Source organism: Centroberyx gerrardi, chromosome 11 (genome assembly GCF_048128805.1).
Source record: "Centroberyx gerrardi isolate f3 chromosome 11, fCenGer3.hap1.cur.20231027, whole genome shotgun sequence".
Classification (NCBI taxonomy): domain Eukaryota; kingdom Metazoa; phylum Chordata; class Actinopteri; order Beryciformes; family Berycidae; genus Centroberyx; species Centroberyx gerrardi.
In genome coordinates, this window is record NC_136007.1 from 1,500,587 (window position 1) to 1,572,338 (window position 71,752).

At 43.2% G+C, this 71,752-nt stretch overlaps 9 protein-coding genes across 9 annotated transcripts; all 9 read left to right on the forward strand.

Moving 5' to 3' along the window:
* Positions 1 to 70: 70 nt before the first annotated feature.
* On the forward strand, positions 71 to 1,036 carry LOC139908112 (olfactory receptor 8G17-like). The gene has a single exon (XM_071894694.1). The coding sequence runs from the start codon at positions 92 to 94 to the stop codon at positions 1,034 to 1,036; it is 945 nt and encodes a 314-aa protein (XP_071750795.1). The 5' UTR covers positions 71 to 91.
* Positions 1,037 to 9,697: 8,661 nt separating this feature from the next.
* On the forward strand, positions 9,698 to 10,663 carry LOC139926398 (olfactory receptor 8G17-like). Its single transcript, XM_071918133.2, has one exon. It carries the CDS (start codon positions 9,719 to 9,721, stop codon positions 10,661 to 10,663), a length of 945 nt encoding a protein of 314 aa, XP_071774234.2. The 5' UTR covers positions 9,698 to 9,718.
* A 6,280-nt stretch (positions 10,664 to 16,943) lies between these two features.
* LOC144541744 (olfactory receptor 8G17-like) lies at positions 16,944 to 17,894 on the forward strand. Its single transcript, XM_078286596.1, has one exon. It carries the CDS (start codon positions 16,950 to 16,952, stop codon positions 17,892 to 17,894), a length of 945 nt encoding a protein of 314 aa, XP_078142722.1. The 5' UTR covers positions 16,944 to 16,949.
* Positions 17,895 to 23,475: 5,581 nt separating this feature from the next.
* LOC144541743 (olfactory receptor 56A4-like) lies at positions 23,476 to 24,441 on the forward strand. The gene has a single exon (XM_078286592.1). It carries the CDS (start codon positions 23,497 to 23,499, stop codon positions 24,439 to 24,441), a length of 945 nt encoding a protein of 314 aa, XP_078142718.1. The 5' UTR covers positions 23,476 to 23,496.
* Positions 24,442 to 39,342: 14,901 nt separating this feature from the next.
* On the forward strand, positions 39,343 to 40,308 carry LOC139908113 (olfactory receptor 8G17-like). The gene has a single exon (XM_071894695.2). It carries the CDS (start codon positions 39,364 to 39,366, stop codon positions 40,306 to 40,308), a length of 945 nt encoding a protein of 314 aa, XP_071750796.2. The 5' UTR covers positions 39,343 to 39,363.
* A 5,012-nt stretch (positions 40,309 to 45,320) lies between these two features.
* On the forward strand, positions 45,321 to 46,265 carry LOC139908111 (olfactory receptor 52L1-like). Its single transcript, XM_071894693.2, has one exon. The coding sequence runs from the start codon at positions 45,321 to 45,323 to the stop codon at positions 46,263 to 46,265; it is 945 nt and encodes a 314-aa protein (XP_071750794.1).
* Positions 46,266 to 48,143: 1,878 nt separating this feature from the next.
* Positions 48,144 to 49,094, forward strand: LOC139908110 (olfactory receptor 52D1-like). The gene has a single exon (XM_071894692.2). It carries the CDS (start codon positions 48,144 to 48,146, stop codon positions 49,092 to 49,094), a length of 951 nt encoding a protein of 316 aa, XP_071750793.2.
* A 15,373-nt stretch (positions 49,095 to 64,467) lies between these two features.
* On the forward strand, positions 64,468 to 65,427 carry LOC139908117 (olfactory receptor 52D1-like). The gene has a single exon (XM_071894700.2). The coding sequence runs from the start codon at positions 64,468 to 64,470 to the stop codon at positions 65,425 to 65,427; it is 960 nt and encodes a 319-aa protein (XP_071750801.2).
* A 5,215-nt stretch (positions 65,428 to 70,642) lies between these two features.
* Positions 70,643 to 71,602, forward strand: LOC139908116 (olfactory receptor 52D1-like). Its single transcript, XM_071894699.1, has one exon. It carries the CDS (start codon positions 70,643 to 70,645, stop codon positions 71,600 to 71,602), a length of 960 nt encoding a protein of 319 aa, XP_071750800.1.
* Positions 71,603 to 71,752: the final 150 nt, after the last annotated feature.

The window sequence follows — 71,752 nt, forward strand, 5'->3', positions numbered from 1 at the left end:
ATCAGTATATCTGATATCTAGATTGCCTAAACTTCATATGTGACATAACAATTTCCCCTCTTGTGTGTCCCCTGCATCTTATTTCAGGTTGATGGAAAACTACACCTACAACAGCTTCACACTCCAGCTGGAGGGCTTAAAGGTCACGGAGGATTCCATGTACCCTGTCTTTCTATTTTTCTTTTTTTCCTATCTATTTATTATGTTTGCCAATGTAGGCATTGTAGTCCTGGTGTGCATTGACAAGAGCCTTCACCAGCCTATGTATCTCCTTTTTTGCAATCTGCCAATCAATGACATTCTTGGAAACTCTATCATGGTGCCGCGGCTGCTTACAGACATATTGGTGCCTCCCTCTGAACACCTCATCAGCTATTATGAGTGTGTGGTCCAAGCCTTCACCACACACATGTTCGGTACCACCTCTCACACAGTACTCATGATCATGGCCTTTGACAGGTATGTGGCAATCTGCAATCCCTTGCGCTACTCTACCATCATGAGTAACAAAATGGTGCTAAAATTAACTGTTTCTGCCTGGGGGGTGGCCTTTGTTTTGGTGGCTATTCTCCTTGGCCTGACCATACGGCTGAAGAGATGCAGGACTCTGATCGCAAACCCTTACTGTGACAATGCCTCGTTGTTTAAACTCTCCTGTGAGAGTGTCTTTATCAATAACATCTATGGCCTCACTTTCACTGTGGTCCTGTTCACAGCTTCTATAGGCAGTATGGTTCTCACTTATGCTAAAATCACAACTGTCTGCCTGACAAGTAAGAACAAGTCTTTGAACAGTAAAGCTCTAAAGACATGTAGCACCCATCTGTTTGTATACCTGATTATGTTTTCATGTGGATTTCTCGTCATCATCCTGCATCGCTTCCCCCTGTACTCAGACTATAGGAAACTCTCTTCTATTCTGTTTCATATCATCCCTGGCAGCCTGAACCCCATTATTTATGGGGTGCAGTCAAAAGAGATCCGCAAATTCTTGTCAAATGTATTCCAGTCCAGAAAGGTTTTGCCATCATTTTAATTTGAAGACAAGTGGGTTTTTGTAATTACATTTCTAAATCATAACAGAGATCAATTTTCACATAAATATCCTTATAATAGTTTTAGGATTTCAAATATTTTTCTTAGTTTTTAGAAAAGGTGTGCAAAGGTTTGCAACTCCTTATGATTCATGTGGTGGAACTCTATTACATTCATCTGTATTGTATTTGCATGTTCATACAATCATGTGTCTATAGAGATGAACAGAAATTTGTATTCAGAGATGAAGGTACAAATGTACATAGTAAAACTGTATTCCTTTGAGATATAATAAAATTTTATAAACTTGTTTTTAACTGGTGACTTGTTATTGCTCTCATTTGGCTATAGCAGTAGACCTGTTGATACATTTTCTTAATTTTCATGAGTTGGCTTTAGTCAGCTGTCTTTTTGGTTTCAATTAGATGATGTTCCTAGTGGTTGCAGGAGTGGACTTTCAAGCCGACTCAGTTTGTTTTATTTCTTGTCTTTTTGTTTGAAGTGCCTCACAAATATAGTGAGGATGATTATTAGTGGTTCAAGCATGTAGTGCTATTGTTTTCCTACTGATTTATTATTATCATTTATTATCATTATTAGGCGTGGCCTATGATGTAATAACCATGTAATAGCTTATAAATCAAAGTGCATTTGGGCAATTAGTTCCAAACTTGGGCATATTGTCTGGAAAGGCATTTCAAACATGCATAACAAATTTGATGCAAATCGGCCAAAAGGGGGCGCTGTAGTGATATTTTCTCTCAGAACTTAAAGGCATGCTAAGTAGGATTTTGCTGCTTGTGACTTGTAAACACAACTTTCAAAGTTGACCCCTCCTCCCTGCGGTTGCCAGAACGGTAAAAACCAGTAAAAAAGTACAGTGAGGCAAAACGGCAAGCAGACAAGGCTCGTTCCAGTGAACCCCAGTGAATCTGGGGTTGGCTTTCACCTGTTGGAGTGTATTGAAGGAGAGGATGGGGATGAAGAGTGACGTGGACTGGAAAGTTGGAAGTTTTCTGTTGGAAAGGTAGGTGCCGGTTAGCTTAGCTATAGCTTTTCTACTACAACGAAGCAACGCTAACGATAGCTAGCTGCTAGCTCATGATACACACTAGCTCTGACCAGTTGCTCTGTTTTAGAGTTTTGGACCGCTACCATAGCCAGCGTGGCTTTTGGATATAAAACGATTCAGCAATGGTTTTGGTTGCAGGACACACCTGCTGCCAAAAGGTCAACACACACACTGTCACAGACTACCAATGGGCCATAAGTAATGATTGAGTAGGATCATTTTTGGTTGAGTTTATGCTATTTCAAGGGGGGAAATCCTGCTCAGTATACCTTTATGTCCGATTTACACCAAACTTGGTAAAATGACCCACTTGTCCTAGCTTTATTAATCTGCCTCGGGACCACCGAAATCCAGCATGACAATTTTCCACCATTTTGAATATTGCGAAACAAAGTTTTTTTCCATAAGGCTTTTTCACTTTTTGACCTATCACTACCAAACGTGGTATACAGCCAAAGGGCAGTGAGATACACTTTGTAACATCGGAAAATCGGATAAACAATTTGCCAGCAGCAAATGAACTTCACAAGGGCGTGACCGGACACGAAACCAACCGTAACTCGCTGAGCGTTTTTTGGATCAATACAAAACTTGTTACACATGTTCAGCAGAGATAATCAAGCATATCTGCAACAAAATTCCAAATCATCTCATATGGGGCGCCAAAAATGGCTGAATTTGTATCTCCTTAAAGCTGCACTAAGCAATTTTCCGACCACTAGAGGGTGACAGAAACCGCAACACATTTGTAAATAAACCACAGCAAAGCTGGTGGACTACGGATGCCCCCAAGGACAAACCGTGCATAAAGGCTAATAGCTAATGTGACCGGGCCCAGTAGAAATAGGGAATTGTCCTGTACCACCTATGGCCTAGGACGTACGGACTCAACCAAATACTTGGGCCTTACCACAATGTTAGATTTAAAAGGTTACAGACAGAGCGGGAGACGTGCATTTGGTAGGGGGCAGAGTGAGACAAGGGCACGTACTGCAGGGAGATACTACAACTCCAATAATGACACACCATGTGCACAATACACAATAGTATAAGGCAGATCCAATGAACGCTAGGTGAAGAGGTTTAACTGCAAACTTTAAAGCTCACCATATCGAAAGCTTACCACACCTCATGCAGTGAACACAAATTAGGACCCAGTCTACTCCCCGCAGCGCGGTCCCACTGCTCAAAAGAAAGAAAGATATACAAATGAAAGGTCTAGTACATTATGAAATAGTTGGTTCATGGACAAGCTAGAGGGATGCTGTGCCCCAAACATCCTCTTCATCAGCCTTTGAAACGTGCTGGGAACATTGCAAAGGCCGAAGGGCATTCTGTTGAATTCGAACAGTCCGAAACAGGGTGCAAAATGCAGTTTTCATCTTGTCAGGCTCTGCCACTGGGACCTGGTTATATCTACTGGCCAAATCCAGCGTTGAAAACCAGCGTACCCCAGAAAGAGCATCAAGAGACTCCTTGATTCGAGGCAAGGGGAAAGCATCCTTCCTAGTCTTGCTGTTCAGGAGGCGATAGTTCACACACAGCCTGATGGTTGAATCTTTTTTCCTGACAATCACAATGGGAGAGGCAAATGGACTACAACTTTCCCTGATAACTTTGTTCTCCAAGAGCTGCTGGATGTGCATCTTGACAGCATCATACTCAGAGGGGGGAATGCGCCTGTACCTCTGGCGAACTGGCGTGTTGTCAAGAAGAGGGATCTCATTGGAAATCAGATTCGTACACCCCAGGTCACCATCATAGGAAGAGAAGACAGACTCATAATTTCATAAAAGGGACCTCACCCTCTCCTGCTCCTGGGCTGTGACAGTAGACAGATCAAGGGCTTTAATGGCTGCTTGTACTGGGCTCTCTGCAACGCCCTGGGATGCTACAGTGGCTACTTTGTTCACAGATACTCTTTCCCCCACCGTTTCAGTGACACTATCCGGCAAGCTCACAATCTCTGCCTGACAGAGTGCCAATCTGGACTCTGGGATGTAAAATCACATCTGTGACCCCTATGTTAGTGACAGGGATGAAGGCCGTACCATTAACCACTCTGACCATGGCTGGGGAAGCAAGAAGGCCATTTGGTAACCCGGTATCCAAGGGTTCAAAGAGAGCAGACCCGGTATGGCCTGTAGATGCTTTTCGGCAGGTAGTGGGCACCAATTTGACAGTGCCTCCTGGAACACAGATCTTCCTCTTGCCTCTCATTTGACTCAGGCTGTAGTTGGACTCGATGACAGAACAGTAGGGCCTGTTGCCAGGGGTCCTGTTTGACAGGAGGGAGGTCAACAAGTGCAGGGCCATGTTCACAAAACAATTCCTTATAACACTCACGAATAACGTTCATGCCAAGGACTCCAGAGATGTCTGGGTTAGGGGTAACATTAGATGGATCTCTAATGACCAATACACCATGCTTGGGGATGCGTTTGCCTAGCACCTGGACATCAAGCTCTAAATAGCCAACATATGGGATGTCTAGCCCATTAGCTGCACGTAACCGTAGCCAGTGGCACTCCTTAAGCTTTTCTGGTCCCCACTGCTTGAAATGTTGGACAAAGAAGCTCTCTGTAATTGTAGTAACCATAGAGCTGGTGTCTAAAAGGCAGGAAATTTCTACACCCCCCATGTCAATGGTCACCTTAGGGCAGGCACCTAGTAGATTGTGTGTGGGTTCAGAGTTGCTGGAATCACCACTGGGCGTGGGTTCAGAGTTGCTGGAATCATTAGAGCCAGTAATGCCCCCATCTGAAATGTGGCTCAACATAACAGAGGGAGCTAGTTTCCCGACTGCTGTGACAGGGAATTTTGATTGACTACCACCGAGTCAGGATGCCTGGGTTCACGAGCGACCACTCTGTCATTATCACAGTCCTTCGCAAAATGGCCTGGTTTTTGACACCGCTGGCAAATGACTGGGCCTCTGTTTTGAAATGTTCTGGGCCTGGTTGACGGGCAACTTGACCTTAGTTCTTGAGTCAGCTGGTCAATTTAAGCTTGTTGTTGTTTCAAAAGCTCCTTAAGTTCAGCCAACTCTGATCCTACAGTGTAATTTTTAGCCGTAGACTGTCTAGCCTGCTGCATGCTGTAAGATGAAGGGACTGAATAGCTTCTACCCCTGCCTTGTCCCTCCCAAGACCTACCCTCACGCTCCCACTTGATAGCCTCATCTCTAAGGTCATGTAGGTCATAATTTGGGTGTTCTCGAGCAACTCTCCTCAGCTCCCTACTCAGATTTCCATCATAAACACACTCTACAAACATCTGGAATGCGTTTCTCTGGACAACTTTGAATCATCTTGTCCATCAGGGAGAATAGTGTGTGTGAGAACTCCCTCAAAGATTCACCTTCCTGTTGCTTTCTGGCATAAAAGGCCTCTTTTAGTGAAATAAATGATATGGGGCAGCTATACTGGGCAAGGAGTATATCAAAAATACTATCAGGGTTCTCCCTCACTTGGTGAGATCTATATTTAATCTCCTCACGTGCATCACCAATCAAATGGTCATAGATGAAATAAGCCTTATCAATAGAAGATAGCCTACGTGTGCGCATGATAGATTTTACTTCCTCAATCCAGCTCCTGACAGACATCTCAACAGTGCCACTGAAAAGGGGACATGATCTTTCCCTGGGGATATAGACCATCCTTTCCCTGACAGGGGCCTCCTCCGGGCTGGAGATGCATTGCCTATGGGGGCTTCAGGGACCTGCCAGCTGCTTGGACTCATTTTGTAGCTCCATTCTAAAACACTAGACAGAAAAGATCTGGATAAGAACAGTCAACAGAAGCGGATAGGTCCTGGTAGCAACAAATCATAAATATGGATAAAATATTTGACTAGCCTGATGCAGGTTGTAACAGCAGAGAGCAATAATTTAGAAAAGCCACCACTAGGGGGCAGAGTGAGACAAGGGCACGTACTGCAGGGAGATACTACAACCCCAATAACAACACACCACGTGCACAATACACACTAGTATAAGGCAGATCCAATGAACGCTAGGTGAAGAGGGTTAACTGCAAACTTTAAAGCTCACCATACCGAAAGCTTACCACACCGCATGCAGTGAACACAAATTAGGACCCAGTCTACTCCCCGCAGCGCGGTCCCTCTGCTCAAAAGAACGAAAGATATACAAATGAAAGGTCTAGTACATTATGAAATAGTTGGTTCATGGACAAGCTTATTTTTACATACAAACAGTCTTCAACAGTATAAAACTCCAGCACTAAAGCAGGAATGGTCTCATACACAGTATAACAACATATAATTTCCAATGCTATTCAGATAAAACAGTTCAAATAAAACACTTGATCAAATAAGTTACTGGACCAAGTCACATTAGGCAAAACAACACTAGGCAAAACAGCAGCCTGGCCCTGGATCCTGCATGGAGCGTAGGCTATGCTTGGTGTGACACAGGAAAGGGTGACTGGCCTATCGCTGCCTGGAACGTCTGTCGAAGGCCTACAGCACGGGACCAGTCTGAATCCTCACCATATAGGAACACACCTCATAACCACTGGGCTACAGCACAGGCCACACAGGACTCACCGAGGGACAAAGCCACCCTAAAATCTGCATCAGCTGTATTGCAGAAGAAGGAGAAGTACCCTACACACCAAACTTTTGTCAGGCTCAAAACAAAAGAAGGCTGACTGACACACCTGTCCTTATGAGGAGAATGGACTGCTAATCAGTTCCAATGGCCCGCCTACTAAAGGCGGTGCCCTCTACCTGACCATTGATGCAATCAACACAAAACTTGGTGAACTTGTTCACAAGAAACAACAAACATATCTACAACGGCATTTTGAAATCAATCAATAGGGAGCGCCACAAAGGCTGTATCTGCTAATGCCATTGTTGAAATTTAATGGAATTTGCTCTAGGACCATGTACTAGTCAAAACATGAAGGTTGGTTGTGATTGGTGAAGGTGGGCGTGGCCTATGTAATAACCATGTAATAGCTTGTAAATGTAAGTGCATTTGTGCAATCAGTACCAACCTAGGCAGTATTGGCCTCCAGGACAAAACCGTCACATCAACCTACTGGAGCAGGTTCTGCAATGCTTTGCACCCCTTTACAGGGCAAAAAATTTACTGTTGAGGACCGACAATCGGACCACGGTGGCTTATATGAACAGACAGGGCGGCATTCAATCTGCGTGTCTGTTTAGAGCTGCAGAGAGCTTGTGGTTGTGGGCTACAGAGAACCTCCATTCTCTCACGGCATTGCACATCCTCGGCCCGGAGAATGCAGGGGCCAACATCATGTCGAGGGGCGGGCCCCTGGCGAAGGAATGGAGGTTACACCCCAACGTAGTGGACCAGATTTGGTCCCTCTTCGGGAGGGTGGAAGTGGATCTTTTTGCCTCAAGGCAAAACTCCCAATGCCCGCTATGGTTCTCTCTGCTTCACAGAGACAATCTACCCCTGGGGGTGGATGCATTTGCACACCCACCATGGCCAAGAAGGCTGCTTTATGCCTTCCTTCTTCTGTCTCATTCCTCCCTTACTGGTGACGATACGACAGAGAAGCTGTCTGTCATACTGGTATCCCCGGACCGCATGACGGCACTGTGGTACGCAGAGATGACACAGCTACTGGCGGCTCCGCCCAGGACAGTTCCCCAGTTTTGGGGTGCTCTGTCGCAGGCAAAGGGAGCGATAGGTGCGAGGGTTTGGTTCCTGAGAGGGACAGATTTATGCATGCTGGCTTGTCTGCACAGGGAGTGCAGACCATCCAGGGCGCGCGAGTGCAATCCACCATCGCTAACTACAAAGCAAAACGGCTGGGTTTTCAAAAGTGGTGTGTGTGGGAAGAGAGACGTTGATCCACTGAACTGTTCAACTGGATCTATTCTCTCTTTTCCCTGTCGAAACAGAGACTCGCCCACTGGCTCTGTGATGGCGTTTCACAAGCTTCTGTGTTGGCGGGCAGAGATCCTCCCACTGCCACTCTGCACTCTACACGCAGTGTAGCAGCGTCCACAGCCCTTTTTTGTGGCATAGTGGGTTGGAGGAGATCTGTACAGCGGTTGATGGCCTGTCCATTCATCAGGTTTTATCTGTTGGATGTGTCTGGGTCTTTCTCGGGCTTGATGCTTAGCACTGGAACACGAGACCCTGGGTGAGAGACCTGTTGTGCTGGAGTCTCAACGTGTCTCAAAGCCTGTGTGAAATAGAACGCATTGTTCTATGATCACAGGTGAAGCCCTCTAACGAGTCACCCTGCCGCTCCACGAGTCGCTGAAGATTTTGTGGATGATGAGCCATTTATAGAAAAAGGCTTCATAGAGTTGAACAGGCTCATCCTTATTGGCTGCGTGCGTGCATGCAAATTTCAGTGCACTGAGGCGACCAGATGAGTGGTCAAGCCAATAGAGCCCCACTAGAGGGCTCAGCCTGTGATCACAGAACTAGAGTTACAATGCGTAACTAACTAATCGCAGTTTGTGCTCGGCATTAGGTAAGTATGTAAAGTTATTGAGTTACCATTGGGTTGTGATCTGGTCGCACAACCAGGCACCAAGCAAGGAATAGGCATGAACGGTATCTTAACAATTTCAGGAAGCTGCCTACTTTGTGTCTCTCGGTTTCACCCCATGTTGTATACGCATAATCCAGGCTGTTTATGTCTGTTAACCCTCTCGGTGTCACCCTCCTTTAAAACCTTTTTGCAGATGGAATCAGCAATATTTTTGAACTATTGTGTGAATATTTTCAATCAACTTTTGTTTTTTCTAAAACTCGATGTATAGAGATGTGGAATTACACCAACTTCAACTTATTGTGTATTAAAGGAAGTCTATGCACAACCATGGCATATGACATCTACCCTATTCACTTTAAAGTGGGTTGGTTTCTTGACACCAGGCAAAAAAGACACTGTATGTTTCATTTGCTCCAACCTGGAGAGCCTATTGACAGTTTCCATGGATTTGATGACTTAATGTTGCATCACACATTGTCTGAGGTAAAGACAATTATTTCCCCAGACAATACAATCATTGTTATAAAAACTGTGACAGATGTTGAGGTTTTACTTCTTGCTGAAGTTCGACTGGTAAATACTAGATGACTGCAGGAACAACTAGAGAAAGACAGCAGGTATTATAACCATTTCATATTTATATAACATTTTTTTTATATTTCTAAATTAAGTGTTAACATAAAGTAACAGTACAATCCAACGCAAAACGAAACACAGAGATTCATTCTACAGTCAGTCATCCTATTAATACTACTGTTGGAACGATAACTAAGTAAATTTTTAAAAATTTCACTTGTTTCGTTATTTTGAAAGTAGAAGGGAAAAATGCAACACCCAAATCAGAGCTTTGATTTTCTTAGTAACACCAGACCTGAAACAATCAGCTCTATCAGTTTTTTTTTATCTTTGCAAATTGTTTCCTGAACTATCTTGTCCACTAAATGTTGATACAGGATATATATATATATATATATATTGTTACAGGAGCTACATTGTCATACAGCATATCAGTATATCTGATATCTAGATTGCCTAAACTTCATATGTGACATAGAATTTCCCCTCTTGTGTGTCCCCTGCATCTTATTTCAGGTTGATGGAAAACTACACCTACAACAGCTTCACACTCCAGCTGGAGGGCATAAAGGTCACGGAGGTTTCCATGTACCCTGTCTTTCTATTTTTCTTTTTTTCCTATCTATTTATTATGTTTGCCAATGTAGGCATTGTAGTCCTGGTGTGCATTGACAAGAGCCTTCACCAGCCTATGTATCTCCTTTTTTGCAATCTGCCACTCAATGACATTCTTGGAAACTCTATCATGGTGCCACGGCTGCTTACAGACATATTGGTGCCTCCCTCTGAACGCCTCATCAGCTATTATGAGTGTGTGGTTCAAGCCTTCACCTCTCACATGTTCGGTACCACCTCTCACACAGTACTCATGATCATGGCCTTTGACAGGTATGTGGCAATCTGCAATCCCTTGCGCTACACTACAATCATGAGTGACAAAATGGTGCTAAAATTAACTGTTTCTGCCTGGGGGGTAGCCTTTGTTTTGGTGGCTATTCTCCTCGGCCTGACCATACGGCTGAAGAGATGCAGGACTCTGATCGCAAACCCTTACTGTGACAATGCCTCGTTGTTTAAACTCTCCTGTGAGAGTGTCTTTATCAATAACATCTATGGCCTCACTTTCACTGTGGTCCTGTTCACAGCTTCTATAGGCAGTATGGTTCTCACTTATGCTAAAATCACAACTGTCTGCCTGACAAGTAAGAACAAGTCTTTGAACAGTAAAGCTCTAAAGACATGTAGCACCCATCTGTTTGTATACCTGATTATGTTTTCATGTGGATTTCTCGTCATCATCCTGCATCGCTTCCCCCTGTACTCAGACTATAGGAAACTCTCTTCTATTCTGTTTCATATCATCCCTGGCAGCCTGAACCCCATTATTTATGGGGTGCAGTCAAAAGAGATCCGCAAATTCTTGTCAAATGTATTCCAGTCCAGAAAGGTTTTGCCATCATTTTAATTTGAAGACAAGTGGGTTTTTGTAATTACATTTCTAAATCATAACAGAGATCAATTTTCACATAAATATCCTTATTATAGTTTTATGATTTCAAATATTTTTCTTAGTTTTTAGAAAAGGTGTGCAAAGGTTTGCAACTCCTTATGATTCATGTGGTGGAACTCTATTACATTCATCTGTATTGTATTTGCATGTTCATACAATCATGTGTCTATAGAGATTAAAATAAATTTGTATTCAGAGATGAAGGTACAAATGTACATAGTAAAACTGTATTCTTTTGAGATATAACAAAGTTTTATAAACTTGTTTTTAACTGGTGACTTGTTATTGTTCTCATTTGGCTATAGCAGTAGACCTGTTGATACATTTTCTTAATTTTCATGAGTTGGCTTTAGTCAGCTGTCTTTTTGGTTTCAATTAGATGATGTTCCTAGTGGTTGCAGGAGTGGACTTTCAAGCCGACTCACAGTTTGTTTTATTTCTTGTCTTTTTGTTTGAAGTGCCTCACAAATATAGTGAGAAAAGGTAGGTGCCGGTTAGCTTAGCTATCAGCTTTTCTACTACAACGAAGCAACGCTAACGATAGCTAGCTGCCAGCTCATTTGTTTATTTGTTTATTTGTTAGGATTCCCATTAGCTTTGCCCTAAAGCACAGCTAGTCTTCCTGGGGTCCACATTTAAAAACATACATTAAACACTACAGTCAACACAAATGGCAAACATAAACATAAACATAAGACATATATTTAAAAAAAAAACAAAAAAACCCATTAATATGTATGAGTAAAAGTTACACTGATGACTCTCTCAACAGTTACCGGCAAAAACTACAAATCTGCATATGTATAGCATCCTACAAATATGATGTTCCTAGGTGTTTCCTTATTTGCTTTTTAAACATTGATTTCTGTGTTAATTTAGTCAGTAACAGTGGTAAAGTATTCGATGTTTTCATTGCTCTATATACTACTGTGCGTTTAAGGAAATTAGTGTTTGCCTTGGGAAGTGAAAACCGGCCTTCTGTTGCCTGTCTGGTGGCATATGTATATGACTCTAAATTGTGTTTTAATTGACTGTACTGATATGATGGAGTTTTTGATTGCAAAACTTTCCATGTTGAGAGTAGAAGCGCAGCGATCAGCCTGTCTTCAACTCTTAGCCAGTTGAGACGGAAGTGCATTCTATTGATGTTGGTGCCGTACGGACACTGGAGAGCAAGGCGTGCCGCCTTGTTCTGTACTAGCCGGAGTTTGCTTAAATCTTTTTTTGTGGCATTCACCCATATTATCTGGCAGTAATCAAGCTGCAAAAGAATAAGAGTACTTAAATACTCATGATACACACTAGCTCTGACCAGTTGCTCTGTTTTAGAGTTTTGGACCGCTACCATAGCCAGCGTGGCTTTTGGATATAAAACGATTCAGCAATGGTTTTGGTTGCAGGACACACCTGCTGCCAAAAGGTCAACACACACACTGTCACAGACTACCAATGGGCCATAAGTAATGATTGAGTAGGATCATTTTTGGTTGAGTTTATGCTATTTCAAGGGGGGAAATCCTGCTCAGTATACCTTTATGTCCGATTTACACCAAACTTGGTAAAATGACCCACTTGTCCTAGCTTTATTAATCTGCCTCGGGACCACCGAAATCCAGCATGACAATTTTCCACCATTTTGAATATTGCGAAACAAAGTTTTTTTCCGTAAGGCTTTTTCACTTTTTGACCTATCACTACCAAACGTGGTATACAGCCAAAGGGCAGTGAGATACACTTTGTAACATCGGAAAATCGGATAAACAATTTGCCAGCAGCAAATGAACTTCACAAGGGCGTGACTGGACACGAAACCAACCGTAACTCGCTGAGCGTTTTTTGGATCAATACAAAACTTGTTACACATGTTCAGCAGAGATAATCAAGCATATCTGCAACAAAATTCCAAATCATCTCATATTGGGCGCCAAAAATGGCTGAATTTGAATCTCCTTAAAGCTGCACTAAGCAATTTTCCGACCACTAGAGGGTGACAGAAACCGCAACACATTTGTAAATAAACCACAGCAAAGCTGGTGGACTACGGATGCCCCCAAGATCAAACCGTGCATAAAGGCTAATAGCTAATATGACCGGGCCCAGTAGAAATAGGGAATTGTCCTGTACCACCTATGGCCTAGGACGTACGGACTCAACCAAATACTTGGGCCTTACCACAATGTTAGATTTAAAAGGTTACAGACAGAGCGGGAGACGTGCATTCGGTAGGGGGCAGAGTGAGGCAAGGGCACGTACTGCAGGGAGATACTACAACTCCAATAACGACACACCATGTGCACAATACACAATAGTATAAGGCAGATCCAATGAACGCTAGGTGAAGAGGGTTAACTGCAAACTTTACCGAAACCATACCGAAAGCTCACCATACGGAAAGCTTACCACACCGCATGCAGTGAACACAAATTAGGACCCAGTCTACTCCCCGCAGCGCGGTCCCTCTGCTCAAAAGAAAGAAAGATATACAAATGAAAGGTCTAGTACATTATGACATAGTTGGTTCATGGACAAGCTTATTTTTACATACAAACAGTCTTCAACAGTATAAAACTCCAGCACTAAAGCAGGAATGGTCTCATACACAGTATAACAACATATAATTTCCAATGCTATTCAGATAAAACAGTTCAAATAAAACACTTGATCAAATAAGTTACTGGACCAAGTCACATTAGGCAAAACAACACTAGGCAAAACAGCAGCCTGGCCCTGGATCCTGCATGGAGCGTAGGCTATGCTTGGTGTGACACAGGAAAGGGTGACTGGCCTATCGCTGCCTGGAACGTCTGTCGAAGGCCTACAGCACGGGACCAGTCTGAATCCTCACCATATAGGAACACACCTCATAACCACTGGGCTACAGCACAGGCCACACAGGACTCACCGAGGGACAAAGCCACCCTAAAATCTGCATCAGCTGTATTGCAGAAGAAGGAGAAGTACCCTACACACCAAACTTTTGTCAGGCTCAAAACAAAAGAAGGCTGACTGACACACCTGTCCTTATGAGGAGAATGGACTGCTAATCAGTTCCAATGGCCCGCCTACTAAAGGCGGTGCCCTCTACCTAGCAGCCATCACACTAAGCTAAAGGTACCTGCTGAGAAGTGTCGCCGGTTATCAGTCTTTTTCAGTTTTTCACCTATCAACACCAAACTTGGTACATATTTACAGGGCCTTGTGATACACTTTGTAACCATTTTCCAGAAAAATCTGACAACCAATATGGCGGCCATGAGTGAATGAACTTCGCAATGGCCGTGGCCTAACACAAAACTGGCCATAACTCAAAGACCATTGATGCAATCAACACAAAACTTGGTGAACTTGTTCACAAGAAACAACAAACATATCTACAACGGAAATTTTGAAATCAATCAATAGGGAGCGCCACAAAGGCTGTATCTGCTAATGCCATTGTTGAAATTTAATGGAATTTGCTCTAGGACCATGTACTAGTCAAAACATGAAGGTGGGTTGTGATTGGTGAAGGTGGGCATGGCCTATGTAATAACCATGTAATAGATTGTAAATGTAAGTGCATTTGTGCAATCAGTACCAACCTAGGCAGTATTGGCCTCCAGGACAAAACCGTCACATCAACCTACTGGAGCAGGTTCTGCAATGCTTTGCACCCCTTTACAGGGCAAAAAATTTACTGTTGAGGACCGACAATCGGACCACAGTGGCTTATATGAACAGACAGAGCGGCATTCAATCTGCGTGTCTGTTTAGAGCTGCAGAGAGCTTGTGGTTGTAGGCTACAGAGAACCTCCATTCTCTCACGGCATTGCACATCCTCGGCCCAGAGAATGCAGGGGCCAACATCATGTCGAGGGGCGGGCCCCTGGCGAAGGAATGGAGGTTACACCCTGACGTAGTGGACCAGATTTGGTCCCTCTTCGGGAGGGTGGAAGTGGATCTTTTTGCCTCAAGGCAAAACTCCCAATGCCCGCTATGGTTCTCTCTGCTTCACAGAGACAATCTACCCCTGGGGGTGGATGCATTTGCACACCCACCATGGCCAAGAAGGCTGCTTTATGCCTTCCTTCTTCTCTGTCTCATTCCTCCCTTACTGGTGACGATACGACAGAGAGGCTGTCTGTCATACTGGTATCCCCGGACCGCATGACGACGCTGTGGTACGCAGAGATGACACAGCTACTGGCGGCTCCGCCCAGGACAGTTCCCCAGTTTTGGGGTGCTCTGTCGCAGGCAAAGGGAGCGATAGGCGCGAGGGTTTGGTTCCTGAGAGGGACAGATTTATGCATGCTGGCTTGTCTGCACAGGGAGTGCAGACCATCCAGGGCGCGTGAGCGCAATCCACCATCGCTAACTACAAAGCAAAACGGCTGGGTTTTCAAAAGTGGTGTGTGTGGGAAGAGAGACGTTGATCCACTGAACTGGATCTATTCTCTCTTTTCTCCAGCACCTGGAGAGGGGACTGGCGCTTTCTACTATCAAAGTGTATGTATCAGCAATCTTCTCTTGTCATGAGGGGTTGTTTGTGTGCTATGTGGATGGAGTGGCTGGCGAGCCCCTGTCGAAACAGAGACTCGCACACTGGCTCTGTGATGGCGTTTCACAAGCTTCTGTGTTGGCAGGCGGAGATCCTCCCACTGCCACTCTGCACTCTACACGCAGTGTAGCAGCGTCCACAGCCCTTTTTAGTGGCATAGTGGGTTGGAGGAGATCTGTACAGCGGTTGACGGCCTGTCCATACATCAGGTTTTATCTGTTGGATGTGTCTGGGTCTTTCTCGGGCTTGATGCTTAGCACTGGAACACGAGACCCTGGGTGAGAGACCTGTTGTGCTGGAGTCTCAACGTGTCTCAAAGCCTGTGTGAAACAGAACGCATTGTTCTATGATCACAGGTGAAGCCCTCTAACGAGTCACCCTGCCGCTCCACGAGTCGCTGAAGATTTTGTGGATGATGAGCCATTTATAGAAAAAGGCTTCATAGAGTTGAACAGGCTCATCCTTATTGGCTGCGTGCGTGCATGCAAATTTCAGTGCACTGACGCGACCAGATGAGTGGTCAAGCCAATAGAGCCCCACTAGAGGGCTCAGCCTGTGATCACAGAACTAGAGTTACAATGCGTAACCAACTAATTGATTGCCGCGCAGTTTGTGCTCAGCATTAGGTAAGTATGTAAAGTTATTGAGTTACCATTGGGTTGTGATCTGGTCGCACAACCAGGCACCAAGCAAGGAATAGGCATGAACCGTATCTTAACAATTTCAGGAAGCTGCCTACTTTGTGTCTCTCGGTTTCACCCCATGTTGTATACGCACAATCCAGGCTGTTTATGTCTGTTAACCCTCTTGGTGTCACCCTCCTTTAAAACCTTTTGCAGATGGAATCAGCAATATTTTTGAACTATTGTGTGAATATTTTCAATCAACTTTTGTTTTTTCTAAACATCAATGTATAGAGATGTGGAATTACACCAACTTCAACTTATTGTGTATTAAAGGAAGTCTATGCACAACCATGGCATATGACATCTACCCTATTCACTTTAAAGTGGGTTGGTTTCTTGACACCAGGCAAAAAAGACACTGTATGTTTCATTTGCTCCAACCTGGAGAGCCTATTGACAGTTTCCATGGATTTGATGACTTAATGTTGCATCACACATTGTCTGAGGTAAAGACAATTATTTCCCCAGACAATAAAATCATTTTTATAAAAACTGTGACAGACGTTGAGATTTTACTTCTTGCTGAAGTTCGGCTGGTGAATATTAGATGACTGCAGGAACAACTAGAGAAAGAAAGCAGGTATTATAACCATTTCATACACAGAGATTCATTCTATAGTCAATCATCCTATTAATACTGCTCTTGGAACAATAGTTAAGTAAACTTTAAGAAATTACACTTGTTTCATTATTTTGAAAGTAGAAGGGAAAAAATGCAACACCCAAATCAGAGCTTTGATTTTTTTAGTAACACCAGACCTGAAACAATCAGCTCTATCAGTTTTTATTGATCTTTGCAAATTGTTTCCTGAACTACCTTGTCCACTAAATGCTGATACAGGATATATATATATATATATATATATATATATATATATTGTTACAGGAGCTACATTGTCATACAGCATATCAGTATACCTGATATCATATCTGTATATCTTATATATATATATATAGATTTCCTAAACTTAATATGTGACATAACAATTTCCCCTCTTGTATTTCTTATTTCAGGTTGATGGAAAACTACACCTACAACAGCTTCACACTCCAGCTGGAGGGCTTAAAGGTCACGGAGGATTCCATGTACCCTGTCTTTCTATTTTTCTTTTTTTCCTATCTATTTATTATGTTTGCCAATGTAGGCATTGTAGTCCTGGTGTGCATTGACAAGAGCCTTCACCAGCCTATGTATCTCCTTTTTTGCAATCTGCCACTCAATGACATTCTTGGAAACTCTATCATGGTGCCCCGGCTGCTTACAGACATATTGGTGCCTCCCTCTGAACGCTTCATCAGCTATTATGAGTGTGTGGTTCAAGCCTTCACCACACACATGTTCGGTACCACCTCTCACACAGTACTCATGATCATGGCCTTTGACAGGTATGTGGCCATCTGCAATCCCTTGCGCTACACTACAATCATGAGTGACAAAATGGTGCTAAAATTAACTGTTTCTGCCTGGGGGGTGGCCTTTGTTTTGGTGGCTATTCTCCTCGGCCTGACCATACGGCTGAAGAGATGCAGGACTCTGATCACAAACCCTTACTGTGACAATGCCTCGTTGTTTAAACTCTCCTGTGAGAGTGTCTTTATCAATAACATCTATGGCCTCACTTTCACTGTGGTCCTGTTCACAGCTTCTATAGGCAGTATGGTTCTCACTTATGCTAAAATCACAACTGTCTGCCTGACAAGTAAGAACAAGTCTTTGAACAGTAAAGCTCTAAAGACATGTAGCACCCATCTGTTTGTATACCTGATTATGTCTTCATGTGGATTGCTCATCATCACCCTGCATCGCTTCCCCCTGTACTCAGACTATAGGAAAATCTCTACCATTCTGTTTCATATCATCCCTGGCAGCCTGAACCCCATTATTTATGGGGTGCAGTCAAAAGAGATCCGCAAATTCTTGTCAAATGTATTCCAGTCCAGAAAGGTTTTGCCATCATTTTAATTTGAAGACACGTGGGTTTTTTTAATTACATTACTAAATCATCAGAGATCAGAGGGGAGAGAGATCAATTTTCACTTAAACATCCTTATAATAGTTTTATGATTTCAAATATTTTTCTTAGTTTTTAGAAAAGGTGTGCAAAGGTTTGCAACTCCTTATGATTCATGTGGTAGAACTCTATTACATTCATCTGTATTGTATTTGCATGTTCATACAATCATGTGTCTATGGAGATTAAAAGAAATTTGTATTCAGAGATGAAGGTACAAATGTACATAGTAAAACTGCATTCTTTTGAGATATAACAAAGTTTTATAAACTTGTTTTTAACTGGTGACTTGTTATTGCTCTCATTTGGCTATAGCAGTAGGCCTGTTGATACATTTTCTTAATTTTCATGAGTTGGCTTTTAGTCAGCTGTCTTTTTGGTTTCAATTAGATGATGTTCCTAGTGGTTGCAGGAGTGGACGTTCAAGCCGACTCACAGTTTGTTTTATTTATTGTCTTTTTGTTTGAAGTGCCTCACAAATATAGTGAGGATGATTATTAGTGGTTCAAGCACGTAAATCATCCATAAGATTTTGTGGATGATTTATTATTATCATTTATTATCATTATTAGGCATGGCCTATGATGTAATAACCATGTAATAGCTTATAAATAAAAGTGCATTTGGGCAATTAGTTCCAAACTTGGGCATATTGTCTGGAAAGGCATTTCAAACATGCATAACAAATGTGATGCAAATCGGCCAAAAGGGGGCGCTGTAGTGATATTTTCTCTCAGAACTTAAAGGCATGCTAAGTAGGATTTTGCTGCTTGTGACTTGTAAACACAACTTTCAAAGTTGACCCCTCCTCCCTGCGGTTGCCAGAACGGTAAAAACCAGTAAAAAAGTACAGTGAGGCAAAACGGCAAGCAGACAAGGCTCGTTCCAGTGAACCCCAGTGAATCTGTGGTTGGCTTTCACCCGTTGGAGAGTATTGAAGGAGAGGACGGGGATGAAGAGTGACGTGGACTGGAAAGTTGGAAGTTTTCTGTTGGAAAGGTAGGTGCCGGTTAGCTTAGCTATAGCTTTTCTACTACAACGAAGCAACGCTAACGATAGCTAGCTGCTAGCTCATGATACACACTAGCTCTGACCAGTTGCTCTGTTTTAGAGTTTTGGACCGCTACCATAGCCAGCGTGGCTTTTGGATATAAAACGATTCAGCAATGGTTTTGGTTGCAGGACACACCTGCTGCCAAAAGGTCAACACACACACTGTCACAGACTACCAATGGGCCATAAGTAATGATTGAGTAGGATCATTTTTGGTTGAGTTTATGCTATTTCAAGGGGGGAAATCCTGCTCAGTATACCTTTATGTCCGATTTACACCAAACTTGGTAAAATGACCCACTTGTCCTAGCTTTATTAATCTGCCTCGGGACCACCGAAATCCAGCATGACAATTTTCCACCATTTTGAATATTGCGAAACAAAGTTTTTTTCCGTAAGGCTTTTTCACTTTTTGACCTATCACTACCAAACGTGGTATACAGCCAAAGGGCAGTGAGATACACTTTGTAACATCGGAAAATCGGATAAACAATTTGCCAGCAGCAAATGAACTTCACAAGGGCGTGACTGGACACGAAACCAACCGTAACTCGCTGAGCGTTTTTTGGATCAATACAAAACTTGTTACACATGTTCAGCAGAGATAATCAAGCATATCTGCAACAAAATTCCAAATCATCTCATATGGGGCGCCAAAAATGGCTGAATTTGTATCTCCTTGAAGCTGCACTAAGCAATTTTCCGACCACTAGAGGGTGACAGAAACCGCAACACATTTGTAAATAAACCACAGCAAAGCTGGTGGACTACGGATGCCCCCAAGATCAAACCGTGCATAAAGGCTAATAGCTAAGCTAAAGGTACCTGCTGAGAAGTGTCACCGGTTACCAGTCTCGCTTTGCCATATTTTTCTCCACCTGAAGGTTACGTATGTCCAACAATGACAAGTGAAGAGGTAGGTAGCAAGTTTACTAGTTTAACAAGTTTACTCGCTTGCTTTATCAATTCCGCCATTATAAGAATTTTTTTCAGGGATGGGAGGGGGTGAGCGCCGCTTTTAAACAACGAGGGAGGAGACGAGCTAGTTTTAAAAAAATGAAAAGCTACTGAATGGACCGGGAGGAGCTTTGAGTCGGTCCGAGTTTTGACAACAAGCTTTAGAAAAGAGGTGAAAACAGCAACACAGCTGGCCCACGTTTGTGGCTATTTGTTTATATCATTACTTCTCAAGGAAATCTCCACATAGCACACGTTAGTTTCGGGATTGGTTATAGGGTCTGAAATCGCTAATTGCAGGTTTAACTGGTAAATGGATGCATGCTCTAGATGCAAGTGTTAGTCAAAATGTCAAGTTTGGCTGTGGTCGTTGCATGTGGATGTACAAAATATACAAAATATAGCTGAAATTGGTGTAAAATGCCATGAGTGCTTGAAGCAGGCAATTGACGCCTGTGGCTATATTTATTATTAGTGGTTCAAGCATGTAGTGCTGAACCACGTAGTGCTGAACCGCTACTGATTTATTTTTGTTATTATTATTTTCCTTCTTCCGTGTTGCAATTTACCGTGAGATGCTATATGGTACAAACTTGAAATTTGGTACAGTGATTGGAAATGGTCTTCAAGTGCTGCTCTAACAATAAATGTCAACATCACTCTGAAGGGGTGCAATAATTCAAGGTCTAAAATTTAAGCATTTGAAAGGCACACTGTGAGTCCGATTGACGTGAAACTGGGCACACATATTATCCTGAGAGCGCTCTAAAAATTTACCAATTGGACCACCAAAGTCCACCTATATCGATTTTTTGTTAATTTGCAGAATTTGAAAAACTGTTTTTTCCGTAAGGCTTTTTCAGTTTTTCACCTATCAACACCAAACTTGGTACATATTTACAGGGCCTTGAGATACACTTTGTAACCATTTTCCAGAAAAATCTGACAACCAATATGGCGGCCATGAGTGAATGAACTTCGCAATGGCCGTGGCCTAACACAAAACTGGCCATAACTCAAAGACCATTGATGCAATCAACACAAAACTTGGTGAACTTGTTCACAAGAAACAACAAACATATCTACAATGGCATTTTGAAATCAATCAATAGGGAGCGCCACAAAGGCTGTATCTGCTAATGCCATTGTTGAAATTTAATGGACCAGATTTGGTCCCTCTTCGGGAGGGCGGAAGTGGATCTTTTTGCCTCAAGGCAAAACTCCCACTGTCCGCTATGGTTCTCTCTGCTTCACAGAGACAATCTACCCCTGGGGGTGGATGCATTTGCACACCCACCATGGCCAAGAAGGCTGCTTTATGCCTTCCTTCTTCTGTCTCATTCCTCCCTTACTGGTGACGATACGACAGAGAGGCTGTCTGTCATACTGGTATCCCCGGACCGCATGACGGCGCTGTGGTACGCAGAGATGACACAGCTACTGGCGGCTCCGCCCAGGACAGTTCCCCAGTTTTGGGGTGCTCTGTCGCAGGCAAAGGGAGCGATAGGTGCGAGGGTTTGGTTCCTGAGAGGGACAGATTTATGCATGCTGGCTTGTCTGCACAGGGAGTGCAGACCATCCAGGGCGCGCGAGTGCAATCCACCATCGCTAACTACAAAGCAAAACGGCTGGGTTTTCAAAAGTGGTGTGTGTGGGAAGAGAGACGTTGATCCACTGAACTGGATCTATTCTCTCTTTTCTCCAGCACCTGGAGAGGGGACTGGCGCTTTCTACTATCAAAGTGTATGTATCAGCAATCTTCTCTTGTCATGAGGGGTTGTTTGTGTGCTATGTGGATGGAGTGGCTGGCGAGCCCCTGTCGAAACAGAGACTCGCACACTGGCTCTGTGATGGCGTTTCACAAGCTTCTGTGTTGGCAGGCAGAGATCCTCCCACTGCCACTCTGCACTCTACACGCAGTGTAGCAGCGTCCACAGCCCTTTTTAGTGGCATAGTGGGTTGGAGGAGATCTGTACAGCGGTTGACGGCCTGTCCATTCATCAGGTTTTATCTGTTGGATGTGTCTGGGTCTTTCTCGGGCTTGATGCTTAGCACTGGAACACGAGACCCTGGGTGAGAGACCTGTTGTGCTGGAGTCTCAACGTGTCTCAAAGCCTGTGTGAAACAGAACGCATTGTTCTATGATCACAGGTGAAGCCCTCTAACGAGTCACCCTGCCGCTCCACGAGTCGCTGAAGATTTTGTGGATGATGAGCCATTTATAGAAAAAGGCTTCATAGAGTTGAACAGGCTCATCCTTATTGGCTGCGTGCGTGCATGCAAATTTCAGTGCACTGAGGCGACCAGATGAGTGGTCAAGCCAATAGAGCCCCACTAGAGGGCTCAGCCTGTGATCACAGAACTAGAGCTACAATGCGTAACTAACTAATCGACTGCCGCGCAGTTTGTGCTCGGCATTAGGTAAGTATGTAAAGTTATTGAGTTACCATTGGGTTGTGATCTGGTCGCACAACCAGGCACCAAGCAAGGAATAGGCATGAACGGTATCTTAACAATTTCAGGAAGCTGCCTACTTTGTGTCTCTCGGTTTCACCCCATGTTGTATACGCACAATCCAGGCTGTTTATGTCTGTTAACCCTCTTGGTGTCACCCTCCTTTAAAACCTTTTGCAGATGGAATCAGCAATATTTTTGAACTATTGTGTGAATATTTTTAATCAACTTTTGTTTTTTATAAAAATCGATGTATAGAGATGTGGAATTACACCAACTTCAACTTATTGTGTATTAAAGGAAGTCTATGCACAACCATGGCATATGACATCTACCCTATTCACTTTAAAGTGGGTTGGTTTCTTGACACCAGGCAAAAAAGACACTGTATGTTTCATTTGCTCCAACCTGGAGAGCCTATTGACAGTTTCCATGGATTTGATGACTTGATGTTGCATCACACATTGTCTGAGGTTAAGACAATTATTTCCCCAGACAATAAAATCATTTTTATAAAAACTGTGACAGACGTTGAGGTTTTACTTCTTGCTGAAGTTCGACTGGTAAATACTAGATGACTGCAGGAACAACTAGAGAAAGACAGCAGGTATTATAACCATTTCATATTTATATAACATTTTTTTTATATTTCTAAATTAAGTGTTAACATAAAGTAACAGTACAATCCAACGCAAAACGAAACACAGAGATTCATTCTACAGTCAGTCATCCTATTAATACTGCTCTTGGAATGATAACTAAGTAAATTTTTAAAAATTTCACTTGTTTCGTTATTTTGAAAGTAGAAGGGAAAAATGCAACACCCAAATCAGAGCTTTGATTTTCTTAGTAACACCAGACCTGAAACAATCAGCTCTATCAGTTTTTATTGATCTTTGCAAATTGTTTCCTGAACTACCTTGTCCACTAAATGTTGATACAGGATATATATATATATATATACATATTGTTGCAGGAGCTACATTGTCATACAGCATATCAGTATATCTGATATCTAGATTGCCTAAACTTCATATGTGACATAACAATTTCCCCTCTTGTGTGTCCCCTGCATCTTATTTCAGGTTGATGGAAAACTACACCTACAACAGCTTCACACTCCAGCTGGAGGGCATAAAGGTCACGGAGGTTTCCATGTACCCTGTCTTTCTATTATTCTTTTTTTCCTATCTATTTATTATGTTTGCCAATGTAGGCATTGTAGTCCTGGTGTGCATTGACAAGAGCCTTCACCAGCCTATGTATCTCCTTTTTTGCAATCTGCCACTCAATGATATCGTTGGAAACTCTATCATGGTGCCCCGGCTGCTTACAGACATATTGGTGCCTCCCTCTGAACGCTTCATCAGCTATTATGAGTGTGTGGTTCAAGCCTTCACCTCTCACATGTTCGGTACCACCTCTCACACAGTACTCATGATCATGGCCTTTGACAGGTATGTGGCAATCTGCAATCCCTTGCGCTACACTACAATCATGAGTGACAAAATGGTGCTAAAATTAACTGTTTCTGCCTGGGGGGTGGCCTTTGTTTTGGTGGCTATTCTCCTTGGCCTGACCATACGGCTGAAGAGATGCAGGACTCTGATCGCAAACCCTTACTGTGACAATGCCTCGTTGTTTAAACTCTCCTGTGAGAGTGTCTTTATCAATAACGTCTATGGCTTCACTTTCACTGTGGTCCTGTTCACAGCTTCTATAGGCAGTATGGTTCTCACTTATGCTAAAATCACAACTGTCTGCCTGACAAGTAAGAACAAGTCTTTGAACAGTAAAGCTCTAAAGACATGTAGCACCCATCTGTTTGTATACCTGATTATGTCTTCATGTGGAATGCTCATCATCATCCTGCATCGCTTCCCCCTGTACTCAGACTATAGGAAACTCTCTTCCATTCTGTTTCATATCATCCCTGGCAGCCTGAACCCCATTATTTATGGGGTGCAGTCAAAAGAGATCCGCAAATTCTTGTCAAATGTATTCCAGTCCAGAAAGGTTTTGCCATCATTTTAATTTGAAGACAAGTGGGTTTTTGTAATTACATTACTAAATCATCAGAGATCAATTTTCACATAAATATCCTTTTTATAGTTTTATGATTTCAAATATTTTTCTTAGTTTTTAGAAAAGGTGTGCAAAGGTTTGCAACTCCTTATGATTCATGTGGTAGAACTCTATTACATTCATCTGTATTGTATTTGCATGTTCATACAATCATGTGTCTATAGAGATTAAAAGAAATTTGTATTCAGAGATGAAGGTACAAATGTACATAGTAAAACTGTATTCTTTTGAGATATAACAAAGTTTTATAAACTTGTTTTTAACTGGTGACTTGTTATTGCTCTCATTTGGCTATAGCAGTAGGCCTGTTGATACATTTTCTTAATTTTCATGAGTTGGCTTTAGTCAGCTGTCTTTTTGGTTTCAATTAGATGATGTTCCTAGTGGTTGCAGGAGTGGACGTTCAAGCCGACTCACAGTTTGTTTTATTTCTTGTCTTTTTGTTTGAAGTGCCTCACAAATATAGTGAGGATGATTATTAGTGGTTCAAGCACGTAAATCATCCATAAGATTTTGTGGATGATTTATTATTATCATTTATTATCATTATTAGGCGTGGCCTATGATGTAATAACCATGTAATAGCTTATAAATAAAAGTGCATTTGGGCAATTAGTTCCAAACTTGGGCATATTGTCTGGAAAGGCATTTCAAACATGCATAACAAATGTGATGCAAATCGGCCAAAAGGGGGCGCTGTAGTGATATTTTCTCTCAGAACTTAAAGGCATGCTAAGTAGGATTTTGCTGCTTGTGACTTGTAAACACAACTTTCAAAGTTGACCCCTCCTCCCTGCGGTTGCCAGAACGGTAAAAACCAGTAAAAAAGTACAGTGAGGCAAAACGCCAAGCAGACAAGGCTCGTTCCAGTGAACCCCAGTGAATCTGTGGTTGGCTTTCACCTGTTGGAGTGTATTGAAGGAGAGGATGGGGATGAAGAGTGACGTGGACTGGAAAGTTTTCTGTTGGAAAGGTAGGTGCCGGTTAGCTTAGCTATCAGCTTTTCTACTACAACGAAGCAACACTAACGATAGCTAGCTGCTAGCTCATGATACACACTAGCTCTGACCAGTTGCTCTGTTTTAGAGTTTTGGACCGCTACCATAGCCAGCGTGGCTTTTAGATATAAAACGATTCAGCAATGGTTTTGGTTGCAGGACACACCTGCTGCCAAAAGGTCAACACACACACTGTCACAGACTACCAATGGGCCATAAGTAATGATTGAGTAGGATCATTTTTGGTTGAGTTTATGCTATTTCAAGGGGGGAAATCCTGCTCAGTATACCTTTATGTCTGATTTACACCAAACTTGGTAAAATGACCCACTTGTCCTAGCTTTATTAATCTGCCTCGGGACCACCGAAATCCAGCATGACAATTTTCCACCATTTTGAATATTGCGAAACAAAGTTTTTTTCCGTAAGGCTTTTTCACTTTTTGACCTATCACTGCCAAACGTGGTATACAGCCAAAGGGCAGTGAGATACACTTTGTAACATCGGAAAATCGGATAAACAATTTGCCAGCAGCAAATGAACTTCAGAAGGGCGTGACCGGACACGAAACCAACCGTAACTCGCTGAGCGTTTTTTGGATCAATACAAAACTTGTTACACATGTTCAGCAGAGATAATCAAGCATATCTGCAACAAAATTCCAAATCATCTCATATGGGGCGCAAAAATGGCTGAATTTGTATCTCCTTAAAGCTGCACTAAGCAATTTGGTGACAGAAACCGCAACACATTTGTAAATAAACCACAGCAAAGCTGGTGGACTACGGATGCCCCCAAGATCAAACCGTGCATAAAGGCTAATAGCTAATGTGACCGGGCCCAGTAGAAATAGGGAATTGTCCGGTACCACCTATGGCCTAGGACGTACGGACTCAACCAAATACTTGGGCCTTACCACAATGTTAGATTTAAAAGGTTACAGACAGAGCGGGAGACGTGCATTCGGTACACACAAAATGTGTATTTAATTTGCTGTGGGGAAAGAGGAAAACTGCTGCAAAGAAACTAAAAGGAAAACAGGTTAGTCCGACAATAATCTCTTTATTACAAATCATAAATATGCATAAAATATTTGACTAGCCTGATGCAGGTTGTAACAGCAGAGAGCAATAATTTAGAAAAGCCACCACTAGGGGGCAGAGTGAGACAAGGGCACGTACTGCAGGGAGATACTACAACCCCAATAACAACACACCACGTGCACAATACACACTAGTATAAGGCAGATCCAATGAACGCTAGGTGAAGAGGGTTAACTGCAAACTTTAAAGCTCACCATACCGAAAGCTTACCACACCGCATGCAGTGAACACAAATTAGGACCCAGTCTACTCCCCGCAGCGCGGTCCCTCTGCTCAAAAGAACGAAAGATATACAAATGAAAGGTCTAGTACATTATGAAATAGTTGGTTCATGGACAAGCTTATTTTTACATACAAACAGTCTTCAACAGTATGAAACTCCAGCACTAACGCAGGAATGGTCTCATACACAGTATAAGAACATATAATTTCCAATGCTATTCAGATAAAACAGTTCAAATAAAACACTTGATCAAATAAGTTACTGGACCAAGTCACATTAGGCAAAACAACACTAGGCAAACAACACTAGGCAAAACAACACTAGACAAAACAACACTAGGCAAAACATCACCAGGCAAACAACACTAGGCAAAACAGCAGCCTGGCACTGGATCCTGCATGGAGCGTAGGCTATGCTTGGTGTGACACAGGAAAGGGTGACTGGCCTATCGCTGCCTGGAACGTCTGTCGAAGGCCTACAGCACGGGACCAGTCTGAATCCTCACCATATAGGAACACACCTCATAACCACTGGGCTACAGCACAGGCCACACAGGACTCACCGAGGGACAAAGCCACCCTAAAATCTGCATCAGCTGTATTGCAGAAGAAGGAGAAGTACCCTACACACCAAACTTTTGTCAGGCTCAAAACAAAAGAAGGCTGACTGACACACCTGTCCTTATGAGGAGAATGGACTGCTAATCAGTTCCAATGGCCCGCCTACTAAAGGCGGTGCCCTCTACCTAGCAGCCATCACAATCTACCTCCTGGTTTTTGCATCGGCGTCCCGTCGATGGACACATCAGAGCCAGGGTCTATGAATAGTTGTTGTTACTGAACTATTACTACAGGCTAATCTTGTGACTGTTGTCTGTGGTAACCGATGGGCATTTGAATGTTGGCCAGCAGTAGAACGTGCTATTCTTCGAGGGATTGCAGAACAATGGGCTTGGGGAGGGGGGGAATCAGAATCCATTCTGGGGGGGGGGGGTCATTCCAGTACAGGCAGGTTTTGAGGGTGTGACCTACTAGACAAACTAGGTTGCTCTGCCAGCTGAACAGGTTGTAGTGTCTTAGGTGGAGAGTGATGAGTGTTACCTCCCTCTGATGACTCAGTTCGTTTCCACACGTACAGATCTCCCACATCATGCCTTTCTGGTATAGTCTCTGGGGGGTCGCCGGTCCCCTGGACATCACTGTGAAGAAGTTTGTCACAAAGATTACTAGGGATGGGCTTTAGCAATTGTCTGTTAACATGTTTTGTGTGTTGTGGATGGTCAAGAGGTGCCACTGTATACACTGAGCCAGTGCCCTTAGGGACTTTAAGGATTTGGTACGGCGTTGGATTCCACAGATATTGGATTTTGTTCCGGCCCTTTATACTATGGTACCGGAGGTACACAAGCTGGTTCACTTTCAATGTGTCTGAGGCACGTGGTTGCTGCCGGTCTGCCCGTTTATCTGCTGCTGCTTGTATCCGCTCCCTTGCTCCCTCATAGGCAACTTGCAGGCGTTTGGTCTTGTATCCAGCTGTGAACAGGACCCTCCACTGGCTCCTGCACTCTTCCCAACAGGAAGTCAATCGGCAGCTGGGGCTCTTGGCCAAACATGAGGAAGTAAGGCAGCCCGCCTGTAGCTTGATGGACAGTGGTGTTATAGGCAAAGGTGAGCTGCTGCAGATAGTTAGGCCAGTTTCTCTTTTTCTCTGGAGGCAAGGTTCTCAATAGGTCATGCAATGTCCGGTTAAAGCGCTCGCATTGCCCATTACCTTGTGGATGATATGGGGTAGTGCGGGTCTTTTGCACGCCATACAGCTGGCACAGTTGTTGGATCAAGGCTCCCTCAAAGCTTCTCCCTTGATTTGAATGGATCCTGGCTGGAACTCCAAACCGATAAAACTACTCTTGGACCAATACGCGGGCCACAGTAGTTGCCTTCTGATCTTTGGTAGCAATGGCCTGGGTATATTTGGAGAACACATCCGTTAGAATCAATACAAGTTCACGGCCATCAACAGACGGTTCAAGGCATGTAAAGTCTATAGCCAGGATTTGATTGGGCCTGGAAGCCAGCAGGTGGCCCATGGTTGTCTTCGGTTTGGGGTACACTGCTTTGGCCAGTGAGCAGCGTTCGCACTGTTGACACCAGTTCTGAATCTCTTTGTACATGCGAGGCCAATAACATCGTTGTCGTACCAATTCAAGGGTCCTCTCCATTCCCTGATGGCCATGGTCATTATGGAATTGCTTCAAGACCTCACCTTTCAGGCTTTCTGGTAACACCAGTTGGTGTATTGCTTTCCCACCATCTGACCGGGTCAGCTAGCGGTAGAGGATCCCCTCATCCTTCACCAGTTTCTTCCACTGGCATAGCATTTCCAAAACGGGTGCCGTCAGGCCTGTCCTTTCAGCGCGGTTAGGCTCCTTCTTCCTCTGCCAAAATCTAAAGAATACACTGAGAGTGGGGTCAGCTCTCTGTAACCCAGCAAGGTCAGCCGGAGAATGTGAAGGCAATACAGAGATAACATATTGTGTTACCTGTTGAGGCAGCAAGACATCAGCCTGTGGCAGTGTGTCAGGGAGGGCCGTGCCTGGTAGTAACAATTCAATCGGAGCCGTGGAGACTGGGGGTTGATGTTGCCGGGAGAGTGCATCAGCATTGCCATTGGTACGCCCTGGACGATACTTGATTGAGAAGTCAAATGTAGATAGTTCAACTCCCCAGTGCTGTTCCACCGCACCAAGTTTTGCTGTGAACAGATGGCTAAGAGGGTTATTGTCTGTGAAGACCACACATTTGTGGCCCAAAAGGTATTCTCTGAATTTTTCAGTCATGGCCCATTTCAAGGCCAAAAACTCAAGCTTCATGGAGCTGTAGTTTGACATGTTACGTTCTGTTGGTTTTAGGCCTCTACTAGCATAGGCAATAGCCCGTACTTTACCATCCTGTTGTTGGGAAAGCACGGCGCCCAGCCCCCAGTGGCTTGCATCGACCTCAAGGATGAACAGAAGTGGAAAAATCAGCATATGCTAGCATAGGTGCTGACACCAACCTAGCTTTTAGACCTTGAAAGCTGCTCTCACACTGTTCAGTCCATACGTCTTTCAGGAGTTTCTTAGATGGCTTTCGGGTCTTTGTGCCAAGCAATTCAGCCACTAGACGATGGAGAGGTGCAGCCAACTTTGCAAACCCCTGAACAAAGCGGCAGTAGTAGCTGGCGAAGCCAAGAAAGGATCTGAGTTCTGTCACATTGTTTGGGGGAGGCCAACTTTCAACTGCAGAGATTTTTTCAGGGTCAGTAGTTACACCATCTTTGGATATAACGTGGCCAAGGTACTTCACCTCTGTCTTCAGAAAGCAGCATTTCTCAAGCTTTGCCTTCAAATTTTCTCTCTGCAAGGTCCCCAGTACAGCTCCCAGACGTTGGAGATGGTCATCCACTGTGGAAGAGAAAACAACAACATCATCTAGATATAACAGTAAAGACTGGTGATGCTGTGCCCCAAACATCCTCTTCATCAGCCTTTGAAATGTGCTGGGAGCATTGCAAAGGCCGAAGGGCATTCTGTTGAATTCGAACAGTCCAAACGGGGTGCAAAATGCAGTTTTCATCTTGTCAGGCTCTGCCACTGGGACCTGGTTATATCTACTGGCCAAATCCAGCGTTGAAAACCAGCGTGCCCCGGAAAGAGCATCAAGAGACTCCTCGATTCGAGGCAAGGGGAAAGCATCCTTCCTAGTCTTGCTGTTCAGGAGGCGATAGTCCACACACAGCCTGATGGTGGAATCTTTTTTCCTGACAATCACAATGGGAGAGGCAAATGGACTACAACTTCCCCTGATGACTTTGTTCTCCAAGAGCTGCTGGATGTGCATCTTGACAGCATCATACTCAGAGGGGGGAATGCGCCTGTACCTCTGGCGAACTGGCGTGTTGTCAAGAAGAGGGATCTCATGGGAAATCAGATTCGTACACCCCAGGTCACCATCATAGGAAGAGAAGACAGACTCATAATTTCATAAAAGGGACCTCACCCTCTCCTGCTCCTGGGCTGTGACAGTAGACAGATCAAGGGCTTTAATGGCTGCTTGTACTGGGCTCTCTGCAACGCCCTGGGATGCTACAGTGGCTACTTTGTTCACAGATACTCTTTCCCCCACCGTTTCAGTGACACTATCCGGCAAGCTCACAATCTCTGCCTGACATAGAGTGCCAATCTAGACTCTGGGATGTAAAATCACATCTGTGACCCCTATGTTAGTGACAGGGATGAAGGCCGTACCATTAACCATTCTGACCATGGCTGGGGAAGCAAGAAGGCCATTTGGTAACCCGGTATCCAAGGGTTCAAAGAGAGCAGACCCGGTGTGGCCTGTAGATGCTTTTCGGCAGGTAGTGGGCACCACTTTGACAGTGCCTCCTGGAACACAGATCTTCCTCTTGCCTCTCACTCTCACAGGGCCATCTACATTTGACTCAGGCTGTAGTTGGACTCGATGACAGAACAGTAGGGCCTGTTGCCAGGGGTCCTGTTTGACAGGAGGGAGGTCAACAAGTGCAGGGCCATGTTCACAAAACAATTCCTTATAACACTCACGAATAACATTTATGCCAAGGACTCCAGAGATGTCTGGGTTGGGGGTAACATTTGGTGGATCTCTAATGACCAATACACCATGCTTGGGGATGCGTTTGCCTAGCACCTGGACATCAAGCTCCAAATAGCCAACATATGGGATGTCTAGCCAATTAGCTGCACGTAACCGTAGCCAGCGGCACTCCTTAAGCTTTTCTGGACCCCACTGCTTGAAATGTTGGACAAAGAAGCTCTCTGTAATTGTAGTAACCATAGAGCCGGTGTCTAAAAGGCAGGAAATTTCTACACCCCCCATGTCAATGGTCACCTTAGGGCAGACACCTAGTAGATTGTGTGTGGGTTCAGAGTTGCTGGAATCACCATTGGGCGTGGGTTCAGAGTTGCTGGAATCATTAGAGCCAGTAATGCCCCCATCTGAAATGTGGCTCAACATAACAGAGGGAGCTAGTTTCCCGACTGCTGTGACAGGGAATTTTGATTGACTACCACCGAGTCAGGATGCCTGGGTTCACGAGCGACCACTCTGTCATTATCACAGTCCTTCGCAAAATGGCCTGGTTTTTGACACCGCTGGCAAATGACTGGGCCTCTGTTTTGAAATGTTCTGGGCCTGGTTGACGGGCGACTTGACCTTAGTTCTTGAGTCAGCTGGTCAATTTGAGCTTGTTGTTGTTTCAAAAGCTCCTTAAGTTCAGCCAACTCTGATCCTACAGTGTCATTTTTAGCCGTAGACTGTCTAGCCTGCTGCATGCTGTAAGATGAAGGGACTGAATAGCTTCTACCCCTGCCTTGTCCCTCCCAAGACCTACCCTCACGCTCCCACTTGATAGCCTCATCTCTAAGGTCATGTAGGTCATAATTTGGGTGTTCTCGAGCAACTCTCCTCAGCTCCCTACTCAGATTTCCATCATAAACACACTCTACAAACATCGGGAATGCGTTTCTCTGGACAACTTTGAATCATCTTGTCCATCAGGGAGAACAGTGCGTGTGAGAACTCCCTCAAAGATTCACCTTCCTGTTGCTTTCTGGCATAAAAGGCCTCTTTTAGTGAAATAAATGATATGGGGCAGCTATACTGGGCAAGGAGTATATCAAAAATACTATCAGGGTTCTCCCTCACTTGGTGAGATCTATATTTAATCTCCTCAAGTGCATCACCAATCAAATGGTCATAGATGAAATAAGCCTTATCAATAGAAGATAGCCTACGTGTGCGCATGATAGATTTTACTTCCTCAATCCAGCTCCTGACAGACATCTCAACAGTGCCACTGAAAAGGGGACATGATCTTTCCCTGGGGATATAGACCATCCTTTCCCTGACAGGGGCCTCCTCCGGGCTGGAGATGCATCGCCTATGGGGGCTTGAGGGACCTGCCAGCTGCTCGGACTCATTTTGTAGCTCCATTCTAAAACACTAGACAGAAAAGATCTGGATAAGAACAGTCAACAGAAGCGGATAGGTCCTGGTAGCAACCTTCCAGGTGAAGCCGAAGTATCTCGCCTGCTGGGGCCAAGCTGCTGTTTTGACTTAATACAGAATTCACTTTTCAAATACACAAACACTTAAAACTATGCACCAATGAACCAACTGCTTCCCTAGGATGCACGTCTGTGAGCTACTATCCTGCCGACAACGCCAAATTTGTGACCGGGCCCAATAGAAATAGGGAATTGTCCTGTACCACCTATGGCCTAGGACGTACGGACTCAACCAAATACTTGGGCCTTACCACAATGTTAGATTTAAAAGGTTACATACAGAGCGGGAGACGTGCATTCGGTACACACAAAATGTGTATTTAATTTGCTGTGGGGAAAGAGGAAAACTGCTGCAAAGAAACTAAAAGGAAAACAGGTTAGTCCGACAATAATCTCTTTATTACAAATCATAAATATGGATAAAATATTTGACTAGCCTGATGCAGGTTGTAACAGCAGAGAGCAATAATTTAGAAAAGCCACCGTTTCAGTGACACTATCCGGCAAGCTCACAATCTCTGCCTGACATAGAGTGCCAATCTAGACTCTGGGATGTAAAATCACATCTGTGACCCCTATGTTAGTGACAGGGATGAAGGCCGTACCATTAACCATTCTGACCATGGCTGGGGAAGCAAGAAGGCCATTTGGTAACCCGGTATCCAAGGGTTCAAAGAGAGCAGACCCGGTGTGGCCTGTAGATGCTTTTCGGCAGGTAGTGGGCACCACTTTGACAGTGCCTCCTGGAACACAGATCTTCCTCTTGCCTCTCACTCTCACAGGGCCATCTACATTTGACTCAGGCTGTAGTTGGACTCGATGACAGAACAGTAGGGCCTGTTGCCAGGGGTCCTGTTTGACAGGAGGGAGGTCAACAAGTGCAGGGCCATGTTCACAAAACAATTCCTTATAACACTCACGAATAACATTTATGCCAAGGACTCCAGAGATGTCTGGGTTGGGGGTAACATTTGGTGGATCTCTAATGACCAATACACCATGCTTGGGGATGCGTTTGCCTAGCACCTGGACATCAAGCTCCAAATAGCCAACATATGGGATGTCTAGCCAATTAGCTGCACGTAACCGTAGCCAGCGGCACTCCTTAAGCTTTTCTGGACCCCACTGCTTGAAATGTTGGACAAAGAAGCTCTCTGTAATTGTAGTAACCATAGAGCCGGTGTCTAAAAGGCAGGAAATTTCTACACCCCCCATGTCAATGGTCACCTTAGGGCAGACACCTAGTAGATTGTGTGTGGGTTCAGAGTTGCTGGAATCACCATTGGGCGTGGGTTCAGAGTTGCTGGAATCATTAGAGCCAGTAATGCCCCCATCTGAAATGTGGCTCAACATAACAGAGGGAGCTAGTTTCCCGACTGCTGTGACAGGGAATTTTGATTGACTACCACCGAGTCAGGATGCCTGGGTTCACGAGCGACCACTCTGTCATTATCACAGTCCTTCGCAAAATGGCCTGGTTTTTGACACCGCTGGCAAATGACTGGGCCTCTGTTTTGAAATGTTCTGGGCCTGGTTGACGGGCGACTTGACCTTAGTTCTTGAGTCAGCTGGTCAATTTGAGCTTGTTGTTGTTTCAAAAGCTCCTTAAGTTCAGCCAACTCTGATCCTACAGTGTCATTTTTAGCCGTAGACTGTCTAGCCTGCTGCATGCTGTAAGATGAAGGGACTGAATAGCTTCTACCCCTGCCTTGTCCCTCCCAAGACCTACCCTCACGCTCCCACTTGATAGCCTCATCTCTAAGGTCATGTAGGTCATAATTTGGGTGTTCTCGAGCAACTCTCCTCAGCTCCCTACTCAGATTTCCATCATAAACACACTCTACAAACATCGGGAATGCGTTTCTCTGGACAACTTTGAATCATCTTGTCCATCAGGGAGAACAGTGCGTGTGAGAACTCCCTCAAAGATTCACCTTCCTGTTGCTTTCTGGCATAAAAGGCCTCTTTTAGTGAAATAAATGATATGGGGCAGCTATACTGGGCAAGGAGTATATCAAAAATACTATCAGGGTTCTCCCTCACTTGGTGAGATCTATATTTAATCTCCTCAAGTGCATCACCAATCAAATGGTCATAGATGAAATAAGCCTTATCAATAGAAGATAGCCTACGTGTGCGCATGATAGATTTTACTTCCTCAATCCAGCTCCTGACAGACATCTCAACAGTGCCACTGAAAAGGGGACATGATCTTTCCCTGGGGATATAGACCATCCTTTCCCTGACAGGGGCCTCCTCCGGGCTGGAGATGCATCGCCTATGGGGGCTTGAGGGACCTGCCAGCTGCTCGGACTCATTTTGTAGCTCCATTCTAAAACACTAGACAGAAAAGATCTGGATAAGAACAGTCAACAGAAGCGGATAGGTCCTGGTAGCAACCTTCCAGGTGAAGCCGAAGTATCTCGCCTGCTGGGGCCAAGCTGCTGTTTTGACTTAATACAGAATTCACTTTTCAAATACACAAACACTTAAAACTATGCACCAATGAACCAACTGCTTCCCTAGGATGCACGTCTGTGAGCTACTATCCTGCCGACAACGCCAAATTTGTGACCGGGCCCAATAGAAATAGGGAATTGTCCTGTACCACCTATGGCCTAGGACGTACGGACTCAACCAAATACTTGGGCCTTACCACAATGTTAGATTTAAAAGGTTACATACAGAGCGGGAGACGTGCATTCGGTACACACAAAATGTGTATTTAATTTGCTGTGGGGAAAGAGGAAAACTGCTGCAAAGAAACTAAAAGGAAAACAGGTTAGTCCGACAATAATCTCTTTATTACAAATCATAAATATGGATAAAATATTTGACTAGCCTGATGCAGGTTGTAACAGCAGAGAGCAATAATTTAGAAAAGCCACCACTAGGGGGCAGAGTGAGACAAGGGCACGTACTGCAGGGAGATACTACAACCCCAATAACGACACACCACGTGCACAATACACACTAGTATAAGGCAGATCCAATGAACGCTAGGTGAAGAGGGTTAACTGCAAACTTTAAAGCTCACCATACCGAAAGCTTACCACACCGCATGCAGTGAACACAAATTAGGACCCAGTCTACTCCCCGCAGCGCGGTCCCTCTGCTCAAAAGAATGAAAGATATACAAATGAAAGGTCTAGTACATTATGAAATAGTTGCTTCATGGACAAGCTTATTTTTACATACAAACAGTCTTCAACAGTATAAAACTCCAGCACTAAAGCAGGAATGGTCTCATACACAGTATAAGAACATATAATTTCCAATGCTATTCAGATAAATCAAACATCAAATAAGTTACTGGACCAAGTCACATTAGGCAAAACAACACTAGGCAAACAACACCAGGCAAACAACACTCGGCAAAACAACACTAGGCAAAACAACACTAGGCAAAACAGCAGCCTGGCCCTGGATCCTGCATGGAGCGTAGGCTATGCTTGGTGTGACACAGGAAAGGGTGACTGGCCTATCGCTGCCTGGAACGTCTGTCGAAGGCCTACAGCACGGGACCAGTCTGAATCCTCACCATATAGGAACACACCTCATAACCACTGGGCTACAGCACAGGCCACACAGGACTCACCGAGGGACAAAGCCACCCTAAAATCTGCATCAGCTGTATTGCAGAAGAAGGAGAAGTACCCTACACACCAAACTTTTGTCAGGCTCAAAACAAAAGAAGGCTGACTGACACACCTGTCCTTATGAGGAGAATGGACTGCTAATCAGTTCCAATGGCCCGCCTACTAAAGGCGGTGCCCTCTACCTGACCATTGATGCAATCAACACAAAACTTGGTGAACTTGTTCACAAGAAACAACAAACATATCTACAACGGCATTTTGAAATCAATCAATAGGGAGCGCCACAAAGGCTGTATCTGCTAATGCCATTGTTGAAATTTAATGGAATTTGCTCTAGGACCATGTACTAGTCAAAACATGAAGGTTGGTTGTGATTGGTGAAGGTGGGCGTGGCCTATGTAATAACCATGTAATAGCTTGTAAATGTAAGTGCATTTGTGCAATCAGTACCAAACTAGGCAGTATTGGCCTCCAGGACAAAACCGTCACATCAACCTACTGGAGCAGGTTCTGCAATGCTTTGCACCCCTTTACAGGGCAAAAATGTGCTGTTGAGGACCGACAATCGGACCACAGTGGCTTATATCAACAGACAGGGTGGCATTCAATCTGCGTGTCTGTTAAGAGCTGCAGAGAGCTTGTGGTTGTGGGCTACAGAGAACCTTCGTTCTCTCACGGCATTGCACATCCTCGGCCCAGAGAATGCAGGGGCCAACATCATGTCGAGGGGCGGGCCCCTGGCGAAGGAATGGAGGTTACACCCCGACGTAGTGGACCAGATTTGGTCCCTCTTCGGGATGTTGGAAGTGGATCTTTTTGCCTCAAGGCAAAACTCCCACTGTCCGCTATGGTTCTCTCTGCTTCACAGAGACAATCTACCCCTGGGGGTGGATGCATTTGCACACCCACCATGGCCAAGAAGGCTGCTTTATGCCTTCCTTCTTCTGTCTCATTCCTCCCTTACTGGTGACGATACGACAGAGAGGCTGTCTGTCATACTGGTATCCCCGGACCGCATGACGGCGCTGTGGTACGCAGAGATGACACAGCTACTGGCGGCTCCGCCCAGGACAGTTCCCCAGTTTTGGGGTGCTCTGTCGCAGGCAAAGGGAGCGATAGGCGCGAGGGTTTGGTTCCTGAGAGGGACAGATTTATGCATGCTGGCTTGTCTGCACAGGGAGTGCAGACCATCCAGGGCGCGCGAGTGCAATCCACCATCGCTAACTACAAAGCAAAACGGCTGGGTTTTCAAAAGTGGTGTGTGTGGGAAGAGAGACGTTGATCCACTGAACTGTTCAACTGGATCTATTCTCTCTTTTCCCTGTCGAAACAGAGACTCGCCCACTGGCTCTGTGATGGCGTTTCACAAGCTGTGTTGGCGGGCAGAGATCCTCCCACTGCCACTCTGCACTCTACACGCAGTGTAGCAGCGTCCACAGCCCTTTTTTGTGGCATAGTGGGTTGGAGGAGATCTGTACAGCGGTTGACGGCCTGTCCATTCATCAGGTTTTATCTGTTGGATGTGTCTGGGTCTTTCTCGGGCTTGATGCTTAGCACTGGAACACGAGACCCTGGGTGAGAGACCTGTTGTGCTGGAGTCTCAACGTGTCTCAAAGCCTGTGTGAAACAGAACGCATTGTTCTATGATCACAGGTGAAGCCCTCTAACGAGTCACCCTGCCGCTCCACGAGTCGCTGAAGATTTTGTGGATGATGAGCCATTTATAGAAAAAGGCTTCATAGAGTTGAACAGGCTCATCCTTATTGGCTGCGTGCGTGCATGCAAATTTCAGTGCACTGACGCGACCAGATGAGTGGTCAAGGCAATAGAGCCCCACTAGAGGGCTCAGCCTGTGATCACAGAACTAGAGTTACAATGCGTAACTAACTAATCGACTGCCGCGCAGTTTGTGCTCGGCATTAGGTAAGTATGTAAAGTTATTGAGTTACCATTGGGTTGTGATCTGGTCGCACAACCAGGCACCAAGCAAGGAATAGGCATGAACCGTATCTTAACAATTTCAGGAAGCTGCCTACTTTGTGTCTCTCGGTTTCACCCCATGTTGTATACGCACAATCCAGGCTGTTTATGTCTGTTAACCCTCTTGGTGTCACCCTCCTTTAAAACCTTTTTGCAGATGGAATCAGCAACCATGCACCATGGCATATGACATCTACCCTATTCACTTTAAAGTGGGTTGGCTTCTTGACACCAGGCAAAAAAGACACTGTATGTTTCATTTGCTCCAACCTGGAGAGCCTATTGACAGTTTCCATGGATTTGATGACTTAATGTTGCATCACACATTGTCTGAGGTAAAGACAATTATTTCCCCAGACAATAAAATCATTGTTATAAAAACTGTGACAGACGTTGAGGTTTTACTTCTTGCTGAAGTTCGGCTGGTGAATATTAGATGACTGCAGGAACAACTAGAGAAAGAAAGCAGGTATCATAACCATTTCATACACAGAGATTCATTCTATAGTCAATCATCCTATTAATACTGCTCTTGGAACAATAGCTAAGTAAACTTTAATAAATTACACTTGTTTCATTATTTTGAAAGTAGAAGGGAAAAAATGCAACACCCAAATCAGAGCTTTGATTTTTTTAGTAACACCAGACCTGAAACAATCAGCTCTATCAGTTTTTATTGATCTTTGCAAATTGTTTCCTGAACTACCTTGTCCACTAAATGCTGAATGACCCTGTCTTTTGTTTAGACTTACAGAAGCTACATTGTCATACAGCATATCAGTATACCTGATATCATATCAGTATATCTTATATATATATATATATATATAGATTTCCTAAACTTAATATGTGACATAACACATGTGTTTCTTTTTTCAGGTTGATGGAAAACTACACCTACAACAGCTTCACACTCCAGCTGGAGGGCATAAAGGTCACGGAAGATTCCATGTACCCTGTCTTTCTATTTTTCTTTTTTTCCTATCTATTTATTATGTTTGCCAATGTAGGCATTGTAGTCCTGGTGTGCATTGACAAGAGCCTTCACCAGCCTATGTATCTCCTTTTTTGCAATCTGCCACTCAATGACATTCTTGGAAACTCTATCATGGTGCCCCGGCTGCTTACAGACATATTGGTGCCTCCCTCTGAACGCCTCATCAGCTATTATGAGTGTGTGGTTCAAGCCTTCACCACACACATGTTCGGTACCACCTCTCACACAGTACTCATGATCATGGCCTTTGACAGGTATGTGGCCATCTGCAATCCCCTGCGCTACACTACAATCATGAGTAACAAAATGGTGCTAAAATTAACTGTTTCTGCCTGGGGGGTGGCCTTTGTTTTGGTGGCTATTCTCCTCGGCCTGACCATACGGCTGAAGAGATGCAGGACTCTGATCACAAACCCTTTCTGTGACAATGCCTCGTTGTTTAAACTCTCCTGTGAGAGTGTCTTTATCAATAACGTCTATGGCCTCACTTTCACTGTGGTCCTGTTCACAGCTTCTATAGGCAGTATGGTTCTCACTTATGCTAAAATCACAACTGTCTGCCTGACAAGTAAGAACAAGTCTTTGAACAGTAAAGCTCTAAAGACATGTAGCACCCATCTGTTTGTATACCTGATTATGTTTTCATGTGGAATGCTCATCATCATCCTGCATCGCTTCCCCCTGTACTCAGACTATAGGAAACTCTCTGCCATTCTGTTTCATATCATCCCTGGCAGCCTGAACCCCATTATTTATGGGGTGCAGTCAAAAGAGATCCGTAAATTCTTGTCAAATGTATTCCAGTCCAGAAAGGTTTTGCCATCGTTTTAATTTGAAGACAAGTGGGGTTTTTGTAATTACATTACTAAATCATATCAATTTTCACATAAATATCCTTTTTATAGTTTTATGATTTCAAATATTTTTCTTAGTTTTTAGAAAAGGTGTGCAAAGGTTTGCAACTCCTTATGATTCATCTGGTTCAACTCTATTACATTCATCTGTATTGTATTTGCATGTTCATACAATCATGTGTCTATAGAGATGAACAGAAATTTGTATTCAGAAATCTCTACACTCTACTAAATTTCTACAAATATACATACATATATACATTATGCAAATGACCTGTGGAAATACAATTAGAAAACTGTATTCATTTGAGTTTTATAAACTTGCTTTTAACTGATGACTTGTTATTGCTCTTATTTGGCTATAGCAGTAGACCTGTTCCTGTTCTGTTTCTTAATTTTCATGAGTTGGCTTTAACTAGTCAGCTGCCTTTTTGGTTTCAATTAGATGATGTTCCTAGTGGTTGCAGGAGTGGACTTTCAAGCCGACTTGTGTTATAATAATATCACCATTGCATATATTTCTGTGGTCCCTTTGTTATCGCTCACAGTTTGTTTGATATTTTATTATATTTTATTTTTGTTTGAAGTGCCTCACAAATATAGTGAGGATGATTATATTATTTTTATTGTTGTTGTATCCTTTACTGACAGATATCACATTGGTCTAGTTAACTCAAACTAACTCAAAGATCATTGAGGTAAGAAGTGAATTAGGCTTTCACAGTGGAAAAGTATATTTCTGAGGGTATCCTAGTGGTTCAGTTGGGTTTTTCTTTTTAGTCACATACCATGTGCAACATCATTATCTGCAATATCATGTGCCATGTCACTGGCATGTCTTTTTAGTGCCTCTTTTGCTTGCAGTTCTAATAAAGTGGAAATGCCATGAACATTTAAAGAATGATCTATGCAAAATTAAAATTAAAATGTAAAACAAAACTAAAAACACTAAACTACTAAAAACAAAAAGAAATAAAACTACAAGGACAAGAACAAATAAGCCAGAAATATTGTATAGCTATCCACTAACTGTAATACAAAAGAAATGAAACATCTCCAAAAAGAGACAGGTGAAGGTCTAGAAGCTGAAGCAATTTTTAAATTTTTTGCTGCTACTACTAATCAGAGTTGTAGGGGTTCAGTGTCTTGCTCACTTTGAACCCCCCAGTTGCTGACCTTTCAATGTGAAGCCAGCGGCTTTACAGTAGGCAGTTGTAGTACACCTGCCGTGCTCTTATACTGGCGCTAGATAAATATTGATGAGGGAGACCGTATCATCATGCAGCATATAGCCCTTTTATTAAGCAAGAACAAGAGGCTACCAAAAACACACACCGCTCACAGGTGTACCCGGAACATCCACACTGAAGCATCATCGCTGGGCGGGGTCAAACTTAAAGCAACACCATCAGGTGTAAAGCCTGTACTATCACACAGCTCCCTATACTACAACACCCACCATCAGAAAAAATCAATACCTTTTGTGATGAATTATATTACATTATATTATATATTATAAAAATAAACCTAAAAAGGTGTCACTTACCATGTACTGAGCAGGTAGTTGCATGCAGAAGCCGTAGGCGGAGGCAAATTCTTCATTGGTTTTCAATTAGTGCCACCCAGTGTTGCTCTTTTGAAATGTGAATGGCCCTTAAGACTTCAGTGCTCTTTCCTGTAGAGTGTCCAGCTGCCACAGTCTCTCAACATGTGTAACTAAGTCCTTCCGGAGAGTCACAGGCTGGTGGGAAACAGGCTAGCTTTCACTGCCCAGCCCAGTTTGGTGTGGACTGTGGGAGGGCCCTCTGGACTGGCTCAATGGGGGTGATGAGGTAGGAATTACAGCCAAAATTGACTTGCCACTGGGCAGGGCCGCTGGCTGTGAAAGCATGGCTTATTCTATATTCCTGGCAGGGGTCACCAGCAAGAGACACCAGGAAGGACACTGACATAGTAGAAAAAGGGTGTCAATTCCTGCCTAATGGTATAGAGTGCCATTGTCCCATTAAGATTAAGGTGCTCGCTTCCTGTGGGTAGGATGATGGCCCTGTCTGAGCCAACATGGCACAAGTGTCCAGTGTCTTCCGATGGCAAATTCAGAACATCCATCCATCCATTTTCTAGCTGCTTCTCTGGGTTAGGGTCGCAGTAGTACACAGGGCAAGAAGAGCAGCCCAGATGTTGTTTTCCCTAGCAATGTTCTCCAGCTCCTCCTGGGGGATCCCCAGGCGCTCCCAAGCCAGCTGGGAGATGCAGTCCGTCCAGTGTGTCCTGGGTCTACCCCGAGGTCTCCTCACAGTCGGCCATGCCCTCCAAAGTGAGGCACCTGATGGGTATCCTTACCAAGTGCCTGAACTACCTCAACTGGCTCCTCTTAACATGGAGGAGCAGAATGATGATCAACCAGTAAATCGAGAGCTTGTGGCTCAGGTCTCTCTTTAACACAATGGTCCGATACAACGCCCACATTACTGCAGCCAGTGCAGCTCAAGCAATCTCACAATCCTTCTCACCCTCACTCGTGAATAAAACTACCTAAAAATACCTAAAGATACCTGAACTTCTCCACTTTGGGCAGCTGCTCACCCCTCACCTGGATGGGACAAGCCATCTGTTTCCGGGAGAGAGTGATGATGCACACAAAAGTGGTCACATTTTGTTTTTGTTTGGTTATTGTCTCTTTTATTTCTAAAAAATACTACACATTTCAATATTACAGTAATAGCTGGTGTTAATGAAATGTTTAAAGGCTTATATTAGAAGTGTTATACTTATGCTTGTCAGTAGGGGGCAGATTTTACAGAACTCTTCTGCATGCACCTTCTCATCCCTGAGACCTGTAACAGAACCATGGCCTCAGACTTGGAGGTACAATTCAGGGCAAGTGTTCAGGAAGCTCTTTACAGTCAGAGAAAGGGCAGTATGGCTTCAATTTGTCACTGTGCTTACCCTGGCCTTTAGCTGTACTACTGGGTTTGGTCTTTGCTGGCGACTTTGACACCAGAAAGGGTGTCTTTGGCTGGGAGCCTTGGCGCTAGGACCCTGGGCAATGGCGGTCATGTCTCTACGTCTGTTTCTCTTGTCTTTGTCCCACTCTCCTTTGGCTTGGGCTTGCAGTCTAGTAGCATTTCCGCTGGTTTGAGTCCTGTAGTTTTCTGTCTCTCTCAGTGTATGCAATGCTCACTCTGCTAGGCTATTGCCACACCATGGATTGCAAACTCTTGCCAAAGAACTTTCTGGAACACTCGATGGTAGATTAGTTAATAAGCGAAGGAGGTCCAATAAAAGAGGTCCAAAAAACAGGCATTAGAAAACAAAATCTACAACAACAATCCACAACAATCATTGTCTTATTGTTGCCTTTTATGATTGCCTGTTCAGTATGGTTAAATGGACTAGATAATATAGTTGGACAATATGCACTGTCGAAATTGTTTATGAATGGTATAACATGCACTTTTAGTCTCAACTACTGTAGCCTAAGCATTTTTATATTATAATTATGAAAGGGCTTGTTCATTTGATTCCCTGTTCCTGTCTTTCTCGGTGGTCTTTCATTTGCAACCGCTTGGTACTGTGCGTAAGCATAGTCAGGGCTGTGCTTAAATGTATGCATATTCTCAAGCATAAGTACAAATTGATAAATCTAACTCTTTGCTTGGAAATGGCCCTATGCATGGTTTACACACATTTGTATGTACGCACTGTTTATAAATGAGGGCCCCTGGTCCATGTTGGGCCACCAAGCAGACGAGACTTATTTTAGACCATTGTGGGTGTTTGTTTAAACTTAAAATCAAGTTAAAATTCTCTCAAAAATGCATTAAAATTAAGCATTTTGTTGAAAAAAAAAAAAAAAATCTGCCGGGGGAGCATGCCCCTGGACCCCTCTGGAGGTGGGTTCCCCCAGTGAATTCTGGCCTTACTTACTTACTTACTTACTTATTTACTGATAAGCCAAAGGTCAAAGGTGGGATAGTTTACCACAGGCTTGTTGATATTGAGTTCAATAATGTAGTCAACAAGTTGAACACATGACTGGAATTTTTGGCTACCTGGAGAACCTGCTGACAATTGCCATGACACATGACTTCATGCTGCATCGCACATCTCCAGAGGCAAGAACAAATGCTTCCCCAAAGATAGAATCATATCTATAAAAATGGAGACAGAGGAAGAAGTTTTGATTCTCATTCATAGTAGGTTGGTCACGGCAAAGACAGCAATAAAGAGAGGACAGAAGTTTGAGGGACCAGAAGGAGGCAAGGTGATCACTATCTAATTACTAGATTATTTTCAATCAATAGATCTTTTCACTGTTTTGAATTATACTCACAACCACTGGTAACAGCACAGCAGAATGGAAAACAAAACAGACAGTTTGAGCTTGACTTGTGTGTTACAGTGAAAGACAGAAAAAATGTTAATCAACTAATTTTGTACAGGCAATTATTCTGTCAAGGCAGTACTTGGGAATATAGAGCAGAATACTCCTCAATTTCTAAATGCTTTCCATATATTGTATTATTCCAATCATATATGTATTATTATTATATTAATAGTCTACGATGTTTTAATGAATGATCTCTGTGAACCAATCTCTCCCTTAAGCAGAAGCTAGAAAACCAAGACTTGGACCTGTCATCAACAACATTTGAGTTCTGGTCCTGTTCAATGCAGAATGAACTGGGAAAGATGGTAACCAGCACCCAGAGCTTTCTGGGTATGAAGGTACTGTATATTTTCTAGTTCCGAATGGCATTGTTAATACAGTAAATGGTCACAAAACACAAACTTCAGCCCCCGTTTTCTATTAACTCTTTTAATAACAAATTGACAATGTAAATTTGAACACCCTTCTCTTTTTGTGTTTAGATTTACAGCTGCTCCTGTGTCATAGTCAATATCACTGATTTTTCAGTATAGACTTATTATTCTCTGTTTTGTCCTTTATTGTCTTTCTTCCTTTATGTATCTCCCCTCTATCAGATGGAAAACTACACGTACAACAGCGTCATACTCCATCTTGAGGGGTTGAAGGTCACAAAGACTACTAAGTACCCTGTTTTCTCCTTCCTGCTCCTTGCCTATGTATTCATCTTAGTTGCCAATGTGAGCATTGTAGTTCTGATATGGACAGAAAGGAGCCTTCACCAGCCTATGTATTTCCTCTTCTGTAATCTGCCAATCAATGATGTTATGGGCAACTCTCTCTTGGTTCCCCGAATGATTGCTGACGTCTTGGTGCCTCCTTCTGAGCGTCTCATCAACTACTATGAGTGTTTGATGCAGGCCTTCACCACACATATGTTCGGCACCAATGCACACACAGTACTCATGATCATGGCTTTTGACAGATATGTGGCCATCTGCAACCCCTTCCACTACTCTACTATCATGAGTAACAAAATGGTGATCAAGTTGACTGTTTCTGCATGGGGGGTAGCCTTTCTTTTGGTGGCTATTCTCCTCGGCCTGACCATACGGCTGAACCGGTGCAGGACTGTGATCACAAACCCTTACTGTGACAATGCCTCGTTGTTTAAACTCTCCTGTGAGAATGTGTTAATCAATAACATCTATGGCCTCACTTTCACTGTAGTCTTGCTGACCGCCTCTATAGGCAGTATACTCCTCACCTATACAAAGATTACAGCTGTCTGCCTGACTAGTAAGAACAAGTCTTTGAACAGTAAAGCCTTGAAAACTTGCAGCACTCATCTGTGCCTGTATCTGATCATGCTTGTTAGTGGAATCATTCCTATTACCCTCCATCGTTTCCCCCAGTACTCAGACTATAGGAAGATTTCTGCCATTCTCTTTAATATTGTTCCTGGCAGCCTCAACCCCATCATCTATGGACTGCAGTCCCAAGAGATCCGCAAATCCTTGTCAAATGTATTCCGATTCAGAAAAGTTTTGCCATTATTTTAATGTAGGCCTATATTCCAGACATTTTTGTAAAAATGCACAACATTTTTCTCTGTCATTAGACAGGTTGTGAAACCAGAAGTGTCCTTTTGCAGTCCCACTAGGTTTTTGCCTTGTAAGCACAGTTGTGCATAGAAATTCGTATAGATTAATATAATATTAACTTTGATATACAGTGAGTGCAGAAGATAAGGAACACCTGCCCTTCCCATAAAATAGACAAGGTGAATCCACATGAAAGTTATGATATCATATTTTACCAATTGAATCAATTGGCCACCAATGGAGGACTCGGGTTCAATTCCCAACTCATGGCAACAAGTTTTCTACCGGAAGTGAATTGTTTGAGTTGCCTAACATTAACCATAGTTTTATTTGCGTAACCCTAACTTCCACCCAAACCCTAACCAAACTGTTCTAGCTGCTAAACTGAAGTGTTAGCTAACATTTTCATGACCAACAGCTGAAAATGCTGTTTCCAATTCCTGCTGTCGTCACATAATCCTTTCAAGGTGGAGGAATCTGATCTGAACAGAAGTCATGTTCACAACATTGCGTTTCAGAGAACATGCTCATTTCATGAAATTTTATGACACTGAGTTGGACCATGGGGCGGCTCTTAGAGCCAGGATAGACAAATTATTTATAGCTGATTTCACTTATATCTTATGTCTACGCAAACACTGGAGCAAAATCTACATGGCTGATAAAAAGAGTTGATTTACCCGGTTAGGAACTATGACAAAATGGTAATGAATACACATTTCAATCTTTCACTGTTACTTCTGTATATCTCAGAATACAAAAAAAATATACCAAATACTGGGAAAATGCTACTCTCCAGGATAGTCCCCCTTTGAGCAATAAATGGTTTGGCCCCAGTTTATAGGAGCTACTGTATTTCTTGTGTCATCATAGCAATTATTCCAAAGCATCAGCATTCATCCATTTCTCTAAACTCTTACAAGGCGTTTCTGAGCCGTCTGGTAGAGTCCACACTCTGGTTGTGGCCTTCCATGAGTGTGAATGAGTCTAAGAAAACAGCAGTAGCCAGACAGCTGACCCATCAGTGAGCTTATGATATTACAATATCAAAAAAACACATACAAAACACATACAAACACAAAATCCCAAAATATTTAGTGTTTTGTTAATGTATTGATGTGTTTTTGTAGCTCATTATGAATGATACACAAAGGATGCTGGGTACAAAGTTAATAACAACGGTTGCCAGGTCGCAGCTGACATGATGCAATGCGGCCATTCATCCACCTAATAAAAGTGTCTGCTGTTTGACTTCTGGTCTGGGGCGGAGGGTGGCTCGTGTCGCAGAAGGTAAAGCTGACAGACACTCACGCACTCTTGACAAGTGTATCATCATGTATAACAACTATTGGAAATCATGTGTTTATGTGAATGTAACTTAGCTATATTTTGTCAAAAAGTAGAGACATGAATGCTGAAAGTGGACGCCAGAGTGCATCCTGCTTTGAGCTCCAGCAGCTCGCAAAAAAGCTGCTCACTGGAGTCGAGGGTACAGTCTGGTTTAGGACCGCTTTTTTTTCTTGTTCCCAATTAGGCTGAACTGACAATACCAAAGACACTGTCATTTAATGCCTTATATCCCTGTTTCAAATTAAAATCAAATGTGTCCAAATTTTGTAAATCGTTGGCATCACTCTCATTTAATAGGCGTTATTACCTTTTGTTCTTTGTATTTTCCATGATTTCATTAAGAAATCTACAGCACAAATATAAATATAATCAATATATTTGCAATTAAATATTCTAATCTCCCAATATTGAACAGATGTTTTATTTAATTTGTTGTTCCATGATATTGCTTTTATGTAACTATAGGTTTATTGAGCTCTCCAAAATATGGAGAACCAGACTTTCAGTGAGGATGTCCTGCTCCTGGAGGGGTTAAAGGTCACGCCCCAGTCCTCCTTCCCTGCCTTCATCCTCCTCCTCCTCACCTACATCTTCATCATGGTGTCCAACATCGGCCTGGTGGTCCTGATCTTCAGGGACAGGAGCCTCCACCAGCCCATGTATCTGCTCTTCTGCAACATGAGTATTAATGATGTTTTGGGGGCTACAACTATTGTCCCTCATGTACTCAGGGACATTTTAATAGCGAGCGCAGACCGGTACATTCATTACATCGAGTGTGTCATTCAAGCATTCTGTGTTCATCTTCATGCAAGCACCTCTCACACAGTACTCATGATCATGGCCTTTGACCGGTATGTAGCCATCTGCAACCCGCTGCAGTACGCCACCATCATGACCAACAGGATGGTGCTGAGGCTGACTGTTCTGGCTTGGGGAGTGGCTTTTGTCATGGTGGCGATCCTCCTCGGCCTCACGATCCGTCTGTCGCTCTGCAGGCGGATGATCTTACATCCGTTCTGCGACAACGCCTCCGTGTTCAAGCTCTCCTGTCAGAGTCTCCTTATCAATCACATCTACGGCCTCAGCTACACGGTGCTGCTCCTGGGCTCCTCCATCGGCAGCGTAGCGCTCACCTACCTGAGGATCGCCACGGTGTGTGTGAGCAGTAAGAGCAGGGCGCTGAACAGCCGGGCGCTGCAGACCTGCGCCACACACCTAGCTGTGTACATCATCCTGCTGGTGTCAGGTTTCATCATTGTCATCCTGCACCGTTTCCCTCAGTTGTCTGACCACAGGAAAGTGGTGGCTGTTATGGCCCATGTCGCCCTCCCCGCCCTGAACGCTGTTATCTACGGGCTGCAAATTAAAGAGGTCCGACAGAAGATTATCGCTGTGTTTCATATTAATAAAGTGTCTCTGATGGCTGTGAAATGACAATTTGAAATGTATTAAGATAGTTGAAGGAAATGTGTAAATACTTGTACTTTGCACAGGATCCACTCTAAAAGATATATTGAGTTGCAGTGTATGCTTCATTGGAAGAAGTGCATGATATGCTGAAATGAGTTTGCAGTACTTTTTCAAAATGCAGCAAGTTATAGAAATAATTACTGCCTCTAACGTTGTTGTAAGCTACCTGTCAGTCATTTCTAAAGTAGCTATACTTAAAACTGCCTGCAAAGTTACAAGCTCCAAACTTCTCTCTTGTTGGTGACCGGTATTTCACAGAAGTGCAATTACTAATACTACACTGTTTTAAGTAAATATGCAATAGGTAGGCTATTTGCTTATAAAATCTTACAAACTGGTTCCTTTATTTTCAGCATTTATTGTTTCTTCATTTCAAGTACTTTTTTGGAAATCATAAATGTCTTCATTGCAATTATCTCCTTTTACCAGAAGTATTAAATACAATATTGACATGTTTTTATCATAATTCCATCTCGGTTTTATTGTTCAAAGTAAGGAATAGAGGCAATATACATAACTGAACGTACTTCACAGTATGAATATTAATAGAAAGGAATTTATACTAATAAACTGCATCTTCAATATTTATTTTGCTAACTGTTTTCTATCTCAGCCTCTTGTGAATTCATCTACCACTGACCGAGAAATAATCACAGGTTGAGGCTGAACATAATGTTGGGTACAAGTGAAAAGTGAATCCATTATAACTGTCTTCATGAGGGGAATAAAACGAGGGCTAGTGTAGGAGCAGATGAAGTTTAAAAATCGTTTCCTTGTGTGTTATTTCCAACGCACACACCTTGTACTTTCAAGTACAAGGTGTGCGCCTCAGCCCTCTGAGTCAGCTGGACACCCTAACTCTCTTCTTCATGTGTTTTACAAGACCCTATACATGCCATTTGCTGGATGCTTTTAGTATGGGTGGTCCCAATAGGAATCAAAGCCTTAACCCTCGTCAGAGTATTGAGCTGTACAGGATCGTAGGCTGCATTCTTTGTGGTCGCAAATATTTCACCAGTGAAAAGTGCAAATGGTCAAATTATGTGTACTCAGAAATTCTCACTTCCCGTTCAAACCTTGGCATGATAAAGTGTAAGGGAAATCTCTCATCTGCTTGAAAATGGGACCTTTCTCTCATTTGCTCAATTTCAACATAAATATGGAGTTCCCTCTTCCCATTTATTTAGATTTTTTCAAATAAGACACTTAGTAAATACTGAGCAGGGTTCTCTTCAAGAACCTAAACCATCAAAAATTGATGTCATATTAAACAATAGGGAAAAGAGCAAGAAAAAAGTTATCTCAAAGATTTATATTGCCCTTATTGAAAGTTCAATGGTAAATACAGATAATTTAAGACAGAAATGGGAACAAGATCTTCATATGGAAATACAACAAGAGGATTGGTCTTATATTTGTAGAAAAGTTCATAAATGTTCTTACAATCTAAGGCACAAACTAGCTCTATTTAAGATGGTACATAGGGTTTATTATACTCCAGAGAAACTAAATAAAATGAACAGTGAGATGTCATTTCTTTGCTGGTGTTGTAAGAAACAAAAAGGCACATTCTTTCATATGTTTTGGTCATGTAATTTACTTTCTTATTTTTGGAACTCCGTTACCAAGATAATATCACAATGTTTACATGTATCTATGCCCTTTTCACCTCGTTTATGTCTTTTGGGTACTAGTATGTCTGACAAGTGGAATAAATATGAAAGCAGGTACATAGATCTTGCCTTGTTGGCAGCTAGGAAGTGCATAGCTTTAAACTGGAAAGCACCCAAACCCCCAGTAATAGTCCACTGGTGGAATGAACTTTCAAGCTACCTTACGTTGGATAATATTTACTACAAGAGTAAAGGCAGATCCTCAGACTTTTTTAAAATACGGCAATCTCATACAGAATTTGACTTTAAGAACTTCTTACACCAATGTCAGTGACTATGACAACAGCAGGATCTGAGTGCAATAGTTTGTGTTGTTTTGTTTGTCTATTTATCTCAATAGGGCCCGAGCACCGACCGGTGCGAAGCCCTATTCTAGGGCCGAATGAATCGCATTTTTAAGGGGCTAAAGTTGCTTGGATAGTTGCAACACTTTGCACATGCCTCAGAAGTGGTGCAAATTAGAAATTTTATGGCTCTTGCGCATGGGAGTGGCAAAATTGCTCAATAGCGCCCCCTACAACAGTTCAAAAAAATACCCCTCGTGCTACGTTTCACCTACATATACGAAATCTTGTAGGCACATGTATCATGTCCAGACTTAAAAAAAAGGTCAATAGGTCCTGTGACCTAAACCCAACAGGAAGTCAGCCATGTTGAATTTATTGTGGCATTTTTGTGCATTTTTGGCCATTTACAGGGGTCATACTTTAACGAACTCCTCCTAGGAGGTTAATCGGATCCACCTCAAACTTGGTCAGCGTATATAACAAACCTTGACGATTAAAAGTTAGTATAAGCTTGAGTTTTCATCCAACGGCGTGGGCGTGGCAAGGCGTCGAATTTCCATGTTTTGCCACGAAACAGGAAGTGCTATGTAACTCGACTGTACATGGTCAAATCTGCCCCAAACTTCACGTTTGATAAGTGTCATGGCCTCAAGACATCGACATGGCAATATTCAGTTATAGTCATAGCGCCACCTACTGGCAAAACAGGAAGTGGTTTGTAACTCCACTGTACATGGTCAAATCTGCCCCAAACTTCACATGTTTGATGAGAGTCCCGGCCTGAAGACATCTACATGCCAATATTCAGTTATAGTCATAGCGCCACCTACTGCCAACACAGGAAGTGGTTTGTAACTCGGCTGTACGTGGTCAAATCTGCCCCAAACTTCACATGTTTGATAAGTGTCCCGGCCTGAGCACATCTACAGGCCAATATTCCGTTACAGTCATAGCGCCACCTACTGGCAACACAGGAAGTGGTTTGGAACTCGGCTGTACATGGTCAAATCTGCCCCAAACTTCACACATTTGATCAGAGTCCTGGCCTGAAGACATCTACAGGCCAATTTTGAATCATAGACGTAGCGCCACCTACTGCCAAAAGCAAATGACATGTTTTATCCTGAAAATTCATAGCCGCATCGACCGGGCAGTGTCCAGTAACGCCGCCGCGGCTGCGGCACACCCCGACGTGCACAAAGTGCGAGGGCCCGATCATCGCTGCTTGCAGCTTTAATTTGTTTTTTGTTTTGTCTTTTAAACCTTGAGGATATGATATGTTTGGATAACAATCAGGATCCCTGATTGTTTGGAGTAGGCTCGACCCTCATTACACCACTGACTAACCTTTTATTTTTCCCTCCACGTTGTCAGGATTGTTATATCTCATCATGTTGTGCTTCCCTTGCCTGGTTTTGCCTGTTCTGACTGTGTGGGGGATTTGAGATATGGGGAATGAGATTTATGTACGTATACTCCTCGTGTTGTTCTCAAAAAAAAATAAAAAATAAAAAATAAAAAAAATAAATTCTCACTTCCAAAAAGTCTGAAACAGTGTGAAAAAGTGTGCCTAATACCCAGAAATGTACCACGACCTACCATAAAGTGTACAAACTACCACAAATTGTACAAAGTACCACAGTGTACTGCATTGTACCACAGGTTACCCCAAAGTAAAAGTACAGGTGGGTACATAGTAGTAAGAGTGCTGTTAAAGTGCAGATATGCTGCTGCTGATATGCAGAAACATTATCAATTAAAGAGTGTTTTCTATGGAGCTGGAATGTGTGACACTTTTTCTTCTGTTTTCTCCTGTTTACCGCCAGTGATCAGCACCTCTCTACAAAAAGATTTTTTGGTGTGCGTTACCTCTCTACAACAACCTTAGTTTTATCAGAATTAAGTTGGAGGAAATGCAGGGTAATGACTCTGACGAATTCATTGGGTTTAACAGAAATATAAAGTTGGGTGTCATCTGCATAACAATGATAAAAAAAAACTACAACCAAAGCTGCGGATAATAGGGTGGATTCATAAAAATGACTGCCGGTGTTACCATGGCGGTAGTGCTGATACTCTGGTGGTAGGTATTCACTCTATTCATAAACACGGATTTCTGCCTCACTTTACCACTTGCGCTCTTTTAGCGCTGACATCCTGTGCAGATGTCAGCGCTAAACTTAAGAGGACTTAAGAGGAAACTTAACTCTTAAGAGGAAACTTAAGAGGAAAAAAACTAGCACATCCAAAAGTAAAAGTAGTATGGCAGAGTACTCACTTTTTTACTTGATTATTACTTACTTATACAGCTTTCATCAGAGCAGACAAGTGAAAAGTGAGTTCAAGTCTACGATGTATTGAAGCAGACTGAATCTTTGCCAAAAATGACATTTTTTCCTACAAGGGATCAAGAATGATGAGGAATTTTTTTTTTTACTTTTACTTAATTTTTAACTTTTGTCCCTGCTCACCTCTTTTATCAAGGATACACTTGCATTTACAATACAGTAGCTGCAGCCAAAGATGCTTCAAATCAACTAGACATTAGACTCCATTATATACTGTCAGCAGTACTGGGTGACATCCCACAGTAGATTTCTTTTCTTTTCAAAATTATTTTTCTTTTCAATTTGTACAAGTAGGTGTTTTGCACTTTGTGGTACTTTTTGGACACCATGGTGTAGTTGGAGACATTTGTGGTATACTTTGTGCTGCTTTGGGAAGAGTAGGGACCTGTACGGCCTGTGCTGGAGTAGTGGCAAAAAAAAAGAAAAGAATTTATTATAAAATATACACAAAATTAATGGCAACAGATTTTATCACCATGGTGACTGTAACTTACATAGTGAAGACAAACTGACAGAACTGTGTACACAATCTTGATATTCTTTAATTTCACAGGGTCTTTAACCTCAAACTTGCAGCTTCTACCTCAGTTTCACAATTCTAAGTGCCTTTGTCTCTCAGAGATAATTTTGAACAAATTAAAATGATCCACCAAATATAAGCTATCATGATTGAGCTGATAGAGAAAAATATCAACAATGGCTGATGATGTTGATTACCCTTGTAAACTGGTGATGCAACGTGTGCTAGAGTTAAAACTCACCTTATAAAACTGTTTTTTAACTCACCTCTGGTCTGCAGTGGAGGGTGGCTCGTATCAAACAAGGTAAGGAGCGTGCACACACACACACACACACACACACACACACAGGCACTCACACACAGAGTACTTTAACACATGCATCAAAACAAATTATGTACAAATAATATGGGTTACAAAATATATAGGCAGTTAAACTGGTCATGTATCTGATTGCAAAAATTGACAAAAGTTTTAAATGTGAATTGAAGTTATTTTCTGCAGTTGAGTTGCTTATGGTGCTAAAATGTCTGTTATGTGGAACTGGAAGGTCCATAGCAGCTTTTCATGTCAATTAATTTCCATTCTTGTATTCTTGTTGTTGAATACTGCAAGCTGAAGCAGTGTAATATGGGTACGGAAGAGGATGAGGGCCACATGTGACACATTTATTTGAGTTCTGAGATTAAGTAAAGTCGAAGTAAAGTCAGAGTTTTGCCTCAGATTTATCAAAATTTTGTTTATTTCTCTGATTATTGAATAATAAAGCAATTTTAAATTAAAACCAGATGAATAATTGAAACGTTTTGCAATCCAGCTCAGAGGTTCCACCAAAAATCAACAAGACTTTTCTCAATAGCCGCAGCAGCCGGAGAAAACCAACGTAAATTAAAATAATCTTTAATTCCAAACACAGAAACTTGTGGATTTCCGAGATCATTAAACTGTTGCATAGAATTATTTTGCTTTTGCTAAACACATGAAATGAAACGGTGGTTCAAAATCACCTCAAATGAAGTTGATGCCTTCACAACTGTTGCAATATTTTATGCACAACATTAAACGATCTCAGAGACACCAGAGTGTGTGTGTGTGTGTGTGTGTGTGTGTGTGCGTGTGTGTGTCCATGCACATCAGTGCGTAGCCCAAAAGGTTCTAGTGAATTCATGGGAAGAAGTATCATTGAACTGGCAGATTCACTGCACAAAAAGTATTCAGTATTCAGAGAAATAGTGACTTTTCAGAAACAGAGGTCAATAAGTTGAGCTTCATCTCATCTCTCTACTTGTGGAATTCATAGTGATGTGGCATAAAAAGTAAAAAAAGGGCAATATCCATAAAGCCTCATAAAGAAGTAGGGTAGGAATGTGAACACTTTTATTTTTGATATAGAATAAGGAACAGATGTAAAAATAGATCAAATATCCTACTTTGAGATTATCTGTGAAAACAGGCCCTGTGTTCCAAACATAATATTCTACAAGCAGAAATTATATGATTTATTTTCAATTGTATCACCTTGTCAGAATTAAGGGAAAATTATACTTCTGTGGCAAGGTGCCTACGGCGGTGCGAGCATTTCTATTTCTGCGTCGGTGATTCTGAGCGCAGACCACTGAAACACGATGGCAGTGTGGAGCTTTGTTAACACAGAAGTAATAACAGAAGAACTCGTAGTGTTTACATTCTCTGGAGCTTGTGTTCTGGGATATTTCTCACCATGAATTCAGTGACATCTGGTAATCTTTATAATTTGGGGATGAAAGATATTTGCAGCCCTCCTCAGCTCGTCTCTCTTCCATCTGCTCCATGTTGTCGTCACTACCGGCCGACAGCGACCGGAGTCAGGGAGGAGGAAATACGAAGTGGCCACAGTTCTTGCGGTCTTGTGGTCATTACCCGTCATTACTGCGTAATTAATGGTTACCAATTTGTCCTTTTACTCTCTCGCATGCACATTGTATTGATGTGAAACCACTTGATATGAATATGATTTAGTTTAACTGAATGGTTTTCACCTTATTAAAAAGAATGGTGTTGCACTCGATAGCGAGTGCAACACCATTCTTTTTAATAGACATTTAATACAAGGATAATGCATTGACTGTCTGAGCAGGCACCCGCTTACAAAGTGATTGCACTATGGATTATCATTGATTCTTTTTATGTAACTTTATTGATCCTTGTGGTGACATTGGGCTGTTGCAGCAGCAAAAGTAATAGGACAGGATAGGGTGTAACATAGGGAACAAGCACAGATCCTGTACAGATCCATGGTGTGTGTTCAGTTCTCTGCACTGAAGCACTGCGACAGTTAAATGACCTAATTCCACTTACGTTACTTAAATACCACAAGGTAACGTTAAAGTCAGCTACCGTTAAAGTCTATGGCAGCGAAGACGAGTTACTGTCTGCAAATCCCTGTTACTGACTGTGGAATGTTAAGTTTCACTTTAGTTTTCACACCGGGAGACTCTGACTGAGTTCAGTCTGCTGGTCTGCTGTCTGTACATCTCCACATTACAGACAGGATGTGATGTCACATCAGGAGCATTAGAGATCCATTTAGATCCATTTATACACACTGAGCAACTTTTGATTTTGTGCCTCTGTATGGAAACACTGCAGCTCACAGTCAGAGACGCCCTCTAGAGGCCAACTGACGAAGCATCATCTCACTAAGAGTTACCTGACTGACTGACTGACTGACTGACTGTCTGACTGACTGACTGACTGACTGACTGGCTGTCTGACTGACTGACTGACTGACTGGCTGTCTGACTGTCTGACTGACTGACTGACTGACTGTCTGACTGACTGACTGTCTGACTGTCTGACTGACTGACTGACTGACTGACTGTCTGACTGACTGACTGACTGACTGACTGGCTGTCTGACTGACTGACTGACTGACTGGCTGTCTGACTGTCTGACTGACTGACTGACTGACTGTCTGACTGTCTGACTGACTGTCTGACTGACTGACTGTCTGACCTGAATTTGCCTTGTGATGCCCTTGGCTGCCGTGGGAAAAAAGAATAATTTAATATAAGCACAAAATGGAATATAACTTAAGCAATAAAATAGAATATAAACCATTGTCCTGTTACATAAACATATAAACATATGTAGCCAGGTGAACAATGGGTAGACAGTGTTTTTGGGCTGTTTAGATAGCGGGGTATGATTTGCTTGGGGAATTAGGACTGTAATAGCTGTTTCTTTTTGTCGAGGTAACGCTGTCCATTTAAGATCAGCTCGGGGGTAGATCCCGCGAGAGTGCGGAGGGCGCTATGCATCAGGGAGTGACAGTACCGGAAAACTAGCAACCGCTGAGGTGTGTATTTTTGCCTATGTGTAGGAGAAATATCCCTATAAACGTTGATAAAATACAAAATGCTTATCGGTGTCAGTAGATGAGAGTATAAAGAAGTTAGCAGACTAAGGTTGATGAATGATGATTTTGTATCCTTGCCGATTCTTGTAGATTGGTAAAACGGGTTACACGTGTGATATCCCTACCACGCTGAGGGCAATACTGAACAGCGGGGCAGCAGGGGAGATAGGATGTCGTGTTGAGTTCCAGGTGTGTCTTAGCGCGCAGGCTGCACACTGGAGTGAAAGAACAAGCCACTACTGTTGTCTAGAGATATCTAATGTCCGGAGTTCATTAGGTTGTTCATAGGAGACATATCTGCTTCCTTCTTGGTTTCACTGATGTTAATTAAGTACACAAAAAGGGGAAATAACTATTCTGCTTTGTTATCACTGTGATTATCTCAAACTCTCAAAATTACAGAGTTAATGCTGTTCTTTATTGAGTGCAGTCGGGGAATAAAAGACCCACAAAAGAGTTTTGCTCTGTGTCCGGTTACATCATTCATTACCAGGCCACATAATTTGGTGTCAGAAGTGGGATCCCCTGTTTAATTTTGAGATTATAGGTCATTCTCATTTTCGGCCATAGTTTTATATTGTAAGCATTTAGCTGGTGCTGTTACCCAAAGATAGGGACAGTGAGTATCTAGACAACAGTAGTGGCGAAGAATGGTCCAGTCCCGGTACCAGAGGGTATGACGGCTGTTGTGAGGTGTTCCTGGGGTGGCTGTGTGCGGCCCGTGGCTGGTGTTCCAGGACGAGAGGGGTGTCTGCATCATCGCCGTGGACTGCGGGAGGAGAGGACCGCCTGACGTCGCTCTCTTTGAGACTTTTTGAGACTCTTTGTTGGACAGAGAGGCATTGCCATTGGTGGTGATTGTGTGATCTTGCTGCAGTGAAGACACTGAAAGAGACATTTCAGAATGTCAGACGAGGACGATGTCAGAATGTCAGACGGGGACGAGGGTACGACTGCTCCTAGGGCAAGAGCCAGCCATGATGAAGACGACCCAGCTGCTTCCTTGCATGGTGATGAAGGTAACCCCTTGGTGCAGCTGCAGTCACAGATTTTGGAACTGAGTAGAAAACATGATGCAGTAATGTCAAGTATTGCTAATCTGGGTGATGTTCAAACAAGGTCTATTATTTACATTCCAAGAGAAAAACAGATTGTACCCTTTAGTGGTGAACCAGGGAAAGATGGTCACGCTGTAGATGAGTTTATAGAAGAGGTGGAGCGGGTGATGAGAGCAAGGGGCCTACGTAGAGAGGAAGAAGTAGACTTTATCCTGTCACTGCTAAAGGGTTCGGCCCTAGATGAGGTCAAACTACGTATGGGGGGACAGGCTAAGCAACCCAGTGATCTGTTCTCATACTTGAGGGGAGCCTTTAGAGAGAAGCGCACTACTCCACAACTGTTACATGCTTTCTATGCCCGCAGGCAATTAGAGGGGGAAGATTTGCACGATTATTCACATGCTCTCTCTCAGCTGCTTAATTCTGCTCTCCAACAGTCCCCTAATGCAGTAGCTGATATACAGCTAGAGCTTAGAGACCAGTTCATTGAAGGTGTGCGCGACTCCACCCTTCGGCGCGAATTGCGTAGGCTTATTAGAGAGAAGCCTGTGTCTAATCTGTTTGATGTACGAGAAGAGGCAATGATGTGGTCTCTCGAAGACCGTCCCCGCAGCACTAATGTGGCGAGAAACAGAAACCTAGTAAGTGGCGGCACAAACAAGGCTTCAGAAAAGGCAAATTTAGAAGTAAATATCAGAAGGCTCAAAGAACACTCTAACCAAAGAGCGTTTTCTGGAACATGCTGTAGGCGAGTGCCCTGAAGTAGACATCCAGATAGGCAGTGTCCCCCTTAGGTGCTTACTGGACACAGGAAGTCAGGTAAGCACTTTGACAGAAAGCTTCTTCAGAGACCACCTCCATGGAGAAGAGGAAGATATGCACTGTACAGCTAAGTGGCTTAAAATAACAGCAGCCAACAAGTTACCACTACCCTACTTAGGCTACGTTGAGCTAGACATACAAGTAATGGGGCTTACCATCCCAGAGTGCGGCTTCCTAATAATCAAAGATGACGACACCGACGGACCAGATTCATCTCCAACTGGCATTATTGGAATGAACATCACTAAACTGTGCAGACAGTTAGCACTCTCAGAGGTTGACACAGCTCTAGGGGGGAAGTTGGATTCTGTCTGGAGAGAGGCTTTCCACCAAGTGCAGGAGGCGGAGCTTGTTAAAAAGGTGTCCACAGCTCGTGTAGCAGGCAAACACAAAGTGCATGTACCTGTGTCATCCTTTGCCACAGTCTATGCAGGGGGACTTGATAGGCGGTCTGATGGCGACCTCAGCATGCTCTTTGAGCCAGGGAATACTCCACTGCCGGGTGGGTTGATGGTTGTCCCTACTGTGATATCGTCCGACAGTCATGTGTTTCCAGTCCAAGTAATTAACCTCTCGCAGGAGGATGTCTGGGTGCCTCCTAAGACTAGGCTAGGTATTCTTAGCCAGTGTGAGTGTGTTGAGGATGACCCCTATGAGATGAAGTTTCAGTGTATTTCTGCTAATCATGAGGAAGTGACTATTAACCGGAAAGATGGCCAAGGATCTGACAGTGACATACGGAGCTTATTGGATCGACTACACCTAGGAGGTACACCAGATCAGCAGGCAGAGCTAGGAGCGCTTCTGATGAAGTACGCAGATGTGTTTGCAGTTCATGACGAGGACCTGGGATACACTGATCGGGTGAAGCATGAAATCCCTGTGGTGGACGAGACACCGGTCTCCCAACCTTACCGGCGTATACCACCTAATCAATATCAGGAGGTCAGGGAGCATATTTCTGAACTGCTGAGAAAGGGAGTGATTCGAGAGAGTTCGAGCTCCTACGCTTCACCAGTCGTTTTGGTGCGCAAGTCCGATGGAAGTCTAAGACTATGTGTGGACTACAGGAGGTTGAACTTGAAGACCAGGCGTGACGCGTTTCCGCTCCCACGCATTGATGAAAGTCTGGATGCTCTGAGTGCCGCAGAATTCTTCTCAACAATCGACCTCGCGAGCGGATATCACCCTATCACTCATATAGCCCTTCGGCCTATATGAGTACCTAAGGATGCCCTTTGGGCTGTGCAACGTGCCCGCAACGTTTCAACGCCTGATGCAGGCTACAATGAGTGATTTGGTATTCCAAATTGTGTTGATCTATTTGGATGACTTGCTTGTTTTTTCACCGACATTTCAGGATCACCTGGTGAGACTGGAGATGGTCCTTAAGAGGTTGAGGGAGACAGGGCTTAAAGTCAAAATAGAGAAGTGCCATTTTCTCCAGTCCGAGGTCAGGTTTCTTGGTCACCAAGTCTCGGCCCAAGGCATAGGTACGGATCCTGACAAGATAAGTGCAGTGAAGCTGTGGCCCATCCCTAGTACTGTAAAAGAGCTTAGGTCCTTTCTGGGCTTTTGCAGTTACTACAGGAGGTTCATTGAGGGTTTTTCCAAAATTGCAGGGCCTCTTCACGATGTTGTAAGTGCTTGTATCAAAGAGAGTAGCCAGGCCAGGGTTAAGCAGTTGTTCAGGTCGGCCTGGACGCCACAGTGTCTACTAGCTTTTGAGCTACTAAAGAAAAAGCTAACTAGCGCTCCCACACTAGGCTATGCAGATTTTACCATCCCTTTTATACTGGAGACAGATGCTAGCAGTCTAGGTTTAGGTGCGGTTCTGTACCAAGAGCAGGGGGGGAGGAGGAAAGTCATAGCCTATGCGAGTCGGAGGCTCAGAGGGGCTGAGAAGAATGATCAAAATTACAGCAGCATGAAGCTGGAACTCCTTGCGCTAAAGTGGGCGGTCACAGAGAAATTTAGGAGTTATCTTCTGGGGTCCAAGTTCACCATCATCACAGATAACAACCCACTGTGTCACCTCTCCACTGCCAATTTAGGAGCCATTCTACAGCGATGGGTCGCTCAGCTGGCTGTATTTGATTTTGATGTAAAGTATCGCCCCGGCCGATGTAATTCTCCAGCTGATGCTCTCTCCCGGCAACCAGCAACTGACAAACCAGAACCCGACAGTGAGTATGACGGATGTGTAGCCATATGTAACACACTCAGGACAGGCACAGCTCTAGGCCTGGATCTAGTAGCAGCAGGGGTGGAGTGTTGTAAGGTCAGGCAGCTACGTGCGTCCGAGATAAGTGAGACAGTGATTAGCGAGGCCGCTCAGGAGAACACTCCCACATTGCCTGGATATTCTAAAGCAGAACTCCAGAGCTTTCAAGCATTGGACCCAACACTTAGTGTGTGTTGAGAGAGCTTTGGAGCAGACGAAGGAAACCTACCTACCGGGAGAAGATAGGTCTACCTAAACCAGTGCGCTCCTTGTTGAAACAGTGGCCACGAATCAGAGAACAGGATGGACTCTTGTACCGTGTGATCGAGGATGCTCATATTGGAAGATATCACCAGCTGTTGTTGCCTGTCTGCCTCAAGGAACAAGTGCTTAAAAGTGTGCATGATCAGATGGGACATCAGGGCATAGAGCGGACACTGGGTATGTTGAGACAGAGATGTTTTTGGGGGGGTATGCATGGGGATGTCAAGCAGTGGGTGAAGAGATGTCAGAGGTGTGTGTTGACAAAAATGCCGCAACCCAAGATTCAGGCACCCCAAACTCCATTCTTGGCTACTCGCCCATTGAGGTGGTTGCTGTGGACTACACCACACTTGAACGAGCCGCAGATGGTCGCGAAAATGTACTCGTGATGACAGACGTATTCACTAAGTTCAGTCAAGCTTTTGCCACGCGAGATCAGAAAGCAGATACTACTGCTAAAGTCATCCTGAAAGAGTGGTTTCTGAAGTATGGGGTACCAGAACGCCTACACTCTGACCAGGGCAGAAATTTTGAAAGCGCAGTAATTGCCGAGTTATGCAAGTTGTATGGGGTGAAGAAAAAACGTATGACGCCCCATCACCCCCAAGGGAACCCACAGTGTGAGAGGTTCAATAGAACCTTACACGACCTCTTGCGCGCGCTTCCCCCTGAAAAGAAGCGGCGTTGGCCTGAACACCTGTCAGAGCTTGTGTATGCATATAACATCACGCCACATTCGACCACGGGGTATTCACCCTACTACTTGCTGTTTGGGGTTCACCCACACCTTCCAATTGATGCACTGTTAGGCCAAGAGCAAGTGAAGGATGATAGGCCTGACTGGTTAGCCGTACACCAGGAGCGTCTCCAAGATGCGCACGCAAGAGCAAGGGAGTGTGCTGAGCGGAAGGCTGCGGAAAGAGTAGCCCAGCAACAGGAGAGGGTATACTGTCCACCTGTTGATGTGGGACAATTGGTGTATCTCCGCTATCGGCCACCCGGGAGGAATAAGATTCAGGATGCCTGGGCAGCGACTGTGTACAAAGTTGTTGATGTCCAAGGGGCTACGTATGGAGTGGAACCACTGGAGGGAGGGCCGGTGAAGAGGGTGCATAGGTCTAACTTGCGGCCATGTGTGGGGTCCGCACCAATGCCGAGGCGACGTCGCCGTGCAGCTTCTCCCGTGGACGAACCTACCTTGGGTCTGGAGTCAGAGTCTGGGTTCATGGATCCAGAGTTTGTGTTGGTGGAGGAAGTCAGGTATCCAGTGGCTGAGCACGTGGCAACTGTGGAACCTGAGAATTTGGGTCTGATGACTGACGAGTCAGAAAGCCATTTGGGTGATGTGGCTGAGAGCGTGGAGAAGAGTAAGGATGCACTTGGGCAGGAGATAAGTGACATACCTGATGATGACCTGGAGGCGGAACCATTGCCCTGCCCTCATCCCATGTCGAAGAGTATCGGCTTACCTGCTGATGAATTGGAGGTGAGGTCTGTGCCCGCCCCAAGGAAGAGAAAGGAGGGGAATGTCAGGGTAGACACACCCATTCCCCCTCTGCGCAGAAGTCAGAGAACAACAGCTGGGATGAACAAAAACCCGTTTCACTTACCTAGGTCAGCGTGCAATGCGGTGTCTATTAGTCCAGATGGTTCTCTATACCTGAAAACTTAAGAGAGTGGTAGATGTGTAGGAAGTCACCGAGGACATTGACTTGTAGCAGGGGAGAATGTAGCCAGGTGAACAATGGGTAGAAAGTGTTTTTGGGCTGTTTAGATAGCGGGGTATGATTTGCTTGGGGAATTAGGACTGTAATAGCTGTTTCTTTTTGTCAAGGTAACGCTGTCCCTTTAAGATCAGCTCGGGGGTAGATCCCGCGAGAGTGTGGAGGGCGCTATGCATCAGGGAGTGACAGTACCGGAAAACTAGCAACCGCTGAGGTGTGTATTTTTGCCTATGTGTAGGAGAAATATCCCTATAAACATTGATAAAATACAAAATGCTTATCAGTGTCAGTAGATGAGAGTATAAAGAAGTTAGCAGACTAAGGTTGATGAATGATGATTTTGTATCCTTGCCGATTCTTGTAGATTGGTAAAACGGGTTACACGTGTGATATCCCTACCACGCTGAGGGCAATACTGAACAGCGGGGCAGCAGGGGAGATAGGATGTCGTGTTGAGTTCCAGGTGTGTGTCTTAGCGCGCAGGCTGCACACTGGAGTGAAAGAACAAGCCACTACTGTTGTCTAGAGATATCTAATGTCCGGAGTTCATTAGGTTGTTCATAGGAGACATATCTGCTTCCTTCTTGGTTTCACTGACGTTAATTAAGTACACAAAAAGGGGAAATAACTATTCTGCTTTGTTATCACTGTGATTATCTCAAACTCTCAAAATTACAGAGTTAATGCTGTTCTTTATTGAGTGCAGTCGGGGAATAAAAGACCCACAAAAGAGTTTTGCTCTGTGTCCAGTTACATCATTCATTACCAGGCCACACATATCTGACAATTCCACACAGGTGAGTGGACTACGACTGGGACGTATGGGAAAGAATATGGATTACTTATGGATTTATTTACAGATGTTACTTACAGTTGATACTAACAGTTATTATTGCTTACATGAATATGAATTACCAAGTATGAAATATGTGCTACGTATATGAATAAAAGTATTTACAAACATAACATTGTAAACTCTGTAACTACCTCCAATCTTCACCAGGTTTTATGAACTCTGCAATATGGAGAACCAGACATTCAATGAGCATGTCCTTCTCCTGGAGAGGTTAAAGGTCACTCCACAGTCCTCCTTTCCTGCCTTCATCTTCCTCCTAATCATCTACATCTTCATCGTAGTGTCCAACCTCGGCCTGGTGGTGCTGATCTCGAGGGACAGGAGCCTCCACCAGCCCATGTATCTGCTCCTCTGCAACTTGAGTATTAATGATGTTTTTGGGGCTACAGCCATTGTTCCTCGTTTGCTGAGTGAAATTTTTACAGCAAGAAAAGGCCGGTACATTTCCTATATAGAGTGTGTCATTCAAGCATTCTGTGTTCATTATTATGCAAGCTGCTTATACATAACTCTCATGATCATGGGCTTTGATAGGTATGTGGCCATCTGCAATCCCCTGCGATACACCACCATCATGACCAACAACATGGTGCTGAGGCTGACTGTTTTTAATTGGGGGGTGAGCTTAGTCTTAGTGGGTACCCTCATAGCTCTCAGTGTCCGTCTGTCCCGGTGCAGGCGGGTCATATCACACCCCTTCTGTGACAACGCCTCCTTGTTCAAGCTCTCTTGCGAAAGTATTGTGATAAATAATATCTATGGCCTCGCCATGACAACGGTCGTCTTAGCCTTTTCCATCGGGAGCACAATATTCACCTACCTGAAGATCGCCATGGTGTGTCTGAACAATAAGAGCAAGGTGTTAAACAGTCGAGCGCTGCAGACCTGTGCCACCCACCTAACTGTGTATATGATCATGATTGTGTCAGGAACCGTCATTATCATCCTGCACCGTTTCCCTCAGTTATCAGACCAAAGGAAACTAGCAGCCATTATGTTCCATGTGGTCCCCCCTGCCATGAATGCTGTTATCTATGGGCTACAAATTAAAGAGGTCAGACAAAAGATTATCATCATGTTTCATAATAATAAAGTGACTCTGAAGGAGGTGAAATCACAAGACTGAATTAAATGTTAAGTATCTGAAAGAAATATCAAGTCAGGTTTATTGAGCCTATATAGTCCTCCGTCTCAAATGACTTCACAAAGACAAGCCTACCTAGATCTAGCTAATCAACAGCCAATTACAAAACAAAATGATGGAATACAGTGTACAAACAAAATAAAGCACAAAGAAAAAAAAAACAAAGTATGAGACACAAGATAGGATATTGGAAGGTAGACTATCTAACCTACCTAGCCTAGCCTAGCCTACACAGCATCACCAACCTTAGACCAACCTCAGTGAAGATGAGGAAGAACTCACAAGAAACATTGTGCGGGCCCATTCATCCCCCACTGGGATGGCTGAGCGTGCAAAAGGTGCCGGGACAAAACAATAAAATGGACAATACAATTATAATGAAGTAACAAAGCAAATAAGACAGAGAGAAATATGATGAAGGAAGATGGCAGTTTGGCACCAGAATCCACAAAAGCTAGGCCAGCACCCACTAAGATCACTGCGTGCAACAGGTGCCTGAAAGTGAGGAAAGGCAAAAAGACACACACACACACACAGGCGTGCTAAGCACGACCCACACACTCGAAAGAGACACATTCTGCCATGTACACACTCATACAGACAGCAGACAGTCAGTGAAATGATTCAGGACAAGAGGCAGACTGGTTCCCAACAGCTGGTTCCTGTGTTCATGCTGACTGAACTGAGGTCAGAGAAGACGTGTCGGTCCTGAGCCGGCTGGCTGCGGCTGGTCGAGTGACAGTGAGAGCAGATACAGATACAGATAGATTCCACAGCATAAAAGATTCTGAGCTTGTGAAAAGATTTTTTCCAAATAATTTGAGACTTGCAGTTGTATATCGCCATTTAGGAACATGTGAAAAAATGTTGTATGAATGTATTTGAATGTGTAAAAAAGATTGAAGCAAACAGACATAATTTGTAAATGTATAGAAAACTCTCTAACCTCATGCTGGATCATCATTAACTTGACCCTTATGCATCCCCTCCTTGTTATGATATTGCATGTGTATGTATTTATTTGCACATTTTGCACATAGTGCTGATTTGCACTTTATTGTTGTTGTTGTCTGTGTGGTTGTATTTTATGTCCTACTGTGCAAGCCCTTATTAATTGCCCCTTTGAGATAAATAAAGTTTTTTCAATTGAATTGAAAAGATTTGTAGTCTAGTTGTAAACAATATTTTGTGAATGTGTAAGTAAAATTTGTGGACAAATGATTTAAAATGTGAGGTTGCAAAAAAATTAGAGCAAACAGATACAGTCATTCACTCAAATCAACGGAGGACCTCCTTCTCACTCTCTTTTTTGGTGCTATAATAACCAGCCTTTATAAGACAGATTTTTAGAGCAAGCTAGAGCTACTATTGATAGCTCGGTACCTCGCTACCTTAGCTCTAGGTAGCTAGTGCTAGCTTGCCCAAACAGAGGCGCTCCGGGTGCTCCTCCATCTTCTATCATCTTCTGTCAAGATACACTGTGCAGTACGAACCGTTGGGTGGTCTTCTTCAGCACTGAGAATTCAGACATGTCAAACTGGCAGATGAATTGTGTACAGACAGACAAAAATCATCTGTTGTCTCAAATTACCATTACTTGATGAATAACTTTGTTTATACAACTGTTGCATAAAAGCAATATCACACCTGGGGTCGTGCTGTTGTACTATATATATATACATGTATATATATATATATATATATATATATATATATATATATATATCAGCAGGCTGTGACGACCGAATCGCAGCCTGCTGATATACAGAACAACAGCACGACCTCGAGTGTGATACTGCTTAAATATACACAAAATTAATGGCAACAGATTTTATCACCATGGTGACTGTAACTTACATAGTGAAGACAAACTGACAGAACTTTGTACACAATCTTGATATTCTTTAATTTCACAGGGTCTTTAACCTCAAACTTGCAGCTTCTACCTCAATTTCACAATTCTAAGTGCCTTTGTCTCTCAGAGATAATTTTGAACAAATTAAAATGATCCACCAAATATAATCTATCATGATTGAGCTGATAGAGAGAAATATCAACAATGGCTGATGATGTTGATTACCCTTGTAAACTGGTGATGCAACGTGTGCTAGAGTTAAAACTCACCTTATAAAACTGTTTGTTAACTCACCTCTGGTCTGCAGTGGAGGGTGGCTCGTATCAAACAAGGTAAGGAGCGCACACACACACACACACACACACACACACAGGCACTCACACACAGAGTACTTTAACACATGCATCAAATTATGTACAAATAATATGGGTTACAAAATATATAGGCAGTTAAACTGGTCATGTATCTGATTGCAAAAATTGACAAAAGTTTTAAATGTGAATTGAAGTTATTTTCTGCAGTTGAGTTGCTTATGGTGCTAAAATGTCTGTTATGTGGAACTGGAAGGTCCATAGCAGCTTTTCATGTCAATTAATTTCCATTCTTGTATTCTTGTTGTTGAATACTGCAAACTGAAGCAGTGTAATATGGGTACGGAAGAGGATGAGGGCCACATGTGACACATTTATTTGAGTTCTGAGATTACAGTTTTTCTCAGTCGCTTTGGTACATTTCTCGAATCATCCTTAACATTTGCAAAACAGTAAGTGCATTTCTCGAAACAATTCGTACAAACAGCACCACACAATGGATTACCTGCAAAAGCTCGTAACTTGCTCAAAATCCTTAGTCTATCTCTCAAAAGTAAATATTCATGTCAGTGAACATGTCAGTGAACATGTCAGTGCCATCAGAATGACAAGTCCTTGTGTCATTGTTTACAAACAAGATAGTCAAAATGCTTAGTCATGTTGTCAATATAACAGTGACTCTGTAAGTATTTCTGATGTAAACTATGGCTAAGGTTTTGATGACAATGATTGAAAATGCACAAGGCTGCACTTTTTCTGTATGGCATATTTCAATTTCAACAGTTCAAAGTTCCACATTACTGCATGTGGGAGATTGATTGCAAGAGATTGGACAGGATTCACATTTACGCTTTTACTGTTTGTACTGTAATTTGTTGACAGACCATGTCATTGTGATACAGAAAAGAAAAAGACAAGACTGTTTTACAGCACTGCATAGCACAAAGGAAAAAAATACAAGATTAGAAATGTAAACATAGGAAACTCCCCTTGGGCAGAACTGTACATGCAGCGCTGTATGGGGAGTTACAGTGCGGTCTTTCTACACCTCCGGACCTTCCTGTCCTGTAACTCTGTGTTGTGTTGTGCTCTGTCTGTATCTGCTGCCAGCTGAAGGTTCATGAGATGCTCCTCTGAGATATTTTAGAGAACCGGTTGATCATTGGTTGATCTAACGCTTCACACATTCCCCTTCTTTAGTGAAAGTCAAGATTCACCTGAGAGTAATTCATCAATTCAGGACACATTTACAAAAAAAGTCTAATAGAAATGTATAGAAAATATGCTTGACAGATTATGACAACTGGTTCAACCATTTTGCATGTAATGACTTATGCAATGAACTAATGCCTAGATGTTTTGGGGGGTAAGACTATTCAACAGAGAACCAGTATAATACATTTTGATCAACATGACATAAGCAATTGATAATGTAGGAAACAGCAGACAATTGTACATAATCATTTGCATGAATGTGCCAAAGCATTTGCAATTTGTTCAAAAGAATGAGAAATTGCTTTTATGATGTGCACAAGTGACTAGATGATGTGGAGGTTGAACAAGTAGTTTTGAGAATTTCAATTCTGATCTGAGAAATGTACCAAAGCGACTGTGAAAAGAGAGTTTCCTATGTTTACATTTCTAATCTTGTATTTTTTTCCTTTGTGCTATGCAGTGCTGTGAAACAGTCTTGTCTTTTTCTTTTCTGTATCACAATGACATGGTCTGTCAACAAATTACAGTACAAACAGTAAAAGCGTAAATGTGAATCCTGTCCAATCTCTTGCAATCAATCTCCCACATGCAGTAATGTGGAACTTTGTACTGTTGAAATTGAAATATGCCATACAGAAAAAGTGCAGCCTTGTGCATTTTCAATCATTGTCATCAAAACCTTAGCCATAGTTTACATCAGAAATACTTACAGAGTCACTGTTATATTGACAACATGACTAAGCATTTTGACTATCTTGTTTGTAAACAATGACACAAGGACTTGTCATTCTGATGGCACTGACATGTTCACTGACATGTTCACTGACATGTTCACTGACATGTTCTCTGACATAAATATTTACTTTTGAGAGATAGACTAAGGATTTTGAGCAAGTTACAGGCTTTTGCAGGTAATCCATTGTGTGGTGCTGTTTGTACGAACTGTTTCCAGAAATGCACTTACTGTTTTGCAAATGTTAAGGATGATTCGAGAAATGTACCAAAGCGACTGAGAAAAACTGTTATAGACATTTAATACAAGGATAATGCATTGACTGTCTGAGTACAGGCACCCGCTTACAAACTAAATGATTGCACTATGGATTATCATTGATTCTTTTTATGTAACTTTATTGATCCTTGTGGTGACATTGGGCTGTTGCAGCAGCAAAAGTAATAGGACAGGATAGGGTGTAACATAGGGAACAAGCACAGATCCTGTACAGACCCATGGTGTGTGTTCAGTTCTCTGCACTGAAGCACTGCGACAGTTAAATGACCTAATTCCACTTACGTTACTTAAATACCACAAGGTAACGTTACAGTCAGCTACCGTTAAAGTCTATGGCGGCGAAGACGAGTTACTGTCTGCAAATCCCTGTTACTGACTGTGGAATGTTAAGTTTCACTTTAGTTTTCACACCGGGAGACTCTGACTGAGTTCAGTCTGCTGGTCTGCTGTCTGTACATCTCCACATTACAGACAGGATGTGATGTCACATCAGGAGCATTAGAGATCCATTTAGATCCATTTATACACACTGAGCAACTTTTGATTTTGTGCCTCTGTATGGAAACACTGCAGCTCACAGTCAGAGACGCCCTCTAGAGGCCAACTGACGAAGCATCATCTCACTAAGAGTTAGGGTTAGGGTTAGCCTAACCCTATGTGCTACATATATGAATAAAAGTATTTACAAACATAACATTGTAAAGTATAAAAAAAATCAATATGTGTATGTAAAAATCTAAAGATATTAAAATATCAACTCTGTAACTACCTCCAATCTTCACCAGGTTTTATGAACTCTGCAATATGGAGAACCAGACATTCAATGAGCATGTCCTTCTCCTGGAGAGGTTAAAGGTCACTCCACAGTCCTCCTTTCCTGCCTTCATCTTCCTCCTAATCATCTACATCTTCATCGTAGTGTCCAACCTCGGCCTGGTGGTGCTGATCTCGAGGGACAGGAGCCTCCACCAGCCCATGTATCTGCTCCTCTGCAACTTGAGTATTAATGATGTTTTTGGGGCTACAGCCATTATTCCTCGTTTGCTGAGTGAAATTTTTACAGCAAGAAAAGGCCGGTACATTTCCTATATAGAGTGTGTCATTCAAGCATTCTGTGTTCATTATCATGCAAGCTGCTTATACATAACTCTCATGATCATGGGCTTTGATAGGTATGTGGCCATCTGCAATCCCCTGCGATACACCACCATCATGACCAACAACATGGTGCTGAGGCTGACTGTTTTTAATTGGGGGGTGAGCTTAGTCTTAGTGGGTACCCTCATAGCTCTCAGTGTCCGTCTGTCCCGGTGCAGGCGGGTCATATTAAACCCCTTCTGTGACAACCCCTCCTTGTTCAAGCTCTCTTGCGAAAGTATTGTGATAAATAATATCTATGGCCTCGCCATGACAACGGTCGTCTTAGCCTTTTCCATCGGGAGCACAATATTCACCTACCTGAAGATCGCCATGGTGTGTCTGAACAATAAGAGCAAGGTGTTAAACAGTCGAGCGCTGCAGACCTGTGCCACCCACCTAACTGTGTATATGATCATGATTGTGTCAGGAACCGTCATTATCATCCTGCACCGTTTCCCTCAGTTATCAGACCAAAGGAAACTAGCAGCCATTATGTTCCATGTGGTCCCCCCTGCCATGAATGCTGTTATCTATGGGCTACAAATTAAAGAGGTCAGGCAAAAGATTATCATCATGTTTCATAATAATAAAGTGACTCTGAAGGAGGTGAAATCACAAGACTGAATTAAATGTTAAGTATTTGAAAGAAATATCAAGTCAGGTTTATTGAGTCTATATAGTCCTCCGTCTCAAATGACTTCACAAAGACAAGCCTACCTAGATCTAGCTAATCAACAGCCAATCACAAAACAAAATGATGGAATACAGTGTACA

Coding starts and splice junctions, on each gene's coding strand:
- LOC139908112 (XM_071894694.1), top strand. CDS start 92: ATGGAAAACTACACCTACAACAGCTTCACACTCCAGCTGGAGGGCTTA.
- LOC139926398 (XM_071918133.2), top strand. CDS start 9,719: ATGGAAAACTACACCTACAACAGCTTCACACTCCAGCTGGAGGGCATA.
- LOC144541744 (XM_078286596.1), top strand. CDS start 16,950: ATGGAAAACTACACCTACAACAGCTTCACACTCCAGCTGGAGGGCTTA.
- LOC144541743 (XM_078286592.1), top strand. CDS start 23,497: ATGGAAAACTACACCTACAACAGCTTCACACTCCAGCTGGAGGGCATA.
- LOC139908113 (XM_071894695.2), top strand. CDS start 39,364: ATGGAAAACTACACCTACAACAGCTTCACACTCCAGCTGGAGGGCATA.
- LOC139908111 (XM_071894693.2), top strand. CDS start 45,321: ATGGAAAACTACACGTACAACAGCGTCATACTCCATCTTGAGGGGTTG.
- LOC139908110 (XM_071894692.2), top strand. CDS start 48,144: ATGGAGAACCAGACTTTCAGTGAGGATGTCCTGCTCCTGGAGGGGTTA.
- LOC139908117 (XM_071894700.2), top strand. CDS start 64,468: ATGGAGAACCAGACATTCAATGAGCATGTCCTTCTCCTGGAGAGGTTA.
- LOC139908116 (XM_071894699.1), top strand. CDS start 70,643: ATGGAGAACCAGACATTCAATGAGCATGTCCTTCTCCTGGAGAGGTTA.